Raw genomic sequence first — 72089 nt, 5'->3', positions numbered from 1 at the left:
ACAGTCTAAGGACAGGGAAATAATTTGCATAGGGTAGAGTTTAAGAGTAGAGATTGTAGGGGCACCTGGGTGGCTCAGTCGATTAAGTTTCCACCTCTTAATTTGGGATTCAGGCCATGATCTCACAGTTCAGGAGTTTGAGCCCCTTATCGGTCTCCTCTGTGCTGCTAGCTTGGGATTCTCTGTCTGTCTCTGTCTCTCTGTCTCTGTGTCTCTCTCTCTCTGCCCTGCCCCTGCTCACAATTTCTGTCAAAAATAAAACGTTTTTTAAAAATAATTCATCAGATGAAGTTTAGATCAGTGGAAAACCACACTGATCTCACTCTGGTTACTGAAAGCTTAGAACAAATTCCCTGTAAGACGGCTGAGGGAATTTGCTTTTTTTTTTTTTTTTAAAGTTTCACCGTAGAAAAAGGATAATCAAGTCTAACCTGGCTTCCTATTTGGGGGGGCGGGGTGTGAAACTAAACTTCGTCCATGCTCAGGGAAAGTAAGCTCAAAGCCTAGGGGAGAAAGGTACAGTTGTAGGCACAGGATATAGGATATAGAAATCAAGCCATCTGCAAATTGGCATATAAACATGCCAAGATAGAAAGGCAATCCTAAACATAATTACAATAACATAAGAAATAACTTTACTTTTTATGACTCAATTACAAATTTAAAACATTGGAGATTTCTATTTGCCTCTAGTCTTAGCCAAGATGAAGTATCCCCATTCCTTCCAATCCAGCAACAGAAACAGATTTAAGGGGGGGAAAAAAAAGCCTATTCCTCCAAGCCAAAAGACTTGAAAAAGAATGACTTAAAACAGAATATTTGAAAATATCCATCTGGCTCCAGCTGGCTTGAGCAGGAAGCCGATAGGAAGTGGACATTCCCCCCAACCCCACAGACACAACCAGCAGTGTTCTGGTTCCCCCGGTTGAACAGTGTCAGGAAACCAAATAGAGATTGGATCTCCAGCCTATGCTAAGCAAAAGCAGGTGATGCCCAGCCATGTTGGTATAGGCAGGGCCCTGCAGGGCACTGATCTCTCAACCCCCACCAGTAGACATGGGTGGTATTCCAACAGTCAGCAAGATTCGGTGAGCGGAGCCTTGGCTCGCACCTGGCAGCGGTGAGATGTAGGGAGCCTACAGGAGTCAGAGCAAATCCACATTCTTCTTCAGGTGCCAGCAGGTTCCAGAAGATAGCTGAATCTCCATCCTCGATTTGGAGAGACAAGACTGAACAAGGTGGTAGGAGCAGAAGGGACACCATAATTTCCCTCACCACTGGAGTCGGTGGGGCCCAATGGGGAAGCTAAGATCCATACCCAACTGACAGCAACAGAGACTAAGCAATATGGTCTAAGCGGGAATAAGGCAGTACAAGTCTGCATTACTGTACTCCTTCTCCATACCCTTGCGCCAGGGGTAGGGGACGGAGTTGGTACCCTCTGTGAAGGGATCGGCAAAGCCAAGGGGTGAGCTGAACTTCTACTCTGCCAATAGGTAATGAAGCCGTAGGAGCCAGGACTCCATTTTTGCCGGAGAGGTGTTAGTGAGGCCCCGAGGGAAGTTGAACCCACGTACCCACCAGGGCCTTGCACTACACCTGAACAGGGGCACTCTCTACTAAGAGCAAATACTCAACAGGATCCACAATCTCCTAGTGGAACATCTTTCTTAGTCTTTTCAGACTGCTGTAATACAATACCATAGATCAGGTGGCGTATAGGTAGAGATTTCGCACAATTCTGGAGGCCGGGAAACCCAAGAGCATAGTGCCAGCATACCTGCTGTCTGGTGACGGCCTGCTTACCTGGTTCATAGAGGACAGTCTTTTGGTGTTTCTCACCCGGAGGAAGGAGCAAGGGATCTCTCCGGGGCCTCTTTTATGAGGACAGAGCCCTCATTTATAAGGGGGAACCTAATCACCTCCTAAAAGCTCCCACCTCCAAATACCATCATACGGGGGGATAAGGTTTCAACATATGAAACTGGGGAGAAAGGCAAACAGTGTATAACATCATCCCAAAGAACCAGGATACAGTTAAGAAAAAAAGTCACTCATCATACCAAAAACCAGGGGAAAAGAAAACACAAATGAGAAAAGCCAATCAATAAATGCCAAAGTCATACCGAGTGTGTCCTCTAACCACAATGGAATCGAACCGAAGTCAACAGAGAAATAGCTCTAAGGATTTGAAAAGTAAATGACATACTTCCAGAGAATCCCTGGGTCAAAGAGGAATTCTCAAAGAAAATAGAAATAATATGTGGAACTCAACGATAACGAAAATACAATATATCAGTTTACACAAGAGGCAGTTAAGCAGTGAACGCGGGTAGATTTAGGCTATACATTTACTATAATTGTAATTCATTTCAGTAAATCTTTACTTTAGAAACTTAGATTAGCAATAGAATTTCCTGCCTCAAGAAGTTAGAAAAATAAGAGCAAACTAAACCCTATGCAAGTAGAAGGACAGGTTAGTAAAAGTGAACACCAAAAGCCAATAAGGTCAGGTGTTTTTTTTTTTTTTTTTTTAAATATCAATAACATTGACAAGCCCATAAAAAGACCAAACAAAAAAAGAGGAAAACACAAAATTCCAACATCAAGAATGGAAAAAGCAGATCATTACAGATCCTGCAGCCATAATAAGGATAATATAAAGGGATTATGTATTATGCTAAGGGAATGCTATAAACAACTCCGTGCACACAAATTGCATACAGAAGAAATGGACAAACCCCTTGCACGCCATGAACTACTGAAATTCACCCAAAGTGAAATAGACGACTGCAACAGTCTTATGGCGGTTAAAGAAATCGAATTTGTATTTAAAAAGCGCCTGCGGGGCACCTGGGTGGCTCAGTCGGTTAAACGTCCGACTTCGGCTCAGGTCACGATCTCGCGGTCTGTGAGTTCGAGCCCCACATCGGGCTCTGGGCTGATGGCTCAGAGCCTGGTGCCTGCTTCCGATTCTGTGTCTCCCTCTCTCTCTGCCCCTCCCCCGTTCATGCTCTGTCTCTGTCTCAAAAATAAATAAAACGTTTAAAAAAAAAATTTTTTTAAAAAGTGCCTGCAAAGGAAGTTTCGAGGCCCAGATGGTTTGCAGGAGACTTCCACCACATATTTAAAGAGGAATTACTCCAAATTTATACAATTTCTCCCAGAAAATTAAAGAGGAAGAATCGCTTTGCAACCTGCTTTATGAGGTTAGTGTTACTTTGATAACAAAGCAGACAAACACAGAGGGGAAAAAAAAAAAAAAAAAGAACTATAGGCCAGTATCTCTAACCGACATAGTTGCAAATTCCTCAATAAAATATTTGAAAATTGAATCTAGCAAAAAAGAATAACCACCATGAGCAATTTGGTTTTACTCTAGGTACGGAAGAAAAACCACATGACCACATCAAGTGACATAGAACACACATTTGACAAAAGCCAAGGCTTACCATGATTTTTTAAAAACTCAGCCAATTAGGAATAGAGGACTTTCCTCCTTACACACAGCCCACTACACCTCAGAACCAGCAAAGAAACAACAAATCCTTCTCCCGCTTGCAATCTCTCTCACTTACCTTTCTGTTGTACCTCTCCCCCCCGTTCCCTCTTCTTCTGATGCATTTATTTGTCTGGCTTTTTCGCGCCTGCCTCTTCTGCTTTTAAGGTATCATGTGATTGCATTGAGCCCACCTGGAGAATCGAAACCCCTTTTGCCAAATTTAAGGTCACCTGATTACTAACCTCATTACATCTGCCAAATCTCTTCAGAGCAGGACCCAGCTTAGCACTTGATCGAATAACCAGGTGACAGGACTCTTGGAGAGAGACTTAGATAGACCCCTACCACCTGTGGAAAATTCAGACAACTCTCTGTATGGACAGGGAGAGGAAGTCCTAATGGATAAATTCCGCGTCAGTTTCTTCCTCTTCTATTCCTCCAGTGACTAAATCTTCACTTAATGGATGATATGTACGCAGACCGTGCAAGGTGAAAGGGATAGAGCTGCCTAAGAAACCGTCCTGCCCTCGTGGGTAACCTTGTGGCAAATGCCACGACGTAAAAAATGTGTGGCCAATATCAGGAAGGAAAAAGATCGCATTCAGGAAGAAGCATGTGTTGGGAGCAGTGCTGTGATAGCTCAAGAGAGGGGCACCCGGACCGGACTGATGAAGACCAAAGTTTGCCATCGACAGCCCTGCAAAGCTGGGGGAGGTGATAATGCCCGCAACGACTTCAGGCCTAAGGTCACTTCTGAGAAATGCTGAGTAGCTATAGCAGTCTTAAGGCAGGGTGACAAGAATTGTTGAGAATAAGTTTCTTTCTTCTTTCTACTTTTGAAGCATAAGGGGAAATTGAGGGTTAGGTCCCATTGCGTTTTACAAACAAAGCAAATCGTTTCCCTGTGAGCTCTGGGCACGTTTATCAAGTGTCCCTCATCTGTGGGAACTACCGCAATGCCCAGTTGTACGCAGTTCACACTATTGGAATCCTGTTGTTGTTGTTGTTGTTTTTTCCCCTAAAATGAAATCTTCCCCAATGATCACTTCCCTTTTCGTTTCTAACTTCCCTGAGGAGGAACAGCTAGGGGTGAAGAGACATACCACTGCCGTGTCAGGTGGAAGGTTCCTGAAGGAAACAATGGGAGTGACTATTAGGATACTGACTGAGCTGCATGAAAATGAGCTTTTGATGAGAAAATGCTTCCCGAAAACGAGATTCCGGCCAGCCTCGAACATCCGGGTGCTGACTTAGGAAACCGTCGAACCGGCAACGCTTTAAGGGTTGCTGGAGAGGCTCTTTTCGATAAAAGGTCATGATTACTTTCAAAGCACCTTAAGTCTTATTCACACGTAAGTAGGGCAAAAGGAGACAAGATTAGAACGGAGATGATCTTAATACTCAGTTCACGTTTTGTCTCTTCCAGGAAGTGTTCCCTGACCCCGCTCCCTTTCTGCTCTTAAGGTTGTTAGGTACCTGTTCTTTCGTCTTTCCATAAGACCCCAGGCTCCCGTCTATAGTAGCACGTGTCTCTTAAAGGTTGGATACCCCCAGGGGCGCCTGGGTGGCTCAGTTGGTTAAGTGGCTGACTTCGGCCCAGGTCATGATCTCGTGGTCCGTGAGTTCGAGCCCCGCGTCGGGCTCTGTGCTGACAGCTCGGAGCCTGGAACCTGCTTCCGATTCTGTGTCTCCCTCTCTCTCTGCCCCTCCCCCGTTCATGCTCTGTCTCTGTCTCAAAAATAAATAAACGTTAAAAAATAAATAAATAAATAAATAAACGTTAAAAAAAATTAAAAAAAAAAAAAAATAAAAAGGTTTGTATACCCCTGGCAGCTTCGGGGTATGCTACTCATTCTGTGGCAAGTAAACAGACCTTGCTAAGTGCTTGGCTTGGACTGAGGACTTAGTAAATAGCCGCTTGCAGTTATAAGTGGACACAAAAACAGACCCTAAGTTTCTCGACAGTGAAGAAATAAAGGAGCCATAGTGAATTATAAAATTTGAAGACACTGTTCTGTGTATCCTTACTTGATCTTTCAGAGCCAGACACAGAGGGAATCACCTCCCCCTTTTTTTTTGACACACTCTCTTCTCAAGTTCTTGACAATGTACTGTCTTGCTTTTCCCCCTACCTGATTGGTTACTCTTGTTTGGTCTTTGTTAGTTTCCCCCTCCTTATAAAGGTTAGAATTCCTCTCAGCTACATCTTGGGCCACATTCCCCTCTCTGTGCTTCTTTCCATAAGTGATCTCATTTATTCCCATGGTTTTCAGCATCAATTATGTCCAAAAATCTCAAAGGTATAAATATAGTCCACATCTCTCTTCTGAATTTCAGAGTCAACGATCCCATTGTCTACCTGTGTCTCCAACTGAATATCTAATGTTTATTTCAAAAGAACCGTCCAACATTCAACATGGGACACCAGTTTGTGGTGTTCATCCATCCAAATCTTCCCCCCCCCTCACCTCAATCTTCTCAATCAGAGCAGCCACGAGAATGCTCCTCACAGACCTCTAAATACAGGGACTGTAATGTAACCTGAGGACCACGTCTCCAGATACTGAACCCTGAAATCCACCCACACATTTGTGGAGAGTCTACACTTCCCACAGACTTCTCCCAACCAACGACTGAGAGCAGCGGATACGAAGGCAGGTGTATTTGTGGGGCTATATATAACCGACTTTGGCTCAAGGACTCCCCGGTGACCTTGCTGAACCCTCCCCAGACTAGATTGTGTGATACGCTTTCACTCACACTTCCTTCTGTCCTCTACTCCAGGGCAAACCTACATTTGGACATGATAACTCTCTCAACCTTTCCTGGCATCCTCCTCATTTCCTCTCATAAGTGTTTGCTCTAATAAAATCCATGCACGTTTAGCACTGCCTTGGAGTCTACCTTTTAGAGGACTCAGAATAATAACAGCGGTACCAAAACTAGGGTGGTCTGAGAAAACGGGTAATAAGATGGGGGTTTGGTACTGGCTCACCCATGGCCCAGCAGATGAAAAGGTGGGGCCTGTCTGGGAGCTAAGGCATGGGTGGTCCATAGCACAAGTTGATAACTCAGTTGCCAAAGATTTCTCAGGGGATGATCTGGGAAACTGTCCCAGTGCAGAAGACTTTTGTGCTGGGTACAATGAAGTAGGCATTTGAAGGACATGGGGAGTACAAGGCCTACAGAGCAGCAGTTGGCTAGTTAATGCTAAGTTGTATCCATATACTGTAGAAGGCTAATGAGAGACCGAAAGATGTTAACAAGCAGTTAGTAAGATGTTAACAAGATGTTAACAAGCAGTCAGTGTAAGTTGCTGACAGTCACTGGTATATAAGCAGTCTTATCACCTATAGTACAAGAGTAGACATAACTGAGTAGCAGGTTGCAGGCCCAGGTGTCAGAATACCAGAGATCCAGAAATGTTTCAGTGTTTAGCCAAGAAAGGTGGGTTATGCAAAGATCAGAGACCCCTGATACATGGGACTGAGACACCCCCTGAGGGAACTGGCTCTGCAACTGCTTGACCCTGAGAACTTCTAGGCTGGCTCATCCTAGAGCCAGGGAAGGCAGGGAGCTACCTAGGGAAGGTAGCTCATCCTTCCCTAAAAAGAGGGCGCACTGCCTCCACGGTGCAAGATTCACAGGGCAACTGCTATCCCCTCAGGATCTGCCCCCACCTCCTCTCTTGGCTCCTGGTCCCATAACTGGACTTAAACCCTGACATGACCTGACTGATATTATGCTAAGTCTATATAAGAAAGAAAAGGTATTATACATGTAAAGAATTATAATAATTAGCTGGTAAGTACTGGCAGGCTCAGGGATGTATCCTAGGATTGGATTTTGAAGGTACTTGATCAAGGAGGCCAGAACACAAGACTGGATCAGTAATAATTTATCAACTGAGAATAATTACTAGGACATGGGACACCCTAGCAAGGGCCCAGAGGATGGAACAAATTCACTGTTGGCGTGGCTCTTGGAAGTCAGAAAAATTGATGGTCAATACTTAATGGAAATGCTTGATTAACTCTGGAAAATAGTAGCAGAAGGAAAAAGAGACTGTTAGAACCGACTGTGTGAATCTGGAAGGCCAGAGTCTTAGGATCCAGGGAAGGATCAAGAAGACATACCATTCACCAAAGCCGTCAGGAATGTGCTGGTGAGAGGGGCCCCAGCATCACTAAGGAATTCAGTGGGTTTTTTTCTTCTGCAGGCCAGGACCGATGATAAGAAAGGCAGTCATGGAGCTAAGTTGTTAATATCCATGAAGATGACAGGGCTCCAAAATAACAGAGACCAAGTTACAGCAGAGGGTGTTTGACACAATAAAAAGTCATGTCTTGGGGCGCCTGGGTGGCTCAGTTGGTGAAGCGTCCAACTTCAGCTCAGGTCATGCTGTCACACTCCATGAGTTCGAGCCCCACATCAGGCTCTGTCCTGACAGCTCGGAGCCTGGAACCTGCTTCGGATTCTGTGTCTCCCTCTCTCTCTGCACCTCCCCTCCTCATGCTCTGTCTCTCTCTGGCTCAAAAATAAACAAAAACACTTTAAAAAAAATTTTTAAAAAGTCATGTCTCTTGCTCAGTTCTTAGACATGAATGAGTTTTCAGATCTGGAATCCATGACTGATGAGATGGCCAGGTCTCTAGGAAGAAGACCCCTTAAACACCATGGCAAGTATATTTCATGATGGTTCCCAAAGTCCTTCCCCTAAAGGACTGTGGGTCATTGACTTAGGTAACTATACAGTGAGGAAAGGGGAATAATAAGACATGTCTAAGACTGTTAATCATAGTTGACATTGATACAAGAGACTCACAGTGTCTTCACAATCCCCTCTCCCACTGGAGCGGTAACTCAGAAGCCAGGCGCTAAATGGAGTATTGGCTAACATGCGGCTAATACTGGGCCCACTGGTCTACAAACACACCCGGGGTCATTTCTCCAGGCTCCACTTGAACAATTGAAATTGATATACTTGAAAGTTGGAATGAACCTCACATTGGGCCTTTTGTCTGTGAAGTAAGAGGTATCATATTAAGGAAGACCAAATGAAAACCCCTGAAACCACCTGAAAACGACACTAAACCAAAATAATATCATCACAAGGGAGGGTATGGTGGAGGTCAGTGTCGCCATTAAATATCTAAAGGATGCCGGAGTGGTAGTCCTTACGTCTCTAATTTTCCAATTTGGCCCCTGCAGAAAATGGATGAATTCCGAAGAACGACTGTATACTACCACTGTGTATACAGTGACAGTCCCGACTGCAAATACTGTGCTGTGCACAGCGTGATTGGTAGGGCCTAGGAATAAGCCATCTGAAGCATCGCACGTCACCAGTGATTTCGTGGATGCATTCTTTTCCGTTCTAATTAGCAAAGAGTGTAAGAAATCGTTCTTTCGGGGCGCCTGGGTGGCGCAGTCAGTTAAGCGTCCGACTTCAGCCAGGTCACGATCTCGCGGTCCGTGGGTTCGAGCCCCGTGTCGGGCACTGGGCTGATGGCTCAGAGCCTGGAGCCTGTTTCCGATCTGTGTCTCCCTCTCTCTCTGCCCCTCCCCCGTTCATGCTCTGTCTCTCTCTGTCCCAAAAATAAATAAAAAACGTTGAAAAAAAATTTAAAAAGAAATCGTTCTTTCACGTGGGATCAATAGTATTCATTTATAATGTGTCGTGGCTATATTAACTTTCTTTCCCTCTGTCATAATGTAGTCTGGAAATCTCCGGACCACCTGGACAACCCACAGAACTTCACACTGATCCATTGCATTGATAACATTGTGCTGGCTTGACAGGGCAGGCAAATAGCGACAGCTAGAGTGGAGGTCTTGTTACGACACATTCCAGAAGGTAGAAGATAAAGCCTGTTAAGTTATTGGGACCTGCAACTTCAGTGAAATTTTTAGGTTTCCAGTAGTCAGGGGCATGCCGGGATATTCCCTTTAAAGCAAAAGATGCGTTGCTAGATCTATCATGAATCCCTCATCACAAAAAAGGAAGCATAGCATCTGGTAGCCATCTTTGGATTCTGGAGGCTTAGACTTCCATAGCTGGAAATATTGCTTCACATATACCTGCTGCCATAGAAATCCACCAGCTTTTTAGGGCTCAAGCAGGAAAAGGCAATGGGAGCAGGTCCAAGCCACAATTCCATCATCCTTGTCACGTGGGCCATAGAAGTCAATAAACCCTACAGTGTTGGAAAAGAATCCAGTTTGGAGCATATGCTCCAGTGGAATACTCACAGTGTAAGTCCTGGGGATTCTGTCACAAGGCTATGTCATTCATAGCAGACATTTTATGACTTCTAAGAAACAGCTTCTTAAGTATTACTGTGCTGTAGTCGAAAGACAACATCTCACCACGTGTCAAGTACACATGCATCCAGAACTGTATCCTCTGTCGGATGCCCCGAGTTATACGGTCAGACATGCCTAACAGCAGTCTATCGTGAAATGGAAATGTACATCTCGAACTGAACCTGAGCAAGACAAGAGGGAACAAGTAAACTACATGAGCTGGAAGCCTAGAACTCCTGTCGCCAAAAAGTCGTACCAGAGCCCTTCCATGGCTTGCACCTATGGACCTATGGGGGTTCCTGTGTGACTGACCAAAAAATGAGGAAAAACCCTGAACTTGATTTATGGATGGATCGGCATGCTATGGGAATGCAAAGCAAAACTGGGCACTGGCTACGTTATAGTCACAGTCAGGGGCAACCTTATAAGATAGTGGGGAGCAAAATCTCCCCAATGGCAAGAGCTCCCAGTAGTGCACCTGGCTATCTACTTCGTGTAGAGGGAGAAAGAGCCTGAGGTGAGAAAAGAATAGATTCCTGGGCAGTGGTCAATGGCCTGGCCTTCTAACCTAGGGCCTGAAAAGACAAGGACTGGAAGGCAAAGACAAAGAGGTCTAAGGAAGTGGCATGTGGATAGACATATGGGAGTAGGCATGAAGTGTGAAAACATTTATATCACATGTCAGTGCTCACCAGAAAGCATTCATCATGGAGAGTCCCCGAGACGATGTTGACAGAATGACTCAGCCAGTTGACGTTGCCAGCTTTCCTCCTCAGCCATCCCAGAAAGCCGTAACGGGCATTTGAATGGAGTGTCCATGGCGACAGAGACGGAGGCTCTGTGTGGGCCCAACAGCATGGACTTTCGCTGATCTAGCTACTGCTACTTCTGAATGTCCCAAGTGCCAGCAACCCGGACCAAGGCTGAGCCCCTGGCATGACACCGTCCCACAGGGAGACCCGTTGGCCACACGCCACCCCGGTGACTACTCTGGGCCTGTCTATTCTGGAAGGGCCAGCATCTCATTTTCACAGGAACAGATACTTATCCAGGCAGGAGTTCATTTTTCCTGCTTGTAGAGCCTTCATCGGTGACACTGTCTGTGGGCTTATGGAAACTCCTGGACTGTGGGCCACAGGACATAGCATTTCACCGGAGGACCCACTTCACATAAGAGCAGGTGCAGGAGTGGGGTTCCACTAGCCATACCACATGCCATACCGTGCAGAAGCAGCTGGCCTCATAGAACACTGGAACTGTCTTCTAAAGACACAACCAAAGTGCCAGATTAAAAGACATGCTCTGAAAGGATGGGATGGGGTGTCATCTTGTACACTGAGATGCAGTGTACAAGAGTGTATTTACCGGGGTGCCTGGGTGGCTCAGTCCGTTAAGCGTCTGACTTTGGCTCAGGTCATGATCTCACAGCTCACGAGTTTGAGCCCCACATGGGGCTCTCCAGTCTTAGCACGGAGCCCACTTCGGATCCTCTGTCTCCCTCTCTCTCTGCCCCTCCCCTGCTCTCTCTCTCTCTCTCTCTCTCTCAAAAATAAATGAAAACATTCAAAAAAAGAGTGTATTTATTAAATCATAGGGCTCTATACGGCACTGTGTCTTGCTTATGAAGGTCCACGTGCCTGGGAACCAAGGATTGGCAGTCGAATTGGTCCCACACTGCCACTCCCCATAACCCCCTGGGGAATTTTGTGCTGCCTGCCCTCGCAGTCCTGGGCTCTGCAGGGTTGGGAAGTCTAGTTTACAAAGAGGCCACACTCTTGCCAGGGGACATGAGTAATGGCAAGCTATGGCTGCCCCCAGGGCCTTTTGTATTTCTTATGTCCAAGGACCAGCAGGTGAGAGGAACAGCCATATACTTGCACGTATGTATAACTGGTCCTGATCACCAAGCGGACGCAGGGCTGCTTTTTCTCCACTGGGGCCAGGAGGGTTATGTGTGGCTCCCAGGTGGCCTCCTGGTATCTCCTGGTATCTCCTCCCAGACCGAAAAGTTCTCCAAGAGCTCAAGAATGAAGGTTTGGGTCACTTTACCAGGTAAGCCACCAAGGCCTGCTGAGAAGATAGCTGAAGGCACGTTGACTCCCCGCTCACCCCAAACCTGGCCCCAATTACTTCCATTTCATCAGCAGGCACGGTTGGATTTCCCTCCAAACTGTACCTTAAATCCACCTACTTCACTCATTTCCATTTCTTTTTTTTAAATTTCTTTCAATGTTTATTTCTTTTTGAGAGAGACAAAGTGTGAGCGGCAGAAGGGCAGAGAGAGAGAGGGAGACACAGAACCGGAAGCAGGCTCCCGGCTCCGGGCTCTCAGCACAGAGCCTGATGCGGGGCTCAAACTCAGGAACGTGACATCATGACCTGAGGTGAAGTCAGACACTTAACCGACTGAGACACCCAAGCACCCTAAAAAACACTTCTTACCGAGTAAATTCTGTCACTATCTAACAAAAGAAATTTTTGCCTGAACAAAACCATTTTACCTAAAAAAAATAGCAATGTTATGGCATGTGGATGTAGTTTTGATAAAGGATATTGGAGAATAGCACAGATAGTAGTTCAGCTATGGCTTTATATTTTATCTTTCATAGAGGCAGTAAATCCAAAATTCAGAAGACATTTTCATGGGTAAAGTAGGGTGTATGGAGAGAACAAGGACAGAGGTATAATAATCTAGGAATCCATTCCCTTATGAGGATCCAATTAAATTATATTCTATTTAGGGGTGCCTGGGTGGCTCAGTTGGTTGAACATCTGACTCGATTTCGGCTCAGGTCATGAGTTGTGAGTTTGAGCCCCGCATCGGGCTCTGTGGTGATAGTGTGGAGCCTGCTTGGGATTCTCTTTCCCTCCCTCTCTCTCTCTCTCTCTGCCCCTCTCCCTCTCTCTCTCTCTCTCTCTCTCTTTCTGCCCCTCCCCCACTCTCTCTCTTTCTCTCTCTGTCAAAAACAAAGAAATAAACTTTTAAAAAATTATATATTATTTACATGTTTGATTATAAAAATTAAATAAGCTCATTGTTGACACTTTGGAATATATATTTATACTATCAGAGATAACAACTTTTTTACCAGGGGTCACTATTTCCCAGCCTGTCTTTTTTTTCTTTTGTCAAAGATTTTATTTTTAGGGGCGCCTGGGTGGTTCAGCCGGTTAAGCGTCCGACTTCGGCTCGGGTCATGATCGCGCGGTTGGAAAGTTCCAGCCCCGTGTCGGGCTCTGGGCTGATGGCTCGGAGCCTGGAGCCGGCTTCGGATTCTGGGTCTCCCTCTCTCCTTGCCCCTCCCTCGCTCAGGCTCTGTCTCCCTCTGTCTCTCAAAAATGGATAACCATTAAGAATTTTTTTTTTTAATGATTTTATTTTTAAGTAATCTCTACCCCCAACGTGAGGCTTCAACTCACAATCCTGAGATCAAGAGTCGCACACTCTACTAACTGAGCCGGCCAGGCACCCCTCCCGTCTTCCTTTTAGAGTCAATTGGATACACAGTTCTGAGACTCATCTTGGCAGCGTAGATCCTAAAATTGGATATACAATTCCGTATTCTGCGTCATTCCCATTTACATCACACGATCGACATTTCCCCATATTTTCCCAAATAAAATGTAAGGCCTACATTTGACGTGATCACGTGAATGTGCTGTAACTTATTTTATCCCATTCCCCTACAGTTAAATCTTTCCAATTTTCCTCAGCTTTTTCTTATTATACAATGATTCCGGGAGGACCGTGGTCATTCACTGATGTATATCCCCGTTTCTGATTTTCTGTTTGATATAGTCCTCAAAGTGTAATTTCTCTGCCATAATGCTCGAAAATGTTTGAAGGTTGCTATCCGTTGCTGTTTCTTTCCATAAAGTCACAAAATGTGTACTAAGTTACACTTGCCCTAGCAATACTTGATGCTCGTTTCATAGTACCTCACCGTCATTGAGCATCCTTATGGTTTATTAGTTTTTATAACCTAATAGATGACACATGGCATATCGTTACTGCTTCATTTTATTTTTAAATCATTTTCAATGTTTATTTTATCATTTGAGTTTCTACGTTTTGATATGGCCATGACTTTTTAGTCCCTACTCATTAAATCAGCATCTCCATTTTGTTATTAATATCTAAATAGGTCTAATCATAAAATAATAGATACTCCTAAAATTTCCAACCACGTAGTATATAAAGCAAAAATCCCCTTTCCCCGTATGTATCTACTATTAACATTTTTCTCGATAGTGCAATTTTATTCATGTAACATTTTTTGAACAATAATCCTCAGCGAATTGATAGACCAGGGTTCTTACTGCAAACTCCACCATATCTTTTTGTTTGACCTTGAAAATGTAGAGAACAGATTTTATTCTAATGCAGAGACAGCAGGTGCCCACCCATTCATCCATTCACTCATTTGTTCATTCTTAAGTCTATTATTTTAATGAGTACCCCATAGGGAGAACTTGGAAATTTTCCATCTCTACCTCTCTCCCAAATCTGCTGGATGCATGAAATTTAACCACCAGAGAATCATTTTAGGAATGATCGATCTGGGGACAGAGCCGTCAAGAGTTTCGACTGCAAGGTCAAGCAACAGACCAATAGTTGCCTCCTTCTATCCATTTCATCCCATTTTTCCACTCCTCTCCAATGCATACACCAGGCAGGGATTTGGGGAAAATTCCATTTCTGGAGTCCGTCATCCTTTCTTCTTGTTTACAGCTTTTAAATTTTATATTGGTGAAATTTCATGAGGTTTATTTGGGGGTAAACGGGGGTTACTTTCCTGACCTGCTATAGGTAAGAAGCTTAAGGTATAAGTTATTTCATGCCTAGTCATCTCACAAAAAAAAAATGGGGTAGGAGTCCCATCACCTTTTTCCTGAATAGGAGTATGAGGAGTATCTTCCTCTTCTGGGTTATAGGTGAATATGGGTCCTGGATGGAATTTGTCCCAGAGCCAGGACTAGGGTGAGAGTATCTGACAGGGCCTGGGTTAGGATGAAGGAAATGAATGAGTTATGCAAGGGCAGGATTGGATCCTGTATTGATTTAAAATTGTTTTCATCATGGATTTTTTCACTGATTTAGAATTCTTAGAACGGTACATCAAAACCATGTGCATCTCGATTTATTGAGTTTTTTTGATGGCCCCTACAATTTCGTGCCTGGTTTGAGTGCCTCCTTTGCCTCATCCTAATCCTGTCCCTGACTTTGTTCCCTAGAGACGGAGGCGGCTTATCATCATCTGTGAGCTCCTCTAGTTATTGTTCTAGTAACCAGAGCTGGATGATTCTCAACTCTGCCCCGAGCTGTCGCTTTTGGAGAAAGTTTTGGCTTCCGTCCATATGCATCTGCTCTAGCACCGGCTGTATTCCATGTGTTGGAGTCTATGTCCTGGTCTGTGTCCTGTGACCACTCAGCTGTTCTTGTTCATTTGGCACTAATGGTGGCAGAACATTAAAACAGCAGGAAAAGGTACCATGCACTTCGGAGACTTCCGGAGACTTCTTTGGTTCGAGGATTTGGGGTCGGTGCGGTTGGAGATGGTGGGGAGCAAGACGTATTCCTCCAAGTATCTGAAGCCGCAGGGGCTCGTAGAAGGTACACGGTTATAGAGATGCTCAACTCTGCCTACATACCACAATCACCTGAAGAGCTTTCACGAATGCTTGTGCCTGTCCTACACTCGGGTTTTCATTGAATTGGTCTGGGGTAGAGCTGAGCCATTGGGATTTTTTTTTTTTTAACTCCTCAGATATCAGTGGATAACCAAATTGAAACCCACTATGTCTTGCATTACTCAGGGGCCAGCTGAGGCTCATTGTGAAGGGCACAGGGAGCAGGTCATTATGGATCTGAAGAATCCAAGTGAACAGTGATCTGGAATCAACTGATAGTTGCCACGGGTTTCGGTGAAGAAACATCTTGTATAGCCAAAATTGGTAGCTGGGGGAAGGAGGGTGGGGGCAAGGCTCAGTATCTTTGTAAGATTTGGGCAGTTCTCTGTCCCAATTATATTCATCATTGGTAGTGAGAGATGACTACTCTTTTCCCCAATTAGCGTCCAAATTTTTGTTGTTTTGTTTTTGAGTTGTAAGTCTGGTCTGTACTTGTAATCAGATTTGAATGTAAAGAATCTCATCAATTGAGCTTCTAAATACAGTTTAAATGTTTACCAATGGGTTGCTTCCAAAATATGTGTTCTCTCTGAGGCATATCTGTTGGGCATTTTGGCGTGTGTTTTGAATATCTTGAGAGACATGTTTCTGCCACTTTTAAGCTAGAGTGTCAAATCTCTAGTTAACATCAGTCTCAATTTCAAGGCCATTGCCCCTGCCTTCAGAAAATCCCCTCCATTTTTAGGGTTGGAAATAAGCACTGATGTGGAGACGGGCTGATCTTGCTTCTCAGGCCGTCAATGACCATAATGACATGAAGAATCTGGAATGGTTTCTATCTTCATTACCCTAATAGGACTTTGAGGACTATTAGGGTAATGAAGATTAATAGTTCCATTAGCCTTTCACTTTCATGCTAAACCAAAGCCACAGATCATTGAAGAGACAAAAGGTATTCTAAATATCATGTAATTGTCATTGACTGAGAACAATGAGGCACTGCCTTCGGTTCCTTGCAGTAAGTTTTGTTTCAGCCTTTGCTTGGTAACCAGAACTTTCTTTGGCCCAGATCATACCGCTGAAAACAATCACTATATTGTCCTCTCTTCTGAGGTTTATTAAAAGCAGCTCTTGTTCTGTGGTGATATCTTGAGAGTGGTAGGGGAGATGAGATGTCAGGTCTGTTTCTCTGTCCTACATTTTGGAATTCTTGATAGAATACTGTTCTTGAAACGCTGCGCTAACATTAGAGGGCTTCCGTTGGGAAATTTTGAGTCATGGTAATTACCTAGAGAAAAATTGACAAAGTATATTTTTTGTCCTGTTTCATAAGTACATAATGAGGGTTTACCTGGCATTTCCACTAAACCACTGCATGAATTTAGGGTGGTTGCTTGTCTTACTGGGGCCTCAGTTTTCACGTCAGCAGAGTAGAGCTAAAGTACATGATCTCGAAGTTCCCATCCAACTCAAACAGTTGGTGATTTGTTGATTTTTGACTAAAATTGGGTAAATTAATGCATGCAGTTTTTACTTTGTATCTAGAGAGACGAAGTAATTTTTCTGACAAGAAATTCAACATATCAATGCTGTCATGTTGCTACTTTTACAGTTTTTTTGTTTTTATTAAGACCTTTTATTAACAGGTGCTTGCCATTTTTTGACTTTTTTGAAAAAATCAAGTTGTGATCTTTCATTACAAATTAAAAATGAGGTTCCTGGGGCGCCTGGGTAGCTCAGTCAGTTAAACATCCGACTTCAGCTCAGGTCATGATCTCAACGTGGATGCGAGCCCCACATCAGGCTCTGTGCTGACAGCTCAGAGCTTGGAGCCAGCTTCAGATTCTGTCTGTCTGTCTCTGTCTCTGCCGCTCCCCCACTCATGCCCTGTCTCTCTCTCTCTGTCAAAAATAAACATTAAAACTGAGATTCCTAAAAATCTCACCTTGATCAGGTATGAAACATTTGAAAAATCGTTAAAGGTATATTGAGGAAAAAAACCCGGCCTTACCAAAAAGAGACCTCTTTAGGCAAAAATAATAAAAACTCCATGTGCATAGATAATGCAGATAGTTCTATTTATCTGGTCAGTGGGCAAGAAGCAAGCCCTTAAGGTCTTCAGGTCCAATCTTTCGTTCATTTCTTATCGCTGGAATTTCATATCTGTTTCTCCTTGTTGGAGGACTAAACAGGATGACGGTAGAGATGGTAAATCAGGATTTACTCAGCCCCGGCCTGCTCAGCCTTAGAAGAGGACAGATCCTCAGCTGGGGGACCCGCTGCTTTTGTGTCTTTGGCACCTTGCGCTTTAGCGTTCTCTGGGCGACCGCGTGGGTGATCAAAATTGTGGCGGTAGGGATGTTGAGGTGACTGCTCACCTTCACTCTCATCGCCTTGATCTTCCTTATCTTCTTCACTGCCATCCTCTCTAAGCTGACTTTGGCAAGGAGGACCCCGTGGGTCAACAGCCCCGAAACATATCCTGTCTCACTGGTCTACCTCGTTCTCTTGCACCCTGGTGGTGAACATCCTGCAATCACCTCTTCCCGCACAGCAGGGTCGGAAGACTGTGGCCCACGTCCACACGGTCTCAGCACGTAGTAAGGTGCGAACCATCTGCTGCGGTGGGGTCGGCGCTGTGAGGGCCTGGCCTTCGGGAGCACTCTCGGATGCCTCGTTCTTTTCCCCACACTCACTCTTCGGTAATTGTGCCGGGAATCGCGTGGAGGTCCCCTGCCACGTGGAGAGTGCCCATAATGCTTACGACCCGCTGCAATACTCACTGCCTTGCACTGGGCCAGCTCCACCCTGGCCCGTGACATCCGCTGCCTCCGCACCCCCTTTCTCCTTCAGCGTCCAACTCCACAGTCTCTCCGTCCCCTACACTGTGAAGTACTTCCTGGGGTAATTCTTTATGGCACTTCTGTATCTCCGTCGGTGTCATTCCTGTTGATGAAACCATATCCGTTTCCTACACGGGACCATCTTCCCAAAACCTTGGTCGAGATGATGCTCCCGTCCCCCCGGCAGGCACCTCAGAGGTGAGGCCCCCCAGCCTCTGTTCCCTTCGCTGCTGAGCCTGGTGCCGGGCTCGGCGTCTCGGTGAGGGCGGGGGCGGCTGCTGGGGGGTAGGCCTCTCTGCTCCAGGTTAAGGTGATGGTGACTGGGGCCGGCTGCCGCAGCTGTGGCCCCTCCCGGGCGTGATGGTAACTGAGCCAGGCCTATGCGGCTGCTCAGGGCTCTCCGGGGTCCGCTCTCTGCTCCAGCTACCGATCCAACTCGGTTCTTAGGCTTTTTAAACTTCACTTCTTCGAATGAGCTTAATGCGCTTTGACACTTCTTAGACTTTATTATCTCTGAAGCTGTCTCGGCTTTGTTTCATTAATTCTCACCATGTTTGTTTGAGCACAGGTGGTGGGAAGGTTATTCTCTTTGTTTCGCCGATGAAAAAGCAAGGCGGGCTCACTTACGTTCTTTAAGGCTTTGGGGGATTAAAAAGGAGCATAAGGACCAGGACTGGGACGACATAATAAAGAGGAGGACGGAAAGAAAAGGAGACCCTGGCAACTGAAGTTGGGTATGGGATGTGGGAACAGAACAGAGAGTATCTGGGGCCTGTTGCCAGGGAGCCACTTGACAGTAAGAGTAAGAGGTAGTCGGCAGGAGTAGTCAGATTGATCGTGATTCCGTTTGCCCAGCCCAGACTGTGAGAACTTTTCTAGGAATTAGATGCTAACTGTGAAGGTGGACCTCATAAGTTTTCTAACCTAGCATTTTACCCTATACCTCATTTTCCTCTGAAAGCTCGAAAGCAACAATGACTCCTAACTCTTAGAGTGCTTGGTATTTTATACGCAGTATCTCGGTTAAATTCTTATGGGCAGATACTATTAGTGTGTCCCTATTACAGCAGGTAAGGAAGCTGGACTTTTGGGCCAGGTCACACGGCCTGTAAATTGTGAAGCTAGCGCCGGAGTCGACACCCGCCCCAACGTAAGTCTGCACTTGGCAAAACTGTGCTCTAATGCTTCTCCAATGACTGATATTCAAACAGCGGGTATAGTCCTATCATTTTTGCCTGCACACCTAATTGCTTTATTAAAATACGTTTCAATTGCTTCATGAGAATTTTGACGCTTCTCTCACTTGGTCTACCTAGTTAGAAATACGTGGTTTGTTTTCTTTCTATGAAAACAGAAAGAACAGAACTCTATTGCAATTCATTTCAACCAGTATGTAGGGAGGCCTCATTTGTACCGTTTAATATGCAGAAGACTTGACATATGAAGATAAATGATACAGTTTCAATCTTCAGAGCATGTATAGCAATTGAAATAGGCCCATCTCTTGGGCAGGGCAATGTGGGTGGTCGTACTATGTCCCACGCATTTGCAGTGACAGCCTGGATGTTGCACTTTGATGTGTTCTGTCTATCCCAGAGATCCTATGAAAGATACCTACCTACAGAGTGGCTTCCTTCTACAAATGATTTTCCCAGGCAGCCTTCATGGGTTGTTTCCCCAGGGCCACAACTATTTCTAGTGATGGCCATGGAGACATGTAATAAATAACCAGCTGGCAAAGCTCTGAGTCAGTGCAGAGGAAGGACTATTTGTATGTATTCCAGACGTGTGAAAATGATAGTAGAAAAGACTGAGTCTTCAAGGGTACGTAGTCTTAAAGCTGGCAAGAAATGGTTATTGATGGGGAGACAAGTATAGGTGGAAAGACCAAAGCCATGCTATGGAAGTGTAAGAGGTATGACGAAAGCAGATTTCTTAAGTTCTGCATTGCCATGAACAGGCACTTAAATTTTGATATGGACAAAATGGAAAGATAGCAATCAATGCACACATTACAGTTCTGAAGGCTGGGGTCAGTGTGTAGGTAATAGTTTTCTATAATCCAGTGGTTTCCAATATGTGGGTCACAGAACACTTGAGTTCTAAGGAGTCTTCTCGTTGGCCACCCGTGTCATGTTAATATTTACAAAGTCAGTCCTATCTTAATATTTACAAAGTCAGTCCTACCTAGGGTTAAGATAATGCATGCATGGAACTGACAGTATTTCATAGCAACACACACACAAGAGCTTGATGAAAAGGTAAGATAAATTATTCAAAAGTTATAGAAATTAAAACCTTCTTATGCAATTTACTTAAACTTTAAATAATTTTTAGAAGCATGAACTGCGGATGTCAAGTAATATTTCCATTGTTGCCTAAAGGTATATTCTTAAGAATTGCAAAGCATTCTTTGTTTCAAAAGTCTGTGGCAACAGACAAGATTGATATCAAACTGAATAATTCATCAGCTAAACTTTGCACATAGCCATTAGCAGTAATTCTGATGAGGATGCATACAGGGAACTGGTTCAAACTTTTCTCCTAAGTTTAGCGTTGAACTTAAACTGTTCCTGATTCAGATTTCATATGTTTGTCAAGAGATTCAACCTCCTTACTGAAAAAAAATCTAAGGAGGCTCATACACTTGAGAAGATGTCCAATATTTCCCTTTCCATATGAAATATACATGGATTAAAAATTTTTGGTGCTATATATTTAATGGATTAAAAATGTTTGGTGCTATATATTTAACTTTATCCAGATTCTTCTTATAAAAGTACATCTTGAATCCCCAAATGTTAATATCTAATTTTTGGCCTGTAGAGGAAGCTTGAGAAATATGTATTGGGGTGCCTGGGTGGTTCAGTCGGTTAAGCGTCTGACTTCGGCTCAGGTCATGGTCTCACGGTTCGTGAGTTCGAGCCCCACGTCGGGCTCTGTGTTGACAGCTCAGAGCCTGGAGCCTGCTTCAATTCAGATTCTGTGTGTGTCTCTCTCTCTCTGCACCCCCCCCCATCACACACACACTTGTGTTCTGTCTCTCTCTCTCTCTCTCTCTCTCTCTCAAGAATAAGTAAAACACTAAAAAAAATTTTTAAAATATGTATTGAATATATATAGTTCTACAGCAATCTGCCTTTATATACAGTCACAATCTTCTCCACACAACATTTCTGAGAAGCACAGAAATAAGAAATATTAATTTCCTCATTTAGAGATGAGGGTATTAAGGCCCAAAGTGTTTGAATTATTATCCTAAATTCACATGAATATTTTAGTGTTAGAACCGACATAGCATGCAGGTTACCAAATCCAAGTCCAATGCTCTTATGTCAAGTCAGACTGTATTATGTGATTCATATTATCAGTTCTTCAAAAATACTTTGAGGCATTTCTGTATAGAAGCTAACATAGAAAAAACTGTAACAGAAATAAAAAAGAATAAGATCATAAATATACATGAAGTCATAAGCTAATCCATATCCTGTGGTCAAGAATTTACTGTGGATCTAAATTTCCTTGCAGCGAAGTAGAAAGTTATATAATTTGTATCATTTGGCAAATGGAAAAATACAGGTAATGTGATATCGTGTCACCACCATGCCAAAAACTCTCCCGATGGCTTTTCTTTTTTTTTTTTTTTCAACATTTATTTATTTTTGGGACAGAGAGAGAGACAGAGCATGAACGGGGGAGGGGCAGAGAGAGAGGGAGACACAGAATCGGAAACAGGCTCCAGGCTCTGAGCCATCAGCCCAGAGCCCGACGCGGGGCTCGAACTCCCGGACCGCGAGATCGTGACCTGGCTGAAGTCGGACGCTTAACCGACTGCGCCACCCAGGCGCCCCAACTCCTGATGGCTTTTCATTGCACTTATAGATAATTCAAACTTCACATCATAGCCCACAAGGCACAGAATACTCTGGTGCCCGTTATTTTTCTATTCTCATCAATTATTACTTTCCTCATTGTTAACTATGTTCTAATCTCTTGGTTCTGTCAACATGCCACATTTATTTCCCACCTTCCAGTCTTTGGACTCACTATTCAATACAGTGGCAGTACTGCTCCTCACAGATCTTCACATGACTAGTTCCTTCTTATTATCATCCAGGTCCTAGGTCAAAAGTCTTAGTTTCTCATTATTCAAGAGTCGGAGAAACTATACGTGACCATCTTATCCAAATTAATCATTTTCCCAGCTATTCCCTGGTTAATTATCATAGCCTACTTATTTATAGTACATGGCCCTCTCTGAAATTTTCATGTTTATTAATTTTTGTTCACTTCTCTTCTTGCCCTCCAACTAGAATAAAAATTCCACAAGAGCAAGAAACTCATGTGTGCCCCCAACACAATTGGATCTCCAGCACCAAGGACAGAGCCAATCAGGCATTCAATTGAAAATCGATGTGAAAGTCATTGAGCGGGATGAACTTTCCTTAAAACTTCATCCTAAAACCTCACAAACTCTTAAAAAGCCTTTGAAAACATGATGCACTATGGCTTTAGCATCTACTTTTAGATTATGCAGCAGTCAACAATGAGACGAGGTAGAATAAAGAGAGAGTCCATTGCAGAACTTTGAGTAAAACTAATATGAAATGGAAGACCAACAAAGTAAGAGCCTTTGAAGGAGAGTAACATGAAATGTCCAGAAAGAGGGAAAAAACAGTGAGGTTAGTGTTACAAAATGAAAGTGACAAGAAGGTATTTCAAAGCAGGTCATGAATAGTATGGATGCCAGAAAAGTATTCAATGAATTTTTCAACAAAGCTACTAGTGGTAACCTTGGCAAAAGCAAATTCAGGGGAGTGGCAGCGGTGATGATGCAAGTCAGCGCGCAGTGGATTAATGAGAGAATGTAACATGGAATTTCAACATAAAAAATAGATGCCATGGTTTTGTGCTGGGCATTTCTGGAGTAGATTTGTATTTATTTGATTTGACCTCTTAAAGAATCTCAATTTAGCTGTACTCAAGTGTCTTAGAGGAGCACTGCCTTCTGATGAGATACTGAATTGGATATTTGCAAATAAATTGGATTTTTCCCCACTAGCCAGGCTTTTAAATATTTGAATACCTACATATTGTACACCTTAAATATTCTCTTCTGCAGGCTAAATATTTATAGATTCTCCAACCATGCCCACTTATGACCTGGCTTCGGAGCCTTTACTTTGCCTGCTTAAGGTCCTGTGACCACTCTAGTTTGTCAATGTCATCCTACAATGTGATTTCTAGAAATATTTAAGGACATCGCTCACCTTTTCAATACTTGTAATAGTTCCTCATCGCCCCATTCATTCTGACTTCTAAGACCTTCAACATTGACTTTAACAAATATTCTTAGGCATTATCTCCATTTCCCTACATTATTTACAATACACATCTACACCAGGGGTCAGCAAACTTTTTCTGTGAAGCGCCAGCTAGTAAATATGTTTGGCTTTGCAAACCATATGTTCTCTGTTACAGCTACTCAATATGTCATAAACAGTACAATATATAATAACTGTACAATAGACAATGCATTAGTGAATGACTCTGGCTGAGTTCCAGTAACACTTCATTGGGGAAAAAAAGTCAGCAGGCTGAATTTGGGCCTTGAGCCATAATTTGCCAACCCATGTTCTAGACAAACAAAATGCCTTGTTCATGCTCTTCACCAACCCCTAACCTCCCCCTTCCCCCAATTAGTGAAAGTAAAGGCAATGCTGATAGAACCAGAAGACTCAAGTACAGCAGTTCGTGTGAGAGGAAAAGTTTTTCCTTCTTCCACATCATTCTGGCGTGAGTGGGCCAGATTGGTTCCTAACTCTGTTTCGCAAGATCATTCATTCGGTACCTGAGCTCTTTCTTGCTAAAGGCAGCGGGTGATTGGCAACTCCGAGTAATACGCAGGCACCAGTACTGTATCTCTTGTTGATCACTTCCCCTAGAGCAATAGGCTTATCTTATCCTTGTTTTAGCTTAAAAACTATTGAAAAAGGTAGTTTTGCCAACTGTTTTGACCCTACATCAAATGGGGTTCACTTTCCAAGCCTACCACCTCTTTTCCTACCCATGAAGCCATTGACTCACACGTTAGATTTTTGTTGTGGTGGTTCCTCTCTTCTGATACCAACTTCTACAGTAGAGTAGGGTAGTGTGTGTTAAATTGACCAAAACCTGGGGAAAAACAACATATTAAAGGTTAATTTCTCATATGTTTAACTGTCCAGGGTGGTTCCGGGCTGTTGAAAGAGACTCTGCTCCACAGTCATTAACAGACCTAGGGTGATGGCCACCCTGCCATATTCAACGTGTGGCTTCAAAGTGCATCCGGGTGGTTGTCATAAGTTTGTTGGAAGAGGAAAAGAACAAGGAAGAACTCATATAAAAAAAAAATCTTTATGATCCAGGACATGATTTTCTCTCATGTTACACTGACTATAATTCTGTCATATGGCCATACTTAATTGCAAGTAAGGCTGAGAAATGTAGTTCAGCTATATGCCTAGGAGGAAAACAAAAATGAATTATGGTAAATAGTCATTAGTTTCTGTACACCATCTGTCAAGACTCTGCAGTATTGTTCCATTCATGATTTCCTCACTCTCATTTTCTGTTTTGTATGAATCTCTACAGTTCTTTTCGAATTTTTTTTCAACGTTTATTTATTTTTGGGACAGAGAGAGACAGAGCACGAACAGGGGAGGGGCAGAGAGAGAGGGAGACACAGAATCGGAAACAGGCTCCAGGCTCCGAGCCATCAGCCCAGAGCCCGACGCGGGGCTCGAACTCCCGGACCGCGAGATCGTGACCTGGCTGAAGTCGGACGCTTAACCGACTGCGCCACCCAGGCGCCCCTCTACAGTTCTTTTTGTATGCTCTTCATGACACACAGACTTCTCTACCTGAAATGCAGATACTGGTGGGCCTGAATTTGATGGAATTGCAGCCAGTGACCCGGTGGCAGAGCACAGCAGAAAGACAGAGTAGGCTTTGTGTGTCTGACTCATCTTCGTATCACTTACTCCCAGCATACGGCATTGAAATAAATGGAAACCCAATTAGCGTGGTTGAAATCACACCTTATCATCTCCCACTTCTCTTGGGCTTTATTTAAATCTTACGATTTTACTTCCAACCTGCAGTACACTCTTCTTTGGGTAACTCTCCGATTCATAGGAATTCCCCCTTCCCTTGGAAAAACCTCAGTACAGAGAGGAAACCAGTACAAATAATTAGGTGAATTTTCAATCTGTAACTATAGCTGGCTGTTCCATAGACTAAATAAAATTATTTCTACAGGACGCTTGGGCACATTGAAACAGAGACCGGGAGTGTTCAGAGCCAAATCATGTTAATGACAGAATATTAGGGAGAAGATCCACCATTTTCTGCTGTTGAAGTTCCAGGTCCACCCTAATTCCAGCCCTTTGTGTGCCTTGGCTATTAAAAATCTTTCTTCAAAACTGTGAAATACAACAGTACCCTTTCAGTGTACTTGACATTTTGTTAAAACACTAAAATTAGTTTCTTCTGCTCGCTACTAAAAGAAACTTGTTATTACCATGTCACTGTTAGAGTTTTACTTTTCTGGGGTAGAGGGAAGTATAACGGTATTTGAGTCATTATTCTTTCTCTTAAGCACACGGTGACATCGTACCTGTGCCATAAGCTATGGGCCCAAGTCATTCTAACTTGTCCCCACAGTTGTAACTTTCTTTGAGTCTGATATTTGTGTAGCTGGATTTTAGAACTCTAACATTTTTGTTTGTATGTTATTATTATTTGTTTTCGGATTTTGTTCATCGTTCCAGACTGTCAAGGTCATTTCTAGTCGTGACAGGACACACAATGCAGCAGAGAATGCTAGCCCTCAGCAAGAAGTGTACTCTCCTCTTCCGCCTGAAACTTCTCTATACGACATCTCTTAGGGGTCCTGCGTCACTTGCAGGCCTGACCTGTAAAACCTCTTTTGTAATCCTCCACACTCTCTCCCTTGTCTCCTGGCTACATACAAATGATCCATTGGAGGACTCCAAAGCCCTAAAAAAAAACAGTGGAACAATTAGATTGAAAGAACCTAGGTCCTCAAAAGACTGCATCAAACAGATCTTGGTCTGCAGTTTGAAGAAAAAGTAAACTTGTCTGTATTAAGCCTTTGAAATGTAGGGATTATTTGTAACAGCTGTCAAATAACAAAAATCTGAATGTATATAAGGAAGGGCTATTCAAAAAGACGATTGCAATAAATAGAACATGCTGACCTCAGGATCTGCAAGTGTCTTAAAATCAAACAGTGGAAGGTCTTAAAAAAATGGGAAACGGTAAGAGGGTTGGTAGGAACTTTAGTGGGGGAGGGGGGAGGCAAGCAGCGGGGGTGGGAAGGTGGAAAACTCCAGGCACTTCAACAACAAAATCTGGTTCTGTAGTCAGCCAATTCATGGAATGAGCCACAAGGGAGGATGTCTGTATCTTGGTGCTTGCTAAGCAGGGGCGAAACCAAAGTTCAGGGACCTGTGTGGAGGAGAGAAGCCTGACTAAAATTTGGTCAAGTAATGTGGAATTGTGAGTACATGGTCACAGTCTATCTTGACTAATCCAGTCTCTCTCCTCAGTTTCGTCAATCCTACTAACTCAGTCAACACGCCATCGGGGTACTTACTAAACTGCATATTGTTCCTACTCTGGCCAGGCTCAGCCCCCTCTAACAACAGTAAGAGATTAGAGAGAGCTACTGTAGCACCAGACTTAGGAACCCAAACCTTTTGGTGAAAACCTCTCTAGAGAATGAATTCTTCTACCTCTCATTCCGGGTTACCTCCTCAGTATGATGCCACAGATAAAAGAAAAAGGGTAACATAGCTCACATTCATAAGAGACAAAATGCACCGTGATAATGTAAGATGTTAACAAAAGGAAAAAAACTGGGCAAGAGGATTACAGGTACTCTGTGCTATCTATGTAACATTTCTGTAAATATAAAACCATTCTAAAATGTAAACATTTCATGCTTCTGACAAATATTGAAAATAATAAGTGATGGCAAGGATGCAGGGGAAAGGGAGCACCCATACATTGCTGGTGGGAATGCAAAATTGTACAACCACTTAGGAAGACAATTTGGCGGTTGCTAATAAGGTCAAACCTCCACTTACCGTATGGAACAGCAGTCCTACTCCTAGATATTACACCAGAAAAATCATCATTTATGTTCACTCCAAAACGTCTAAGGGAAAGTTTAAGGCAGCTTTATACATCATCATCAAAAGCTTTAAACAACTCCAATGGCAGGAATATACCGTTAATACATACAACAGTATGGATAAATATCAAATGCGTTATCATAAGTGAAGACGGAAAAATTATATATACTCTACGATTCTATGTATGTGACTTTATATGTAGACATAGATAATAGACGAGAGGTCTCCCTGGACTTGGGGGCACTGGGATGGGTTACTACAAAAGAGCAGCATGGGAGGATTTGGAGACGTGATAGAACTGTTCTGTATCATGAGCGTGGCAGTGGTTACATAAGTGTATACACTTGTCAAAACCTGTAGAACTGAACCCCAAAAGAGTATGACCCTGTGTAATTTTATTATTTTTTAAATGTTTATTTATTTATTTTGAGAGAGAGAGAGAGAAAGAGCATGAACAGGGCAGGGGCAGCAAGCAGGGAGAGAAAGAATCCCAAGCAGGCTCTGTGCTGTCAGTGCAGAGCCCAGTGCAGGGCTCAATCCCATGAACCGTGAGATCACGACCTGAGCGGATGCTCAACCGACTGAGCCACCCAGGGACCCCCTACCCTGTGTAATCTTAAATGTATGGATGACAAAATAAACATTGAAAGGAAAAGGGTGGGATATGATATGCAGCAAATTCTAATCAAAAGAAACCTGATAAAATTGATATTACATAAGATGAAGGCCAAAAAGACCCCTACAAACAAAAATTATGTAAATTCTGTCCTTAAAGCAAATCTCAACAAATATAGAGAATAAAAACATCCGAATAAAATTCTCTGACCAATTAGGCTAGAAATTAATAACGAACGAGTAGCCATAAAATTCCCATACCATCCCAACCTCTGGTCATTTAAAACGACCTATTGAAAAACAAGGAAAAGATACAAAGAAATGTCAGGAATGACGGGATGTCAAGATGTGGAAGACTCAATACTAGAAAGATGCTGCTTCTCACCCATTTTATCAATGGATACAACCCTTATCCCAATTAAAATCCTGGAAGGTTTTTTGAGCAACTGGGCTTATCATTAAAAGTCTCATTTAAGAAACACGTAGCGCTTCAAGAATGGAAAATTATGATCTCAAAAGTGAAGTGCAAGGTGCAAGAGGAATGCTTATCAAAGAAAATGTTAGCCATGTGTGTAAATCTACACAGAAACTGTTAGTACAAAAAATAGTGTCCTGTTTGGGGGATATAAAGATTATAGCTGAAATAGTAAACATTTTGTCGTTGTGAAAAAGGAAATTTTCACTGAATTTTGACCATGTACATGTGGACTTGATTCCTCTGAGCCTGGAGAGAGTTTGATAGAAAAAAACTGGGCCCCGGAAAAAAAAAAAAAAAAGAATCAGAGCAAGGGCTTCTAGAAAAACTATTTAGAATGAATGGAAAAACAGCCAGTGAACATATAGCCGTACTAGGTAGACTCAGTAAAAAGATTCGGGAATTATTCATAGGTTTGCCGCTGAGCTCCACTAAATCCCAAAGATCTTCAACTGGCAAGACAAAGACTTGTTCCAACTAAACAACCACTTTGCCTTGTGGAATTATGGTTTTCTTCCTTTGCCTTTTGTCATGCAAAGAGTTCATGGACATATACCCCAAGAACCACTTGGCGCAGAAGTAACGTAGAGCTCATGGGAAAAAAAAAACGTCTAAGTAGATAAATAGTATACACCACGCAGTACTCCAAACATTCATTACTCCATACCCAGGAGGCATATAGATGTTCTGTTTGCACCAACAGGACGGGAGCCTACTTTTATTACTATTATTATTAATTTTTTTGACCCCCTTCACCTATGTTTCCGCCAATCTGTTCTTTGTATCTATGAGCTTGTTATTTGTTTTTTAGATTTTATACATAAGAAAGATCATGCAGTATTTGTCTTTCTCTGTCTAACTTATTTCACTTAACATAATGTCCTCAAGGTCCATCCATGTTGTTGTGAGTGGCAAGATTGCAAATGAGTAAGATTATTCAGCCATATCCAGTCAAAACCACAATGAGGGGCACCTACCTGGCTCAGGCAGTTAGTTAAGTGTCAGACTCTTGATTTCGGCTCAGGCCATGATCTCACGGTTTGTGAGATCCAGTCCCGCGTCAGGCTCTGCACTGACTCATGAGCCTGCTTGAGTGTCTCTCCCTCTCTCTCTCTCTCTCTCTCTGCCCCTCCCCACTGGTGTGCAAGTGCACATATATGCATTCTCCCCCTCTCTCTCAAAATAAATAAATAAATAAACATTGAAAAAAAAAAAACCACAACGAGCTATCACCACACCTCGCACCTGTCAGAACAGCGAAAATAAAAAACACCAAAATAGCAAGTGTTGGTGTGAATGTGCAGAAAAGGGAACCCTTGTGCACTGTAGGTGGGAACGCAAGCTGGGGAAGCCACTGTGGAAGAGGGTATGGAGGTTCCTCAAAGAATGAAAAATAGAAATACTGTATGATGTAGTAATTGCACTACTGGGTGTTTACCCAAAGAATATGAAAACACTCATCAAAATGTTACATGCACCCCTATGTTTATAGCAGCATTATTTACAACAGCCAAAATATGGAAGCAGCCCAAATGTCCATTGACAGACGAATGGATAAAGATGCGGTATATACATGCAATGGAACCTTATTTAGCCATAAAAAATGAGATCTTGCCGTCAGCAACAACATGGATGGAGCTAGAGAGTATAATGCTAAGTGATATAAGGCAGTCAGAGAAGGACAAATACCATGTGACTTCATTCATACGTGGAATTTAAGAAACAAAACAAACAAGCAGAGGGAGGAAAAAAGAGACAGAGAGACAAAGTAAGAAATAGACTTTTAACTATAGAGGACAAGCTGATGGTTACCACAGGGGACGTGGGGGGAGGGTATGGGCGCAATAGGTGAAGGGGATTAAGAGTACACATACTGGGACGCCCGGGTGGCTCAGTTGGTGAAGCATCCGACTCTTGATTTTGGCTCAGGTCATGATCCCAGGGTCATGGGTTCAGGCCCTGCACAGGGCTCTGTGCTAGCACAGGGCCTGCTTGGGATTCTCTCTCCCTCTCCCTCTGCCCCTCTCCTGCTAATGTGTTCTCTCTCTCTCTCTCAAAAAAAAATTGTTTTAATGAAAAAAAGAGTACACGTATCATGATGTGCACTGAGTAATGTAGAGAATTGTTGAATCACTATATTGTGCACCTGAAACTAATATACCGCTGTGTTTTGACCCTAGTAGAATTGAAATAAAATAAATAAAAATTAAAAGCGTAGAAATTTGCTGAAATATAGGGAGAAAAAGTGAAATGAGAGAAATAAAACACCAGTTAAATAAAGACAAGGAAGTAAAGAAAACAAACAAGGAAAAGTTGTCAGATGACAAGATAGAAAATCCAAATATATCGGTAATCACGCTAAACACAAATGGACTGATAATGGTGTAAGCAACACAATTTACAAGCTTACTCCTATACTCCCATATTAGGAAATTCATTATTTTCAAGCATATATGAAGCATTTATAAAAGTTAACTTCATATTAGGCTGTCAACCCCATCAACAAGTTTCAAAGTATGGTATCCAGTGTCATACACATCGTACTTTCCAACTATGACGCATTCCAATTAGAGATGTTATAAAAAGACAACCAAAACATACATTTGGAAATTTAAAAACACACTCATGTCAAAAACAAATTATGATGGAAATTAGGAAATACGTAAAAGTAGATAATACTGAAAAGACCAAATACAAAATAACCAAACGTGTTAGATGCAGCTAACGCGGCTCTTGCATTAAAAACAAAAATGGAAAGTGAAGAAACTAAAGAAGTTAGAAAAAGAATTTATAAATTCAAGTCAGGATAATAGAAATAATTTTTAAAATACAAAAACAAATATCTGAAATAGAATGTAGCCAAGAGATCAATGTGGCTGCAGTGAAAAGAGACGGGAGCGTCACTGAAAATGAAGTCGGAGAAGTGAGAGAGGAAAGGGAACCGGATGATTCAGAGCCTTTTAGGTCTCAGTGAAGACTGTGGCTTCTATTCTGAAGGAGCTGGGAAATCATGGGAGGGTTTTAAAAAGAGTAGTGACATGAGCTGATTGACATCCTAATTTGAGACTGGACTAAATGAAGGCAAAAAAAAATAAGGAGACCAGTCACAAGGTTACTACAATAATCCAGGGAGAGATAGTGGTGGTTTAATCCAAGTCAATGGCAGTGGGAATAGTTAGAAGTAGTCAAATCTAGGGGCGCCTGGGTGGCTCAGTCAGTTAAGCGTCCGACTTCGGCTCAGGTCATGATCTCAGGGCTTGTGGGTTTGAGCCCCACATCAGGCTCTGTGCTGACAGCTCAGAGCCTGGAGCCTGTTTCAGATTCTGTGTCTCCCTCTCTCTCCGCCCCTCCCCTGCTTATGTTCTGTCTCTGTCTCTCAAAAATAAATAAATAAAAACATTTTAAAACAAGTAGTCAAATCTAGAATATATTTCAGGATTGGAGGTGATAAGATTTATTAATGGACAATATACGTGGTGTGAGAAAGAGGTCAAGAATATGGCAAGATATTTTGACCTGAGGACTGAGGTTGTTATTAATTAAGATGGGAAAGACTGTGGGAGGAGTTGACATGGAATGTAATATGACGAGTGTGGTTTGGTACATATTAAATTCCAGTTGTTATCAGATATTCAAATTAGGGTATCAAGTATGCAGTTGGAAATCTAGGTTAGGATTCAGAAATATATTCTTTTTTTTTCTTTTTTTTTTTCATTTTTTTTTTTTTTTGAGAGAGGGAGAGACACAGAGAATGAATAGGGGAAGAGCAGAGAGAGAGGGAGACACAGAATCGGAAGCAGGCTCCAGACTCCAAGCTGTCAGCACAGAGCCCGAAGTGGGGCTTGAACCCACAAACAGTGAGATCATGACCTGAGCCAAAGTTGGACCCTCAACCGACTGACCACTCAGGCACCCCAGAAATACATCCTTTCTAACATGGCCAAGCCTTTACATATAACTTCAATATAAAGATTTGTGACTTAAATGACAAGTTAATTTATAATAACACAGCAATTAATTATCCTCATTCCCTTCTATTTTAGTGTATATACTCCAGGATCACAGTGGATTCTCACACTGAGGGAATATTTAGCCTTTTAACTCTTCTGACACAGGATCCGGGCATTTAACTTGAACAGGATGTTGAACTATGTTCCAAAACCTAGGTTTCGAAACAAGTTCTTAAAATTTTATCAATGGAAATTTTATGTTCCCACTTAGGTAGTTTTAACTGTTGGTTGAAATGGCACGTCCCAAGCTGGCAATTATTTTTGAAAATCTGAAATCTCTAAACACATTTTTAAATCAATTAACACTCAGTAAATTGGTGCAAGTTATAGTTTTATGGTTAGTTTTTTGTTTTTTGTTTTTTGTTTTTTGTTTTTTAATTTAGATTCCATAGTTGTTTTCCTGCAAGGGGAGATTAAATACAATTGTTTTAAAATGGTTTCCCAAATTAAAAAAATAATAAACCAGACAATGCAAAAAACCTGTGACCAGTATAGGGCCTAACTATATTCAATATTTTCTATTATTTCCACTCAGTCTTCTTCCTCTCTTTAGCCTCTTTTGTAAAGGTAGTCAATGAAAAATTCTCCTACCCATTATCCTCTGCCTCCCATTTTGAAAAGATGAGGCCTCAACATTTTTTTCCCCTTTTGTGCCTGATGGTTCAGCTTCAAAATATGATCAGAATTTGCCCTTTAGCCTTGACAGTCCCCGGAGCCCTAAATACTCTTCTAATTTCCCCCTCTCCTGTGAGGGCAAAATGACTTGTAAAAGGGTCAGGATGTATTTCTAGACATCCTAAATTTTCCACGTGACTTTAAATGGAAGTCCTTAATTACTTGAAGCTTTGTCCAACTCTGCACCCAGTCAATTTTCTTCCTCAGATTCTGACCTTCCCCCATAATTCAACTAGAGCCAGGCAGTAAAATCTGTTTATTCCTTTCATGAAGATACTCCTCCTTCTATCCATCTGGGGACTGCCTCCCTGTAACTTCTGGGAAATAGAATACTTTCTTGGCCCATTAATAAGACAATTAGATACTGACCTATATGCTTTGCCCTTTGGAAAGATTCCATCCAATGTTGCCTGTACTTGGAGTTTTCCAAAGTGGTCACATTCTCTTTAGTCAAAGCTAGGAGGGCTCGGTCATCTATGAAAACAAGAGGGAAGACCACAGTTTCAGACAGTAAACTAACAAAGTCAGGAACACGGTAATCCAGCTGATCATAATAACAAGAAGCAGTAGTTCTATTGTTTCATAATCTAGGTTCTCTGCCATGAATGGAATTGTGACTAGCAGTTAGACAGTACATATCGTAGCGGGAAGGGAAACAAAAAGCAAATTTTACTTGAACTGCACCCTAGGCCTTCCCCTTGAGGAAGGCTTATGAAGAATGCATATGGCTTCCCACCACATTACCACTCATCACTGGCCCACAGTTTTGTCCATTATCATGTCATGAGCATGAAGGGAAGCAGTAACCAGGGAAACTTGGGGTAGCACATGTACTTTATCCATGATCAAAATGTCTTTTCTACCTAGTCGCCAACTACATTCCTTGCTCCTATCTACGGTACATAAATACAGAAGAATAATGTATCTTCTTCTTTGTCTTGCCTGTGTCTTCATACCTTACTGACCAAAAAGTGTTTTTGTTAGTAAAGTCTTGGTTGTCTAATGTGGGTTATAAGCTTAGGAATCCCCCGGGCTTACACCAATGGCTTAACAAGGCATAAAGAAATACAAAAATCATAAAATGCTCACACCTGAGTTTGGGTAAACCAGATTGTCACTCCAAGAATAGGGAGGTGCAAAGACACCCTGAGAATATGGAGGCACAAAGGTGCCAGGAATAGGGAGGTGCAAAGGCATCCCAAAATAGAGAGGGAGAGGCAAAGGCCTAAAATAGGAATGGGTGCAAAGGTGCCCAATACACAGGTATATGAAATAAACAATAATAGATATTCAGGGTGGAAGCTCCCCTAATTTAGTACGATGGCAGAAAGCTGCTTTCACAGGAGGATAGGACCAGGTTAGGTAAACTGGTGAATTGAACTACGGGCCGCTGCGCTGCATGCAAAGCAGCCCAGAGCGGAGATGGTTAACAAAAGAAATGGTGCCTTGTCAACCCTGAGGTGACTCCCCCTATCTGTCTTGTCCCCAAGGCTGGCTGAGATAAACAGAGGTGCTGTTTCATGTCTGCTGTAAACAACCTTCCTCCCGACAGCCCGGTGCCCGGATTTTGTTTTGTATTAACCCAAACCCCAATGTATATCTTCAAAACCCCCCTCTTCCTTCATGTCCCCACGTTAATGTTCCCAGTTTCCTTGTCTCTTTGTACATGTCCATCACGTTTGTAAGCCTTCTGATCTTAATAAAAACGAGGGCAAGGACCTTTATTCAGGGCTCTTGTCTTTTCCCGGACATTAGCCATCTCTCGCTTTAATCCTGCGTCCGCTCTTTTGCTGGCCAAAAGAGAACTTCAGACTTACAGTCTACGACAGTCTAATTCCACTGATTTCATCTACATTTTTACTAACACACAAAACATATTCAAACATTTTCAACCTCGTGATTGTACCACTTACCTGCCGATAAGATCTCACTACCTGCACTGCATATAATTACTGAACCTATCCATTTTCTTTTTCCAGTAAAATAGTCTCTCCTTCTGTTCCATACTATAGACAGGGCCTAGGGTAGGCACCATAGGCTATGCTACATTTTATATCAATAACTTTAACTGGTCATCCAGTGTATTTATTTAACCCATAACCAATCCACATAACTCTATTCCAGTATAGCCCAAATTGAGCCATCTTTTTCATATCAACATGAAAAACTTGAGTAAACTCCTCCCTGAAATTCAGATCCAGTATATTTATTTTAAGAGTTATAAGGGAAAACACAAACGCTTACTCACCAGTCTTCAGTCAAAGAAAAATAATACTTGTCCCAGAGACTTGACGAGTGACCAGATTAAAGCAGGAGCCAGGAGACATCAGAGAAGGAGACAGACGAAAGCTATTTTGGTGAAAGCATTGACAGGCCTGGAAATGGAGACGATGTGCATGCGTGGGCAAAGGACAAGGACGAGTTAAAGATGATTTCCAGGTTTCTATCTCGTGTGATGAGGTGCACTGTGGACTGTTATCTCTCAGTCCCCAAACAATACTGAAACTCAGTTATGCCCAGCGTGCTTTGTAGGCCCCAAATTCTGAATTTCAGCAGCCTCGTGTCTGTTTGTGTTCACATCCCAGCATGCTTGATCACAAAATGCACCCCCATTCATATGTAAGCTCAAAAACTCAATATTGCCAATAACTCTCCCAGTCTCTAACCCTGTGTTCCAGATGATGCCCCTTATTTAAGACTTGCCTATCTTCAAGATACCTCTGGTCATCCATAAGATGCCTTGGACTCAACATATTAATATCAATGGCCAACCTCAGAAAACATGAACGGCTGGGCAGGGGGCAGGCGCGGAATGATAATCTAGGATCTCCATCTTCAGAATGCTGTGACTACCAATGTGTCTTTGTGTAATCACCAAATTTTAAAAAATAGCAATAGCAACAAGGCTTCCCAGTAAATTATGTCCCTTGTCATTGCAGCTATCAGTAAGCAGAACCGTCAACCTTAGTTCAATGAAGCAAGGGGGAAAATAACCTCTTTCAAACAGCCTTTTATCACTACATCAGGAAACGTTGAAAGTGTTGAGCCACAAAAAATAACTACTTTTATGTTCAAATTATTTACCTAGCAGTTCACTGCCAAAAAAGGGGGCTATGTTAAACCACTTCTCACATACCCTCTAGATGTGCTCTATTATACATAGCTAAATGCTGACCAAAGAAGCATATAAAATTTTCAGTGTTTGTTAAATGGGAAGATGTTCCTTTGCACATAGCTTGTAAAACAATCTAGCCCTTTAAATGTCAATTCAATAGCCACTAGTGACATACGGCTACTGAGCCCTCGAAATGTGACAAGTCTATGAAAAAGGAATGTAAAATATCTTGTCGTTTTTATATTGAGTGTAAGTTTTAGATGATACTAGTTTGGACAGATTGGGTTAGATAAAATATATTACTAAATATAATAATACATATATATAATATAATATTACTACATAATTTCCATTTACCTCTTTTAACACGGTTTCTAAAAAATTTAGCATTACATAGGAAGCTCACATTATATTTCTATCGGACATTGCTATTCTATACTATGTTAGAGCATATATCAGATAACAGTTTTAGAATGCCCTTTAACTGTCGGTTGTCTTCTTGAATATCACTTTTTCCAAACTAAATTACTGTGACATATAGTTAGTCTGCCTTTCTCAGTATGTCCTAACCAATTTCTCAGTTAACTAGGGAATGTGTTTAAAGGAAAATAAAATTTTCTGTTACATGTTTTCATATTTCCAAACATGATATAGGTAACTTTTATTAGATTCCAACTGGCATCATGAGTGTTCATCAACATACAAAAAAAAACAGGTAACTTAGGCAAATGGTGGAAACCCAGGGGAGATACTCCATCTTTTCATTTAGTGCTATATTTTTCCTCCTTTTCAATTAGCACAAGCAATCTTTTTGATATAGTGGCAGCACAACGTGACTATATATGCTAAGTGATGTTGCGAATTCAGGCTGTGAGATTTCCCTTGGAGATTAAATTACCTTTGAAATTCTCCAGCTGAAGCAGCATGAATTTCTCTTCTACTTTGTTTTTGGCCTGGAATCCTTAGTGATGCAATTTCTTCCTAAGGAAAATGCACCGAAATGACTCTCTGGTTCTCTGAGCTTTGCTTAAGCCCAATATCCACAAAGATGATGAATATTTTTGGCGGGGGGGGGGGGCGCTTGGTGAACTGCCCTGCCATTCATCTAGCTGTCTTCAGGAATTACAGGCAGAAAGGGATTAGAATTACTAGTGACTTCTTTCCTTGATGTCAGGCAGAGCAAACTGTCCTAAACAAAGACTGGAGTTCTGTTTTGAAGCTGGGATTTTTGTTCAGGTTGTTAACATTTGTGGCTAAAGATTTTCTATCGGGCTCATAAAATTTATAGATACTTTGGCCAGGTGCATCATTCCTATATACTCCTCTCCTCGCATTTCCTCTGATGAATCCCATACTCGTAGACAAACACCGGATGTGCGATATGTTGAGTATCCTGAGGAAAAATGAAAAGTTCCATTCATCCATTAATTATCTAGACATTTGATTCCCTCAACTATTACCATTTACTCGTCCATCTAGAAATTTCTAGACAATGGATAAAAGTGTCCAGTTTTCATTTATTAAGTTGGCCTCATCTCGATTCAGTCATTTTATAAGCTCTAACTCATCATAAGGTTGTGATGAATTGCCCCCCCTTTTGTAATAGAGGGAAAATTAGAACATTAAGAGTCTATAGTTTCAGACTTAACACAATTCCATATCAGTATCAGAACCTGCACATCCACCTAAAAGCAAAATGTACACTTCAAAACCAGATGGGGTAGCCTAAATGCCCCATGGGTGATTCCACCGGAATACAGTGCATAACGTTTCTGAAGAATGCATATTAAATATGAGCAATTATAAGACTTTGAGTAGGATGTAGTATGCTTGTGCAAATGCAAGTAAGATCATATTTGAAGGAGGTTTCCTAAGATTAGAACAAAGCTAAAACGGATTCGAGGTTAAAATATTCCCATAACACTTGAAACTTGTAGTCTTTCTGGTATTCATCCAAAATCGTGAGCATGTTTCTTTCTTCTGTGTTTGCAATGGTTGAGGTTCATTTACTTCAAAAGTTCTCAAATTTACTCTAGGCGCAGGGTCTTGGGCCCCAGGGCCAGCAAACTTTTTCCGTAAAGGGCAGACTCTAATGGGTGTTTGTTACTTTGCTGGCCACAAGATCTCTGTAGCAACTATTCACCTCTGCCACTGTAGCACAAGCATAAGCACAAGTTTATAAGCACAAGCAGTCATAGTATGTAAACCAATGGGCGTGGCTGCGTTCCAATAAAACTTTAGAAAAACAGATGATAGGCTGAATTTGGACTATAGTTCGTAGTTTGTTAACCCATTTCATTCCAATGAAATCTCACATCAAATCCCAGTGGCTCGTAATGGTTATGAATTAAAGTTCAAAAACACAGGTTAAGTCAGAAACACCACATTATCTTCCAAAGAAAACCTTTTATAACACCACTCGGTGGCAAGTTTTACCTGAGTACTTCTTCTTTTTTTTTTTTTTTTTTTTTGATGTTTATTTTTCAGACAGAGAGAGACAGAGCATGAGTGGGGGAAGGGAGAGGAAGAGGGAGACCCAGATTCCGAAGCAGGCTCCAGGCTCTGAGCTGTCACCACAGAGCCCCATGCGGGGCTCGAACTCAGGGATCCTGAGATCATGACCTGAACTGAAGTCAGACGCTCAACCGACTGAGCCACCCAGTGGCCCCCTATCTGAGTAATTCTTGGAGCTATCCCCCCCTCTTCCCTAGGATCTTACGTAGCAGCAACACAAAGCAGTGGGTTGGGGTATGTGGGCTCCATTGTCTGTTACCACTCTAACCTCCATCAACAGGCCTCTTCAGTCCTGACTCGGTGCTGCTTGCGGCCATGCTTGAAGCATGGGTAATTGATGGATATACTACAAACTCCCACTGGAGTCCCAGGCAGACATGACTTAACGATGGCTTGCCACATACTGGGGGTGCTTCCACGGTTCTTGTTTATATTTTGGAAACCACTTTATTGAGTTATAGACATGTAAAAAGCTGTACATATGTCATGTATACAAGTCTAATTTAGGGATAAGTATACGTTCATAAAACCATTACGGCCATTATGGTCATAAACACATTCATTCCTTCCCAAAGTTTCCTCCTGTCCCCTTTATTGTTGTTATTTGCATCTGTGTGTGGTAAGAACATTTAACATACGATCTACTCTCTTAGCAAATTTTAAGTATACAATAGGGTTTTGTTAGCTATAGGCTCTACGCTGTATTACAGATCTCCAGTGTATTACAGATGTATTACAGTGTATAATAGATCTTTAACGTGTATAACTGAAACGTTGTGCCCTTCCCTCCACATTTCCCCTTCCCCACAGCCGCTGGCTTCAAGGGTTCTGAACCTAGGGTTTGACTGCAGGCAGGGCAAACAGACCGTTGTGTTTTTCCTATCTTCTGGAAATCTTGCCTTTCTGCCATATTATTTTCAATATTGTTCTCTCCGGTGTACTACTCCCTTTCCCCAACAAACGTTCTGCACATGGATCAGGGTTTTATTTAAGAACTGGGGCTCCAGGTTATTTCTGCTTAAATCCTTGAGGAAATCTGCTTAAAAAGTAAATGCACTATGAAGCAGTGACAAACAATGTAATTTTTCCTCAAGGCTTCATTTTCTTTTCAGAGAAGTTTTAGGTTCACAATGATATTGAGAGGAAGGTACAGGGATTTCCCCAAAACACCATGTCCCATGCATAGCCTTGCCCATCATCAATACCACTCAGGAGGGTATTGTTTTTTTTAACTAAGCGTGAACCTACATCAACACATCATAATCACCTAAAGTCCATAATTTGCCATAGGGTTCATTCTTAGTGTCGTACGTTCCATGGATTACAACAAATGTTTAATGGCCTATAACCATCATTGTAATACCATATAGGGTGTTTTCACCGCCCTACAAATCCTCTGTGTGCTACCTGGAAACCACTAATCTTTTTATTGTCTCCGTAGTTTTGCCTTTTCTAGAATTCCTTATAGTAGGAATCGTATGGTTCAGAACCTTTCAAGTGGACTTCTTTCACTTAGTATTATTCATGTAAGGTACCTCTATGTCTTTTCATGGATTGATAGCTCATTTTTAGCACCAAATAATGTTTCATCATCTGGACATACCATGGTGTATTTACCCATTCACCTACTAAAAGACATCTTGGTTGTTTCCAAGTTGGGTGACTATGAATAAAGCTGCCATAAACATCCCTGTGCAGGTTTTATGTGAACATAAGTCTTCAGCCCCTTCGGGTAAATACCAAGGAGAACAATGGCTAGATTGTATGGTAAGAGTATGTTTAGTTCTGTAAGACACTACCAGACTGTCTTCCACAGGGTTGTGCCATTAAGGCTCAGGAAAAGCAAGTTAAGTTAGAAAACGCATTCTTCCAGGTTCCTGAAAGTTTACATTTCTCCTCAGTTTCCTGAAATCGGCATCAATCTTCTCCATTCTGGAGGCGGAACCAATGTGGTCTGGGCCAGAGGATCTAGATTTTTGAGGCAAAGGGCAAGTGGAGAATAATATAGGGATAATGTGTACAGTAAAAGAAGCCTCAAGAATGGAACTCGGGTACCCCAACATTTAGGAGGAGACTGGAGGAAAAGGACCTTGCACGAGCTCATGCTAAGCAGTAGCCAGGAACAAATGCAAGAAGTCAAATTATTAACAGCATCAAGTACAACAGAGAGGTCAAGTCAGTGGGGCATTATCCACCAGGAGTCACAACTAAAAAAGCAATACATAGTGTCTTCGAAGAATCTGTCAGAGTTCAATCATGAAAACAGAAAGTGAGAGGCTTATGCAATTATTGGAAGCCTGGGGCGGAAAAGACCAAGAGAGCCACAGCTGATTTTCAGGAAATCTAGAAGAATAGAGGTTATGGGAACCCTGCCACCAATACCTTCAGCTGCCTTCAACCCCAGAGAAAATGACCTGTAGGCTGTCAATAGACTGGAATATATTGTGCATTTGAACATAGCCACGTTACGTTAATTAGAGTGTGGGTCCATTTTCCCTTATTGGATTTTCTTGCTTACAACATTATTAATCCACAAACACAATGTTACTTTTGCTGCTTTGATTCTCAAAGCACTAAACTATTTGCATATCATGATTATTTTGATTATTTAGCGACCTGCTTTTCAATGCATTTTTAATAAGTAGGAAACTTCTCATTCCAATATAAATTATGGAATTCACAGCTAAAACTGTCTTTCAGTCAGATTGTGATATTGTAGTTCATAAACACGGTGTCGTTTTCACAAAACTGGATCTGTGGTTATGTTTAGATTCTTCATTAGTTCTTTCAAAGTATATATTTATATGGATAACACCAAGTTAACCTAATAACGTTGAGCACTATTGAAAGTCTCTTAATTTATGTAGGATACTAAGTGGGAAAAGAATTCAAACTGAATTTTAAAGATTGGAGACTTTATTGGGAAACTTTATTCAGAAAAATCCTTGACTTCAAACAAAGAGGAGTTGATATGAAATTAAACCTGTTGGCGGAGACCCCACAGAATGAGTGAGAACCTGAGCAGTTATATAAATTTAATTGCAAGATATAACGTGAATCTATAGAAAATAAATCGTCATACAGAAGCCAACTAAACCATAAAAGAACATTAGGTTTCATTTGATCATTGTAAGTGATTTTATGCCATTTAAGTTTCAACCCGATTTTGTTAATTTTTACTTAATTCTGCTCAGTATGTATGGCAAATTTTCAATATCTCCTCTGTTCTGCCTAAGAAATCCGACAGCTCAATAGAGAAAAAAAAAGTGTGCATCAAATTCCTAATGAGTGCAATTTACATTATGAGGAGGAACAATCACACTCAGCACTTTCTTTCTTTGGAAATGACTTGGGAATTCCTTAGAAAGATCCAGTGATTTCAAAAACATGCAATATATCACTATCCAGGCTTGTAAAGAAATCAAAGTAAAAGGGCTCCTGGCTGTTCTGCAACCACAGTTCCAATAAAATCCCAAGTTGTATTTGGCCCTGAAATTCAGGATTCCTATACATGCTAGTAACTGTTAAATATCTCTTTTCTTTTTTTTTAAATTGTTTAATGTTCATTTTTATTATTTATTTTTGAGAGAGAGAAAGAGCACGTGCACGCGTGTGCGCGCGCGCGAGTGGCGGAGGGGGAGGGGCGGAGGGGGAGGGGCAGAGAGAGAGGGAGACACAGGATCCAAGGCAGGCTCCAGGCTCTGACCTGTCAGCACAGAGCCCGACGCGGGGCTCGAACCCAGGAACTGTGAGATCATGACCTGAAGTTGGTCACTTAACTGACTGAGCCACTCAGGTCCCCCTCTTTCCTATGTATTCTTACTGCTATTTTAAAAATTCATGTGATAATTGGAAAGATATTGCACATATATGATGATAGAGTTTCATTTATGAGAATCCTTGGCATTCTACTAAGAAGCGTGACATTTTTCTTTTATTAGTTTGCTCATTTCTCCGACGTGCAATCCCTATTAGTTCTGTTTTTCCTCTTGAGTTCTTCATCCCCGGTTACTCCAACAAGATTCTCACATAAGTGCAACTATGTCAGAATCGCAGCCCCCTCTCCCCGTTTAGTTGCAACAATAATCGTTAACAGACTATGTAAACAAATTTTCTTCATGAGCAATCCCGCAAAGACCGTCTTGATTTGTTACGCATTGGACGAGACCATCCACTTAAAGAGAATTGAATGACTTAATTCGGTATTGCTATTTCTGAACATGCCAGGCCATTCTTTTTCACCGGCAGGTGTTTGACTTGTGTATTCACAATGCACAGGTGGTTCTTACCCCAGATATAGCTCCACGGCTCATCCTCACTTGTTTAAGTCTTTGCTTAAATGTAACCTTCTCAGGAAGGCCTACATCAACAACTTTTTTTAAAATATCCCAACACCCTCTTCTCTATAATCCCAATATCCTTTACCCTGCTCTATTTGTTTTTCTTCTCTAAAATATACACCCAGAAAGGCAGAGATTTTTGTTCATATTATTTGTCAAGGCATCATTGGCACCTAAAACGTCTGACACATAATATTTGCTCAATAACTGTTTGTTATAAAATGATTGATTTCTGGGGGCGCCTGGGTGGTTCAGTCGGTTAAGCGTCCACCTTCGGTTCATGTCATGATCTCGTAGTTTGTGAGTTCCAGCCCCGCGTCAGGCTCTGTGCTGACAGCTCAGAGCCTGGAGCCTGCTTCTTGGATTCTGTGTCTCCCTCTCTCTCTGCACCTTCCCAACTCACGCTCTCTTTGTCTCTCTCTCAAAAATAAACGTTAAAAAAATAATTTAAAAAATTGATTTTTGCCCTGGAAGTGTGGCCTGATGTCTATGAATACAAAAATCTATATCCCATTTAATAATTCCTTACGCTCAACAGTGGTCACAGTTCTCAATTATACAAGATCTATAGTTTAGCCAACTTTTTTCTGTTCTAGGTAAATAAAAAACTAACTCTGTGTCTTTTCTTATGGTATTCTCCCAGCTTAATAATATTATTCTTCCACATCTACCATTAACCAGTTACTTTTAATTTACTCTCGATGCAATTTCGTTTAGACATGTAAGCTATGTAAGTCCAAAGAAAACAATTCACTAAACTTGAGAAAGAGATAAGTACTATTATGTGTGTTAATTTCTTCCCTTTTATTTCCACAACGGTAACATTTTGACAATAATATGACAATAACTCCTTTTGGTATCTAACATATAACACAAATGCACAGGTTTGGAATATTGCTCGACAAAGGTAGCCTGAAAATCCTCTCATGACAGATATCCAGAAATACTAAACAGAATATGACAATTTTATAAACAATGCATAACTGAATTTATAAGAAAAAATGGAAATCTCCTGTGATAAAAATGAATAGGGGATTTAAAAAAATAACAGAAAGAGCTGAGTTCATCAAAGAAAGCAGAAACCATTATTTAAAATAAAGGTAATTTGGGGCGCCTGGGTGGCTCAGTCAGTTAAGCATCAAACTTCGGCTCAGCTCATGATCTCAAGGTTCATGAGTTCGGCCCCGCGTCGGGCTCTGTGCTGACAGCTCAGAGCCTGGAGCCTGCTTGGGATTCTGTGTCTCCCTCTCTCTCTGCCCCTCCCCTGATTGTGCTCTCTTTCTCTCTCTCTCTCTCTCTCTCTCTCTCTCTCAAAAATGAATAAACGTTAAGAACATTTTAAATACTGGTAATTAATTTAATGAGGATATTGGTAGGGTACAGGAAGTAAACCAAGAGATCAGCTACAGCAGAAAACTACTTGCACCCTAACTTTATGGCTGAGGTAATGGAGGCAAGAGGAGAAGTGAAATGGGGCACCTGGGCGGCTAAGTCAGATGAGGGGCCAACTCTTGTTCAGCTCAGGTCTTGATCTCATGGTTTCTGAGATTGAGCCCTGCTTTGGGCTCTGCACTGACAGTATGGAGCCTGCTTGGGATTCTCTCTGTCCCTCTCTCTCTCTGCCACCTCGTTCACTCTCTCTCTCTCTCTCTCAAAATAAATATATAAGCATTTTTAAAATGCTTATTCCAGTTGCATTTAGTTTAAGTTAGTCAGTGGTGGAAACAGAACGCATACCAGGAAGTTTGGAAAACAACAGAATTATTTCTTTAAATTGAAAACATGCAATCATTAAAATTAAAAATTCATCAAACACGGATGAACAGAAAATATTGAACAGGAAGCTACATATGATTCAGTTACCCAAAGCACATAATGGAGGGAAACGAGTAAACTAACAAGAGATATGGGGGAGAAAAATCAGAAAATTAACACACTTCTAATCAAAGCCTAGAAGTAGAGACTAGAAAGAATGAATCCTATTCTTCCCTGAATTGATAAAATAAACAATTGTTTGGAGGGAAGAACAAAATATTTAATCCTCCTAGGACACATAAAAATAAATCCACATTTAACATGACATAACACACCAAAAACAAAAGAAAAACTGAAATGCAACTGGAAACAATACAGCTTATCTACAAAAGAGTGAAAAGCCAATAGTAGCTATTTCAACGGCACTGAGTGTCAAAGAACGGTGACTGATTATAGAAAATAAAGCTTTCAAGTGGTGAAGGAAAATAACTGCCTTCCGAAAATTCTACAACCAGCTAAGATATTATTCAACGATGAAGGTAAAAAGAACATTTTTAGGAAAACGCGCACGCGCGTGCACACACACACTCACACACACACACACACAAACTTCCTTGTTAATTATATGTTTAGCATAACAAATTGTCCTTTGTCTTATTTAATATTTTGGAGGCTTAGGGCACCTGGGTGGCTCCGTCGGTTAAGCGTCAGACTTCCACTTAGGTCATGATCTCACGGTGGGCGGGTTCAAGCCCGGCATCAGGCTCTGTGCTGACAGCTCAGAACCTGGAGCCCACTTTGGATTCTGTGTCTCCCTGTCTCTCTGCCTCTCTCTCTCTCTCTCTCTCCCTTTCCCCAAAATAAATAATAAAAACATTAAATAAATTTTTTTAGTATTTCGGAGGCTTGAATTACACTAACTTTAATATTAAGATATTAAGACTTGTGGGGCGCCTGGGTGGCGCAGTCGGTTAAGCGTCCGACTTCAGCCAGGTCACGATCTCGCGCTCCGTGAGTTCGAGCCCCGCATCAGGCTCTGGGCTGATGGCTCAGAGCCTGGAGCCTGTTTCCGATTCTGTGTCTCCCTCTCTCTCTGCCCCTCCCCCGTTCATGCTCTGTCTCTCTCTGTCCCAAAAATAAATAAAAACATTGAAAAAAAAATTTAAAAAAAAAAAAAAAGATATTAAGACTTGATTTTTTTGTTTCTATTTACCTGGTATATACTTGTCCATTTTCTAATTGAGGTCTAGTTGGCTTAAAACACCATATTAGTTTCAGGTATACAACATAATGATTCAATATTTGTATATACTACATGATGAACACTACAGTAAGTCTAGTTACCACCAGTCACCATACAAAGTAACAAAAAATTTTTCCTTGTGACGAGAACTTTCAAGATCTTACTGTCTCATATTTGCCCATTAGTTTAACCTTTTAAATCATATTTTTTAAATATATCTTATGTACATTATGGAGTTGGGTTGATTTCATGATATAATGTAAATTTCTCTTTTAACAAGTGGATTTAGCCCAATTAAATTTAATGATATGGCAGGTATGTTTGGTATTTGTTCTCTCTTTTGAATGTGTGTCTTATGATATGGCCTCTTTTTTTTTTTAACTGCAGTCTTCTAATTGGAAGTTACATGTTATTTTAATGATGATTTTAATAATTAAACCTTCATATAATACCCTCACCACACCACTCAATATCAAGACTCAATATCAAAAACACGTCACTTCTGCTTAGAGGATTGTAAATTCATTAATCTAACACCAGCTCAATAAAAGTATACATGGGTTTTGGGGGGGGGGGCAGGGGGAACTAGACAAGTTGATTCTATTGTTTGTATCCAAAACTAAAACAGCAAATATGTATGGTACAATCCTAAAAAGGGATATCAATGAGGGGAAATTAACCCTACCAGATAATAAAACATTACATAAAGCTTCAATGATGTAAATAATACAGAGGACATATAAATAGAACAATGAAATAAAATACCAGTTCCAGAAATACACAGATATATATGGGGATGACATCATATGTCAATTTGGGAAAGGACTTTTTAGTAAATGGTTTTGAAATAGCTATGCAGCCATATGAAGAAAAAAATATATCCTTGAATCCACTTCCCCTATCAAATGCCATGATAAACTCTACATGTGCCAAATATTTTTTGAGAACATAACAGTAATCGGAAAAAGGTGGCAAATTTCTTTACAACCTCAGGTTGGAGAAAACGTTTCTAATGGCTCTGAATTCAGGAGTCCTCAAAGATTGATGAAGTAGAGTATGAATATATAAAAAAAAAAAAAACTCCATTATTGTCCATGTAGAAAAAAATCGATATCAAATAATAATGACATATTTGGAAATAACTTGAAAATCAAATTACACACAAAGGCCTCGTCTCCCTAAAGTAATATTAAAGAAACTGATAATCCAATAAAAATGATCAAAGAATATGAACAGATCACATTAATTACAAATTGCCATTAAACATCTAAAAGGTGCTCAGTGTCACTCAAAATAAGATAAATACAAATTAGAAATTAAAATTTTGTTGAGATAGCATATTTCGCCTATGAGATTGGTAAATAATCTGAAAGTCTGACAGTTCTGTGGGCAACTTGTAAATGCCTATTAAAATTAAAATTACCAATGCATTTACCCTCTGATGAAGCAATGTTTCCTCTGGGAATTTATTCTATACACATCCATGCATGAATTAAATATCAGAAAAGTGTAAGTTTATTCATTGCTGCATTAGTTTACAAGGAAGAAAATAAGAAACACTCCAAGAGTCCATCCATAAGGAATAATTCAATAAATCGTGGTACAATCACACGATGGAGTACTCATCAGTAATTAAAAAAAAAGAATGTGAGATTAAAAAAGAAAAAGCAAAGTCCAATAGTACAGTATGTTACCATCTTCAAAATAGAAAATAAGAAAAATAATACATGTTCATATTTGCTTATTTTTGTCCAATGAATCTCTGGACGGATACACAAGAAACTGATAAAAGTAATGACCAGTGTGTGTATACGGAAAAACGAGATTTTGATTGAACAACTGTTACGCTATTTTGTTGACTAAATAGTTAAAAGAATTAAAAAGGTATAAACATACAATAAAAAGGGAGAGAAGGTTGGGGCACCTGGGTGGCTCGGTCAGTTAAGTGTCCCACTCTCAATTTGGGCTCAGGTCATGAGCTCATGACCTTGTGGGATCAAACCTCATTGGGCTCTGAGCTGAGCGTGTAGCCTTCTTGAGATTCTCTCTCTCTCCTTCTCTCTGCCCCTCCCTCACTCGTGTGTGGGCACCCTCTCTCTATGTCACTCTCTCTCTCTAAATAAATAAATAAACAAACAAACATTTTTTAGAAAAGGGAGAGGAGACAATACAATTTTGAAAGTTGGAGGGGCGCCTGGTGGCTCAGTGGATTTGCGACCAACTTTGGCTCAGATCATGATCTTGCGGTTCCTGAGTTCGAGCCCCGCGTCGGGCTCTGTGCCGACAGCTCAGAGTCTGGAGCCTGCTTCAGAGTCTGTGTCTCCCTCTCTGTCTGCCCCTCCCCCATTCATACTCTGTCTCTGTCTCTCTGTCTCTGTCTCTCTCTGAAAAATAAACAAACAATAAAAAATATTTTAAAACATTTTAAAAAAGAAAGTTGGAAACCATACAGGATGGGAATAGCTGATTTAAGGTAGCAGCAGTTCAGAAAGCCAAGAAGTCACCTCATTTAGGCCCCAGAACCCCAGAATGATTTAGAATTAAAAGTAAATGAGTGGAACTAAAAACCTGAACATTAATTACAAGTCAGAAGGTCCGCATACCCATCCCACAAAACGTAGGTGACTAAACCCCCATAACCCAGCAGAAGAGTTTATTCTCTGGAGATGCTACAGCAAAGAGTGGCTAACACCAGGCACAAGTGATACTTGGGCACCGTACTCAAAACGGGAAAGTGAGTACAGAATGGTGATGGGAAGAAGGAAGAAGAGAAGAAAGAGGTCAAAGAGGTAGAGAAGGAGAACTAACATTCACCGAGTAATTGCTACGTGCCAAAGGCGATTATAACGTTTAGTTGCGTCAGCTCGTTAAATATACACAACCACTCTGTGAAGTATGTACTATAGCGTTCTCCTCCTCACATATGAAGAAACTGTGATATGGTAAGCTTGAGTCATTTGACTAAGGATGCAGACTCATTAAGTGACAAAGCTGGGGACGAAACAGTCACTTTCAGAGGCCATACCTTTATTTTTTTTTATGATTTTTTTTATTTTTTTTTCTTTTAATGTTCTATTTATTTTTGAAAGAGAGACAGAGTGCGAGCAGGGGAGGGGGCAGAGAGAGGGAGACCCAGAATCTGAAGCAGGCTCCAGCCTCTGAGCTGTCAGCACAGAGCCGGAAGGAACGGAAGGAACGCGGCTCGAACTCTTGAACAGTGAGCTCTTGAGCTGAGCTGAAGTCAGACCCTTGACCCACTGAGCCCCCAGGCGCCCCCCAGAGGCCCACAATTGTGATGGCCCACAATTCCTCTGGAGAATGAGATCATGCCAAAAGACCAATTAGACTCTAGCGACGATGAGTCCTGCAATGAACTGCTTCAGCTCCACTCACGCACACAGAAGACACTCCTCCAAATCATTTTACAAGGTTGGACCAAACCTCTTATCAAGACAGACAAGACCCAGATGAAGAACAAAAATTATAAGCAAATCTCGATTGTAAGTACAGACCTAAAACACGAAATATTAACAAAGTGATTCCATCAACGTATAAAAAATGATATATTGTGACCAAGCAGATTTGACCCAAGGAATACACAGATGACTTAACAAAAGGAAACCTACTGATTTAATTCTATGCATTACCATGTTAAAGGAGAAAAACAACTTTGAAATGTATCAATAGATGATTGATTTTGTAAAAAGTAACATCAAACTAAGAATGGAAAGGAAAGAAGATCCTTAACCTGATAAAGGGTATTTACCAAAATCTATAGTGAACACTGTATCTTCATGGTGCAACTTATAGGAACATTCCCTTCTAAACTAGGAATGAGAGAAGGAAGTCTAATATTATCATTATCAACCTAATACTGGAGATCTTAGATAACATAAAACAGGAAAAAAAATATATTAGAATTAGAAAGGAAGAAGCAAAGCCCTCATCTTCTACAAAGGCTAATGTAGTTTTTATTAGCCTTATGTTTTTATTAGGCTTATTAGGTATTATCAATTTATGTGAATTTGTAAATAACACAACAAAACCACCTATTGTTGGTAAATACATAATATATAGTAAAATCTTAAAGCTTGGCGTCGGGATGATATTCAACTTCTCCATGAAGAGAAGAGAAAAAATGATCCGGGTTAGTTAATTTCTTTGAAAGATCTGATACAGTGACGAGCACTGGGTGTTGTATGGAAGTGTTGAATCACTATATTGCACACCTGAAACTAGTATTACACTGTATGCTAACAAACTAGAATTTAAATTAAACCTTAAAAAAATAAATACTCTTTAAATAGAAACAAATAAAATAAATAAATAAATAAGCCTGATACAAATAAGGCAAAAATTACTACCCCTTAAATCTGAATGAGAATCATATTTGCTTTTTTACTTTTGCTCTCCATCTGAAATATTTTCTAAATTAGAAATTTTAAAAAAAACCTAAAAACTAAAAAACTAAAAATTCAAACGGGGCCCTCGAGTAGCTCAGTCAGTTAAGCATCCAACTCTTGGTTTCTGCTCACGTCACGATATCATGGTTTTGTGAGTTCAAGCCCCGCAAAGGACTGTGCACTGGCAGCCCGGAGCCTGCTCGGGATTCTCTGTCTCCTCTCTGTCTGACCCTCCCCCACTTGCATTGTCTCTGTCTCTCTCAAAATAAATAAACTTTCAAAAAATTAAAATGAAAAAATAAAACACGCAGTCAATTCAATTGACTGAGTCCAAGATTAATCAATATAGGAGGAAATATAAATGCTAAACAAAACATCAGTTAGAGAATTGATTCCCTGTTGACTTGTAGGCTTGTCAAAATTACTAAATGGCTATCATAAGCAAGGATCTTGCATATTTTAATAAGCTATAAGTAACATCTCATAAACAGTCTCATTAGAAGAGCTTTGGAATAATCTTCCACTAGAATAAAAGGTTTATCAATGGTTATCTTTTATAAGGTCAAAGGGAGAAAAAAAATGGACACATTTTCCTCTACCTACAGTACTGCTTTATAAAATGGTTTAACTTTAGGATAATAAAAGAGCCTTAACTGAGAAGAAGGCAAATGCAGACAAATGCAGACTGATCCCATAAAATGAGCAAGTAGACTTGCAACTACAAAGGAATCCAGGATCCTACATATTAGGTGGTCTTAGTAAACTTCATCCAGCGAAACATCCTGATAACACAGGAGTGGTAAAGAAAAGCATTATTGTTTCCTTTTGCATTACTAACATTAACTGTGTATAGACTGGGAAAGACTCAGCAGGGGCCTTTTTTTCCAGTGAGTCAAGTTTCCAAAGGCCAACCAAAGGTGCCTCTGACAGAGGAGTTGACACTTATAAATCAGCATTGCTTTTTAGAAATTCTCTACTTCTGTGGAAATTCATTTATTCATTCACAGAAAAAAAAATTTATTGGTTGTCAACTCTTGGTAAGAAGTCAGACACATTCCCTTCTGGATTATTTATTTATTGCTGTGAAACATTAATAGCTTAAAACAATAAGTTTTTATTATCTCTAATTGTTTCTTTAGGTCTGAAATTCCAGTAGTAGTTCACAGGGCAGTTTTGGTTCCATTTCTAAATCAGATGTCTTTCAGAGCTGCAGTCATCCGAAGGCTTGACTGTGGCTGGGAGATAAGTTTTCAAGGTTGCCCACTTACATGGCTGGCAAGTTGGTGTTGGCTGAGAAAAGGAGAAAACTCTGTCTATATGGGCCCCTCCATGGGGCTATTTGAGTGTTCTTCTAACATGGAAGCTGGCTTTCCCCATAGCAAGTGAAAAGAGACCAATGTGGAAGCCACATTGCTTTTTATGACAGCCTTGGAAGTCATAAATGGCCACCTTTCCATATTCTATTGGTTACAGAGAATCAGTCCTGATTCACTTGGGAGAGTACAACACAGGGGCACAAATACAAGAAGCAAGGATCATTGGGAGCCATACTGAAGGTTGGTTTCTATACCTTCTTTCCAAACAGCTCATATCATATAATACCAATACAGTAGGGTAAGTGCTACAGCATATAATTTTCAATCTTTAGACTTGATTACCCATAGGAGAAAACTAAACTTTTCAAATTATCCTTCTCCAAAGACCTAAGATACATCAGAGAAATAAAACCTAAAATCACTGACCTTATCTTAACTTTGCTTTTGGCTAGAGCCAACACATCTAAAGTTGTTGTTTATAATTGTTTTTATCATTTTGGCAAGAAAGAAGTTAAATTTTTAATATCAATCGAAGAAAAGATGCCATTTCACGTTGACACTGAAAAAGTCAAACAGAATGCTTGAGGCAAACCTATATATCAATACTGGTAGACTGAAACGAGAATGATGCTTTTGAATTTAGATATAAAACTTAACATCACTTTCAGTTTCGCTTACTGAAAATGATATTCCAATTTAAAATGGGTTTTATATTTGCTGTTTAGAAGAGAAAGTTCATGGCTGTCGAGAAAACAATGATTATTTTCCCCCAAATCTGTACTATTCAAATATCACGTTTTGAGCTCAAAGTATAACCATTTCCCACAGCGTTGTCTTCTAATTGGACAAAACTGTACAAATGGACAAAGGAAACAAAAAAGAGACCATGATTTCACCTGGTTTTCCCTCTGTGGGTGAATAAGAGGGCTTATGGTGCTGAGAATGACAGATATTAAGGATATTACCTACTTAAGTAAAGAAAGTTCAAATGGGAAAGCAGGTGGTAATTATGGAGGGGTACTTGCTTTAATATGTTTTGAAGAACTTAGCTAGAAAGGAAGACTGTGAAATTTAAAGGCCAAAATGCCAGAGCTTTGCCCCAAATACAGGAGAGATTCCTAGTGCTTTTTATGGTTCTTTGTAATAAAGTTTTAATATCAAAACCAAGTTACGATTCTGATCTAACTTAACCTAACCTTTTGCTATTCAGGGTTGTTGTTGCTGTTGTTGTTTAGTGTGTTGTGGGCAACTGCTGGAATCCCAAGAGAGCTACCAAGTAGTCTCTACTTCCAACTTTCATTATGCAACCACTTATCTTTTCATACGAAATAGAGTGGTATTCTGAGATTAGAACATAAGCTTGCAAAGCTTTGCCATTTGGTTACAGCCATAGTCCTAATATGCTGTTTACATAAACCTGCTAGCTTGTTATGGGAACTTCATTTCTGTTTGCCTTTTTCTTTCCAATTTGGACTGAGCTCCTATCTTGTGGCCTATATCTGCTTACTTTGTACATATGCTAGAGTCCTATTTGATTTGGTTCTCCTGAAACTCATTTTTACTTCCTTGAAGTTACTTGCTTCACTGCTCGACCAATTCCTGTTGGCACGGCATACTGGGACTTAAAACCATGCCCTTACTCACTACGCTTTTCATTTGTCTTTTTTTAAGTGTGTTTTCAGCTGCCTACAACCTAAACACACTTGAAGGCAAGCCCCGGTCTTGGTTCCTATCCATATTTTGAGCTTACTTCTCCTTGCCATATGTCAATTCTGTGAGAAAACTTTCAATACCTTGATCCTTTTACTTCAGTCAACTAGAATTGGTTTCTGTTCTTTGCAACCAAGAATACCAAGCGATCCTGAGATTATTACAGTGAACGTGCTACGTGCCACAGATACCCAGAAATACAGGGAAGCTAGGATCAATTATTTTGCTCAGTGTGGATTGAATGCTATGAAAGATCCCGCTAATATCTGTGGATAATCACTCAGTAGCCCACGGCATACGACATCAAAATGGATTATTAAATTAGGCATCCAGGCACCTAGAATGTGGTGATCATTGAAGGTAAAATTTGGGGGAGTGATTGTCACTTTTTAGGACACTATGCAGAAATTCAAGGACTGTGGGGTACAGATAGCTGCTTCCAACAGCTCTGGGCACTTCGTGGAAGAAAAACAAGATTCTCAAATCCCTAAATTCTAGTATCCAGGCAAGGATTTATGTGACCATAAGCATGCTAAATGAATATATTGTCTATTTACAGGATTGAGTAAGAGGAAAACCATATACTTACTATGACCCTGGTACCTGCCAAATCACAATTTCAGTTAAATCCATAGCTTCCCCAATTCTCTACTGGGAGCTATCACACTGAACAGGAACAAGTTGGGTATAGATAATAGGAAGGGTAATATCAGCAGATACATAGGTCTCAGGGTATTCCCAAACCCAAATTCCCACAGCCCAATTATCCCAGCCTCCCTTAATAAATATAAGCATTCCTCTCTATCCTTTTGCTTTCAGATACTAACACTATCATTGGGGAGACACCTTATGAGAACAAGCCAGTGTTCCTCTTTGTCTAATAATAGAGCCAGATCATAGTATTCTCTGGGAGATTAATTAAAAAGCTTAACTCTAGGGGCATCTGGGTGGCTCAGTCGGTTAAGCGTCCGACTTCGGCTCAGGTCGTGATCTCACGGTCCGTGAGTTCGAGCCCCGCGTCAGGCTCTGTGCTGACAGCTCAGAACCTGGAGCCTGCTCCTGATTCTGTGTCTCCCTCTCTCTCTGACCCTCCCCCCATTCATGCTCTGTCTCTCTCTGTCTCAAAAATAAATAAACGTTAAAAAAAAATTAAAAAAAAATAAAAATAAAAATAAAAAGCTTAATTCTAGAACATAAGTCATATACAGTGTAGATTACAGGACATATTTAATTTGTTTAAAAAAAAGGCATTTTTCTAAAACATTTATTCATTTTTGAGAGACAGAGAGAGACAGAGCATGAGTGGGGAGGGGCAGAGAGAGAGGGAGACACAGAATCCGAAGCAGGCTCCAGGCTCCGAGCTGTCAGCACAGAGCCTGACGTGGGGCTTGAACTAACTGACAGGGCGATCATGACCTGAGCCAAAGTCTGATGCTTAACTGACTGAGCCTCCCAGGCGCTCCAAGAAAAGCATTATTATACCGGGTTAAAATTATCATTACAGGTATCCTTTGCTGATGGCTGGCAGAAAGTTAAGAGTGCCTCTGTTTGCCTAGTTGGTTGGCTAAAACGTCTTAGTATTGGTAGTCATGATAAATATAATTGAAATGTTTGAAATTTCTGGGTATAATGTATGGAATGAACCCAATGAGAAAGATTTGCTTTGCATGCCCTTCCCATGTGTACCTGCTAATATCCCCAGAGGCAGCCCGGAGGGTATTCCCTTCACCACAACCTTGAAAAATATATTCATAATAGTGTCTTTAAAAAGATCTTTATGAGACTGCTCTTTCCAGCAGTATATTAGTTAACTCTAAAATCACTCCAGTATAAAAGGGATAGATAGACCAGATAAAATATCAAATACTACTTCTTAATGCATATCTGAACTCACAATATATTACTGAAGAATCAAATTGAAGAAGCTGAGAATCAGCATATTAAACTGACGCTAATCCCTGAAGGTGTTTTTCCATGAGAAAACACTAGATATTTATTTATTTATTTATTTATTTATTTATTTATTTATTATTTATGACGGAGAGAGAGTGTGCATGAGCAGGGGACAGGAGCAGAGGGAGAGACAGAGACAGAGAATCTTAAGCAGGCTCCACGCTCACTGCAGAGCCTGATGCAGGGATCAATCCCACGATCCTAGGATCATGACCCTGGGATCACAACCTGAGCCAAAATCAAGAATTGGACGCTCAATGACTGAGCCTCCCAGACATCGCAAGAGACTTTTTACTAACCAGCAAAGTGAAGGAAAGGATTCAAGCCCCGAGCCCCTTAGGTAAGGAGCTAAGGCTAAAATCCTCTGCATGAATTTGGGATTCTGAAAAGTCTACACCTTCAGTGAAAAGATGGACTTGGGAGAAAATCCATAAGATGGAAGTATAAAAGATAATAAAGAAACTTCTGTTTCCTATTGGAGTCTAGGTGAAAAACAAATCTCTGAAAAGTCCTAACATTAGCACAATCCTTATGCAGAGGAAGGGGCTCGAATTTACATGCCCTCCACAGCACGGGAGGAAAAAGACAAGAAATTAAAATCAATTTCTTTTAGTTGAGTAGCATCCTGGTGTTCTAGGAAGAAACAAATGCTAATATCCTGTGGGTCCTTAATTCAGACTTTTTAGGATCTCCACAAAAAGAGCTGGATTCTATGAGTTTTTAGTCCCCAAATACATAATAGAACAGAAAATAATCACCTCCACCGGAAGGAGTGGAAACAATAAACTCTATAATTAGCCCAGAATCTGTACCTAATGCAATTATCCAATACAAAAATCTAAAATTTAGTGTATTTATATCTTTTTTAATTTTTTTAAAGTTGATTTATTTATTTTGAGAGAGACATAGACAGCATGAGAGGGGGAAGGGCAGCTAGAGAGGGAGAGAGAGAATCCCAAGCAGGCTCTGTGCTGGCAGCACAGAGCCCAATGTGTGGCTCAAACCCACGAAGCCATGAGATCATGACCTGAGCTGAAAGCAAGAGTCGGACGCTTAACCCACTGGGCCACCCAGGTGCCGCTAGTGTGTTTAAATAAGATCGCCAAATTATGGAAAGAATCCAAATGTCCATTGACCGGTGAATGGATAAAGAAGATGTGATAGATAGATAGATAGATAGATAGATAGGGATAGAGATAGAGATGGAGATATATGTAATGGAATACTACTTGGCTATCAAAAAGAATGAAATCTGGCCATTTGGAATGATGTGGATGGAACTAGAGTGCATTATGCTAAGTGAAAAAAGTCAGGAAGAGAAAGATAAATCTATGATTTCACTCATATGTGGAATTTAAGAAACACAACAGATGAACATAGGGGAAGGGAAGGAAAAATAAGATAAAAACAGAGAGGGAGGCAAACGTAAGAGACTCTTACATACAGAGAACAAACAGGGCTGCTGGAGGGGGGGTGGATGGGCTAAATTGGTGATGGGCATTAAGGAGAGCGCTTGTGGGAATGAGCACTGGGTGTCATATGTAAGTGATGAATCACTGGGCTCTACTCCTGAAAGCAAGACTACACTGTATGTAAACTCACCCAAATTAAAAAAAATAAATTCAAGTAAAAATTAATTAATTAGGGGCGCCTGGGTGGCGCAGTCGGTTAAGCGTCCGACTTCAGCCAGGTCACGATCTCGCGGTCCGGGAGTTCGAGCCCCGCGTCAGGCTCTGGGCTGATGGCTCAGAGCCTGGAGCCTGTTTCCGATTCTGTGTCTCCCTCTCTCTCTGCCCCTCCCCTGTTCATGCTCTGTCTCTCTCTGTCCCAAAAATAAATAAACGTTGAAAAAAAATTTTTTTTAATAAATAAATAAAATTAATTAATTAATTAAAGAGAAAATGAAATACACAATTAAAAATTTTTAATGAAATGTATGAGAAAGAAGAAATATATTCTCCTAAAAGAATATTGGGATTTATAAAACAGCCAGAGAATTTCTAAAATTTAAAAGAAAAAAACCCTAACAATTAAAAAGATATTCAAGTTATTTCTTTTCGTAAAAACTGTGGGTTAGCTTATGCAGTCCAACACTCCTGAAACTAAAGAAGCTACATCTCTCCACACGGACCATATCCCCCCCCGCTGGCATTTTCCCACAGCTTTAATGAGATATTATTGACATATAACATGCATGAGTTCAAGATGTACAATGTGATGATTTTATAGACATATATATTATGAAACGTCCTCACACCTTCTTGAGAGCAGTAAATAACTAATGAGCAAGAATGAAATTAACAGGGAAAATGGGAACCCTGAAAATAAATGAACATAAAAGCGACATTTGTCATTAGAGGTGCTTAGAGATTTTGGAAAACTTAATCTGAACTTTTACTTTGAAGACAGCACTGGTCTAAATAAAACACAGGCCAAAGATAAAAAAAATAATAACAATTATGTTTCAAACTGAACGTTAATGAAAACACTGCATATCAGAATTTAGGGAATGCAGCTAAAGCATTAATAAGGTAAAATTTATTGTTTCAAATGCATATGTTAGAAAAAAATTACTTCAACCAATATGATATATTGCAATAGACAACATACAGAAACAGATATGCAAACCCAACGGGCTGCTCTTAATCTGGTCACTAAAAAGAGATTTGCAAAACGTTAAAAAAAAATGCCCCTCTTCCTATTATTTTTTTTGTTTTGAAAATATGGTTACTCTTCGATACGATATCTTAATACCATGTGATGGGTCATTTTAAATGAAATGACATAAATACTGATCTTTCAGTTTACTATCTACTATGGCATGTTTATGTTTATGTACATACACATAGGTGTGTATGTGTATGCAGCACAGCACTTTGGGGTCCTCCTGAATTATTTTTAAGAGTTTAAAGAGGTCCTAAGGTCCTAAGGAGTTGGAGGACAATGTTAGAGAACCACTAGCCTCAAAGAAACTCTTGAACCAAGGGGATATGTTAAAGTAAGTCTATAGCAACCACATTTATAATATTTATAATATCCCCATCAGAAAAAATGGATATGGGGGCGCCTGGGTGGCTCAGTCGGTTAAGCATCCGACTTCGGCTCAGGTCATGATCTCGCGGTCTGTGAGTTCAAGCCCCACATCGGGCTCTGTGCTGACAGCTCAGAGCCTGGAGCCTGTTTCGGATTCTGTGTCTCCCTCTCTCTGACCCTCTCCCACTCACACTCTGTCTCCCTCTCTCTCAAAAATAAACATTTAAAAATTTTTTGAATTAAAAAAATTTTTAAAAAGAAAAATGGATATGAACGCATTAAGAAATTTGATACATTTTGTCACACTGTACTCCAAAAGCCTTTCACAAATTTATATTTACCCCAGCAACATGTATAAGGACCCATTTTCCCACATCTGTGCCAACGCTGAGTATTAGCACTTTTATTTTCTCATGTTTCAAATGTGATAACTTATTTAATTTTCACTCCAGTGACAACTAATCAGGCTGAATGCTTTGCACTTTGCATATTCTTCCTGGATATTTGTGTTTCTCTGTTTCTGCATTGCTTGGTCATATCATTTGCCATTATTCCAACCAGGGTGTTATGTGAGATCACACCCCCAAAAACACATTTCGCACAAATAACCCGTGGATGCAGAATTCTGATTTTAAGAAGACTGACCTCTTCTTTTTTTTTTTTTTTTAATTTTTTTTTCAACGTTTATTTATTTTTGGGACAGAGAGACAGAGCATGAACGGGGGAGGGGCAGAGAGAGAGGGAGACACAGAATCGGAAACAGGCTCCAGGCTCTGAGCCGTCAGCCCAGAGCCCGACGCGGGGCTCGAACTCACGGACCGCGAGATCGTGACCTGGCTGAAGTCGGACGCTTAACCGACTGCGCCACCCAGGTGCCCCAGACTGACCTCTTCTTAAATGCTCAAACGCTTAACCCACTCTGCACAGAGAGCTGCAAAGAGAGTTGACGATCATCAACTGCTGTTGAGGGGGTGTAGGGCTAAGCTTCAAACTTAAGGCGAACTGAAATTGGTTATAAAACTCGATGCCAATGTGAAAAGAATTATTAAAGGAGAGACATTGTGGAAAATAGATGATATCTATATTATATGAATATGGTCTCAGAAATCCAGAGGTTGATGAGAAGAAAAAAAAAAAAAACATGTTGTACACTTTTTCTTCCCCGTGGGAAGAAAATTAAATATTAAACAAATAATTGTACAAATAAAACGCCTCGAAAACAAAGCAGGTGGGATCTCTGTTCAGCTCCTTAGCATCCTAGTTGCTCATATCTGCCGGGTTCCTTGGAGTCTCGGCCCGGTTTTGTGCCGCTCTGGAGGGAGCCGCCTGTATCTTTTATGAGAAACACAGAGTGCGGAATCCCCGTTCTGGGGTTCACTCCTCTGTTGAGGTTACCCCCCTCCGTATCCGCCGGCCTCAGACTGCCACCTGTTCCCCAGCAGACTGCAAAGGGAAAGCTGAGTGAGGGCGAAGCTGTCTCTGTGGGCTTCCTTTCCCCCCGGGGACCCTACCCCTCAAGAGATTTTCCTCCTCTTCTGTTCCAGAACAAGTCGGTGCTAAAGAGTGAGATGAGATGAGACGAGCGAGGCAGGTTTTCGTGCCCGGAGTCCGGAAGAAGCTCTCTGGCACAGAGAAGGCTTTCAGAGCCTGAGGGATGTGGAGTGGGCAGCACCATGGAAGAGAGGCCGAGCATGGGGCGCGAGAAACCAAACGAAGGAAGGAAGAAGGTGTCTGCAAAAGAAGGGCGCCTCGTGCAGCCTGTCAGAGCCCAAGGGCAGTATCAGCATGGTGTACTCGAAGATCTAAGCAACAAGACATCTAGACCTGATTCCTGGCCCGGTTGCTTCGTCTATGACCTTGGCAACATCATTTAATCTCCTGGCTACTTTATTGGTAGCGTGGAACTAAATATACCGACCTTATCTATGCCTGATGGTTGACATGAGTTTAAACTTTTTTTTAATGTGTGTTTATTTTTGAGAGAGACAGACAGACAGACAGTGTGAGCGGATAAGGGGGAGAGAGGGAGGGAGACACAGAATCCGAAGCAGGCTCCAGGCTCTGAGCTGGCAGGACAGAGCCCGATGCGGGGCCCGAACTCACGAACCGTGAGATCATGACCCGAGCCGAAGTCGGACGCTCGACCGACTGAGCCACCCGGGCACCCTGGTTGATATGAGGTTAAAATGAAATTGAGGTAGTATAACAATGGTAATGCAATATACACATAAGTTATTGTCCATTAGTAATAATGATTTTTCAGAATAATCAAAAAACATCTTGCAAAATGTGTCGCCAATCAATAGTGAGTTCTTTTTCAAAGGCTTTGTGTAGCTCCACAGCAAACAGATCATAGGCTTTCGATCCTGTATCTCATCTCTGCCAGCTACATGATATTGGACAGGTTACTTAACATTCTGAGCTTCAGTTTTGACATCCAAAATAATTGCACAGCTTTGTTATGAGAAATAAATGGTACAATATATGTGCTCAGGAGTAAAAGGAAAGTTATCATCAATTTAAGAAACCTAATACCAACTTCTAAAAAGCTAACAGTACCACTGGGCGATTTGGACACTAACTCATTTTTATGGAAGTTTGTAAGTGGCTAATTAATAGTTGAATATTGCCTTCTGTGACTTATTTGCTTGTATTTGTAATCAATCACCATTCTTAAAGCATCTTCGGGAAGTAAAACATTATATCTTTAAAGATTGAGACTTTATAGGAAGATGTTAGAAAAACGGTGCCTGATAACCAATTAATTCCAATTCATGTTAAGTAGAGCATAGAAGCAGAGCCAAATGAACAGCAAGGAAATAGTTTCTTGGATCCATTTTTTTTTTTTTTAATGCCATTTTGCCAAATAACGTGAAACCAACCACAAGTGGTTTGGTCACCTCATTATTTTGATAACTGCAAGTCCATTTACTTAAAATGTGAAAGGCTGACACGTCCAGTCAATAGTTTGAAATGTTAATGTTGTGTTAATCTGGGGCAAATCATTTCCTATTTAAACAGATTGATTTTGTCCGGGAGAGAGTTGTAATCTCTAATGATGTGGTAAGTCATTTAGTGATCATTTGAATAGCTGTGGAACCCGGGGTTCCGTCACTGAATGAAATCAGGCAATGGTTTTGGACGAAGGCTTCATAGAAAGCATACATCGGTTAGTGCACATTTATTATCCTGGTTTATAAATCGTACCCATTTATGCTAGCAACATGATTCTAAATGGTACAGATGAGTATACATCACGGACCGTCCAACAAAATTTCTCCTCTCCCCAGAAATTGCAACTATTCTTGGCGAGAAGTTCCTGAATTGTTAGACTATGAAAAACAGAAACAAGAAGCAGCCTTTAAAAGAACACTTTAGGGGCGCCTGGGTGGCTCCGTCGGTTAAGCGTCCGACTTCGGCTCAGGTCACGATCTCACGTTTTGTGTGCTTGAGAACCGGGTGGGGCTCAGCGCTGACAGCTCAGAGCCTGGAACCTGCTTTGGAGTCTGTGTCTCCTTCTCTCTCTGCCCCCCCCCCCACTCATGCTCTGACTCGCTTGGTCTCTCCTCAAAAATAAATAAATGTAAAAAAAAAAAAAAATTAAAAGAACACTTTACCCGCCACATCTGTTTGGCATATCTGACTTTTAGTTATAATTGCCTTCAGCTCTCGTAAAAAACTCTAAAGGCATCATGCTTAAGCACAAAGAAAACACACACCATCGTTTCTTACAAGAACCCTCCCCCAATACACACACACACACACACACACACACACACACACACCCCATATAACTTATACAATTAGGCTCTCTAGCAACAGGGACAGAAGCAGAGACAACCCGTGAGTATAAGAATGTTTTGTGGCAATATTTGAGACATCCTACTACTAAAAACAATTACCGTTTGTGTGAAATCCACAGGTAACAGACCATCCTGCTTGCTTTTTTGTTTGCGGCTGCTGCCGCTTTCTGTTTTAATTCGCTTTTCGGCTAAATCTGTCCATCTTAACTCAGTCTTATGCTCTTGTGGGTTCTGCAGCTTATTGACACTATGCTCTTGATTGGGTCACTTTCTCCTGGATCTTCAAGCTCTTCATGACATGATGATTCCCAGTTTTCAGTTGTATATTTCCGCTTTGAGGAAAATCTCCACACTTAATGATCCACTTCCAGGTCGGTCACAGATGACTACGAACCAATTAATTGATTATCTGAACACATGTTTCCATTTGGTCCGAGATTAAAATTAGCTATAGTGGCTTCGGATATTCAGAGGAAGAAGATGATATCAGGTTAACAGTCAACATCCTGTCTCTGTAATGAACTCGAAAATGGCCAAGCCCCCACCCCCGCCCCCAAACCATCAGCTGTTTGAATTATATTCTCCTAAACCAATCCTTTCCTGGAGATATTGCCTCTTAGCTCACTGCCGGTCTCAAATACTACCCCATCCATAATTCTTGGTATTTTCGCCATCCACATGGATGATGCTTCAAGCACCCTGCAGTTTCATTTGACTTCCTCTTCCTGAACGTTCTTGTTTTGCACCTTATCTCACCTCCCTACTCCCATGGGTATACACGAGACCGCACCATAAGCAAAGAGGTAACCACTCCACAATTTCAGTTTCGAACATCTCATTCTGTCTACTGTGTTCTATATTTGCAGCTCTTTTCTTCCAGCACCCGACTCCAATTATCTTCTCCCCACCGAGACTCATTGCCCTTAGTAACTTTTCACTCATCTCCACCTAGCTTAAATTCCACAGTCCATCAATATGATAGACATTAATATACTTTCCCTCTACGTCTGGCAACCCAGAAAAATTTCCACTCTATACCTCTTGAAGTTAGGTAAGACCCTTAATGCTGTGAAGCAATTGTAATAAATTTCTATTTCACTCCTTCCCTCACTGTCATAGAAACCTATTTTCTCCTTTATCCATCCAAGTCAGGTATCCAACACTTTCTTCTCAACCCTTACTCCCAGCTGATGACGGTGCTTGGAAAAAAAAAGGGGGGGGGGAGAGAGAGAGAGACAGATAAAGAAAGCTCAGAAAAGAACCTTGCAAGCTATAACAATACTTATTATATACCTTCCTGTAAATAAACACATATGCTATGCCTTTCTTCCTGTCAACATTGACACATTGTCCGTACTCCTCCCTACTCAACTGCTCACCTTTTACCCGAGACCCTAACTTAGAAAATAACATCGCTCTTTCAATTGTCTCCTCTTTCCGGAATCGTTTTGATTTCCTTCTCTGCTGGATTTTTCCCGTCAGCACACAAACATGCTACAATTTCCCCTATCATCTTAAAAACGCTTCAACCCTACATCTACTTGTACCTACAGCCTTTCTTCTCCGTTCCTCTTAACCCCGAAGTTCTTCAGATGGCTTGCCTACACTTGAGACCGCCAATTCCTCTCCTCCCGTATTTTGCTGGATCCACTCCAATCAGAACATCAACCCTAACGTTACACCAGTTGGTCACTTTGCTCCCATGACACCATGATATTGTAGCATTCCTTTTATGGTTATCTGAAGACAATCATTCCTGGTTTTTTTAAGGGGACGATAGTGGTGGCAGACAGACTCTAAGAAGGCCCCCAGTGATCCCGCCTCTTGATATTCATGTCCTTAGGTCATCTTCTCCCTTTGAGTGTGGGTGGAATTTGTGGCTGGCTTTCAGCCAGTAAGAGTATGGGAAAGGTGATAGGCTGTCGCTTCCATGGTTATGTTGTTATACAAGATTAGGACTTGCATCTCGCTAGCAGACCCGGTCTTTATCTTCCCCCCAGGTCTGTTTTTCACACACGTTTCCCCATGACAGCACCATCTTTCACATTTCTCGGGCCCCAAACTCGGAGCTGTCATGAACTGTCTCACATCCCACATCCAGTCGATTAGGAAAAACATATTTCATGTACCTTCAGAATATCCATAATTTCATCATTTCCTGCACTTCTTCCACAGATTCTATACTAAACCGAGCTGCCACTATTTTTCATCTTAATTATTCTAGTAGCATCCTAAATACTATCCCTCTTTTGATTCCTGTTCCTTATGGTATATCCTAAACACAGCAGCCAGAGTACTCTTTCTAAAACTAAGAAGATCCTAACATTCCTCCACATAAACCCTTCCAGTGTCCCTTCATCTCACTCAGAAAAAACAAAGCCCTTACCATGTCTATAAGGCCTTCCAAAATCTAGATTTGTTATCTCTTCCACAACTCAACTCCTTACTGTGTTTCAGAAACAGTGGTGTCCCTGATGTTATGCAAACGTTTCAGAAACTTCTCTTTTGTGACTATTGCCTTTGCCCTATGCCTGGGGATGCCACTTCTCCACCTATCTGCATGACATACTCTCTTGCCTCCTTTAAGTCTTGTTCAAATGCCAGTTCCTCAGTAAAGTTGGCCCTGGCCACCCCACTTAAAATTGTCCTATACATTGTCATAGTCTCATCCCCTGGATGCACGCATCCCCCGTCAAACTTGTTTTGCCGTCATTAGAATATTTGTGGGTTTTATGAGGTTATTGAACTATTAACAGAAATGAAATTTATCACTTGAAGGTATTCGTGAAGTGGTTATTGAATTTGCCTTCTGCATACTGAAATGAGTGTTTGCCGTAATGCCTAATTTCGTCAGACATATGATGAATATATTCGTCACCAGTGAGATATACACACTGTGCTTTAGTATCGTGCATAATCAAGACTTTTTGCAATACATCACTCACCTACGTCGACTTGGCCTTTTGCTATTCACACGTTTTCGTTATGCTAATGTGGGACAATATAACACAGGAATGCAGTGTAACAAACTCCAGAGAAGGTTATGGCTTGGCAAGGTAAGGGAAACTAACCTGATATCCACCCTCACTCAAAGTACCAATTCATGCGTAAGGCAGTGTATAATAACAACACCAGAGTAGGGGGCAGGAGGCTCGGACTTCATTTCTAACTCATGCCACTATTTTTCTGTGTTATTTAGGCCCATGGTTCTGAATCCGGGCCCCTCTTGCCCTCCAAGGGAACATTTGGCAATGTCTGGAGACATTTTTCACAGTTATGACTAGGGATTTGTTACTGGGATTGAACGAATAGAGGCCAGAGACACTGCTTAACATTCCACCACGTGCAGGACACCTCCACCCCCATGACAAGGAGTTACCAGCTCAAAATGTCAATAGTGCCAAGACTGAAACAAATTCTAAATTAAGTAAATCGCTTTATTTCTTTGGGTGTTGTTTTCTCATCTGTAAAATATTTTTTAATGAGACTTTATTTTTTTTATTTTTTTTAATGTTTTTGAGAGAGAGAGAGAGAGAGAGAGAGAGAGAGAGTGCACAAGCGGGGGAGGGGCAGAGAGAGAGGGAGACAGAGGATCCGAGGAGGGCTCTGCACCAAGAGCGGAGAGCCCGATGCAGGGCTGAAACTCACAAACTGAGATCATGACCTGAGCTGAAGTCAGACGCTTAACCAACTGAGCCACTCAGTCGTCCCTCATCTGTAAAATATTTTAATCACGTCTCAAAGAGTATCCACCGATAAGCTCAAAATAATAAACTGCACTCATGGAGGATTACAAAGTCATTCCGTACCGTTCAAAACAATTTAGAAAAAGCGTTCACTTTCACACCCATTTCAGAGGAATCTGAGGCAAAGACAGGGTATGTGTCTTGCTTGAGAAAATCTGGCAAAGGTATGGAGTGTTGGTCTCTGGGCTTCCCCGGTCATCTGGATTGTCAACCTCAACACACGGCTTCCAAGAGACAGTGTGACATTGTAAGCAACGCCTGACTGGAAATATTTGCTGAAGTTCTGGTCACAAACTACAACAAAACCTGCTTTCATTCTTTTATCTGTAGACGGAGGGTGACATTTTTCTCCTCATTTTTGGGTTGCCTTCAGAATCCTCAGGCACTTGAGTTCATCAATCAGTCCATTTGATTTTCTTCTGTGTTGCTACTCAAGTATTTCTCCATAAATTCCAAGCCGCCGTTATCATTAAATAATTGATTGCATAGGTCTACCTTTTCAGCTTTACAGATCAATAGCGAAAGTTTCATGCCCCCTGGAGGTCTCTTAAGGAAAATAATAGCGTTGTGCAGCATATTTCATTATTCTAGTGCTGACCTGATTAATCTCTTACTAAGGAATTCCCATTAACCTGGGAATTGTGGTCATTTTAAAAAGTACTTCAAGAAGAATAATCCCAGATACACTGGCTCTTCACACTATACTATCAGAAGCTTGGTAAAGAAGCAATTTACAATGCTTAGCTGTTCGACATGTTTACACCGTTTATATATATGCTGCTGTTGGGAAAAACGGGGGAAAAGGTGCTCGAAGTCTACCATAACCAGGTACCCAACTTGCTCTGATGGCTTCATGGGAAGCACAGATTAGCAATTATCATCTCTATATCGGAGTTGAATTACGCTTCTCAAAACTGAGTGTTCCTGAGCTAGCTACGTCAGATATTTCATTTCAATGTGAAAACCATCCCTGCTTCTCTTCCGTTTTGTTTTAGTGGAAGTTAATTTGAGACATTGTGAAAAGAAAAGGCAGAAACCTGCTTGTAAGTTTCAACCCCTTTAATGAGTGAGGAAAGCCAATTTCGTATCAAATAGGCACCTAGTTAGACAAATGGCAGACAAGGTCATGCATCTGAGAAGGGTGATTTTAAGTCTAGTTTCGGTATCTCATCTTGAAAGGAGGACAGGTAGTCCACTGAAGGGACAGCTTGTCGGACTAACAGAGAGAAGTTATTCTAAGCTTCGGTTATACCTGGGAAAGACATGTTTGCCTGAAGAGAAAATAGGAGAAACTTCACTGTGTTGTTTTTTGGTTTTTTTTTTTAATTTTTTTTTCAACGTTTATTTATTTTTGGGACAGAGAGAGACAGAGCATGAACGGGGGAGGGGCAGAGAGAGAGGGAGACACAGAATCGGAAACAGGCTCCAGGCTCTGAGCCATCAGCCCAGAGCCCGGCGCGGGGCTCGAACTCCCGGACCGCGAGATCGTGACCTGGCTGAAGTCGGACGCTTAACCGACTGCGCCACCCAGGCGCCCCGAAACTTCACTGTGTTAATGTCAAAGATTACTCCAATGTCAAAGGTTACTCCCAATTAAGAAGTAATTAACTAACTTCAAAATTCTGGGGTTTTTTTGCACAGGAAGCACGGACTTAGACTACAAAGGGGAGGCATATTGCTCAAATGCTTTAAAGGCTTGCAAGGCATAGGAGCAGCAATGCGTTCGGCCAAACGTTGTAAGCATCTCAATTTAAGGGGCAAGGAGTTGAAATGAAAATAGCAAATATGTGACTAGCGACCCACAGAGCATAAAGGCGTAATCTGTAGAGATAATAATGCCAAAATCGATTAACGATTCCTTAATCAAAAGAATGAAATGGAAGTTTAATGAAACCTAAAAGATAAACAGAGCAGATTCATCATCACTGAAATTGATTATCATTATGGAACATAAAACCAGCACATACATTCTGAACATCAAATAAACTTCAGTTTGGCCATCAAAATCATCTACTCTGAGAAATGCTTCCTAATCGTCCAGAGAAAAATGAACAGATCAACATCCCATGTGTTTGTTTCCTTCAGATGGAGGTGATAATATCACAAAACATTCTAGATTCATACTACATAAAGATCTAATCCGCCTAAGAATAATCATTTGTCAGCGACTATGTTGCTGAAAATTTCACGAGGGATTCAGCTATTCCATACCTTTCTAAGTGAAGTAAACATATTGAAAATTTCTGGAACTGGAATCAATGTATACTTTTGATTTGTGCTGGTGAAGTATCACGGATCCTAATAGAGTTGTGCAGGGTCCCCATAGTTCTGCATTTTCCCAGGACAGGACAAGTCATTGACTCTTTTCTCTATATTGTCGTCCCTAGCGATTACACTCTCGCCCCATAGCTTCAACTACCACTACTCTTAACGGCGTGTCTGTTATTCCATGCCACACGGATCATGCGTGTTTAGTGGCTCTGCTATCTAATGTGGTCATCGCTACACCGTCAGATCAACATAGCCCCGGCAAATGACTCACATGAGAAAACTCAGGTGTGTAGCTGCACTTGTGTGGCATATATATATACACACACACACACTGTCAGCCTTATGATACTGCTTCTAAGAGGCGATGGGACGCTGTAAGAAAATGACTGGCTGCTATGTGTTGCTTAGGTTTTGGTCATGAACTAGACCTGTTCTTCTTATTTTATCTGTAGAGCCTAGGGGAAGCTTCCCTCCACAAATTTATATTGACTTCAGAGAACTCATGCACCGGAATTCATCACACAATCCATTTGATATCTTTTCCATGTGTCTGACTCAAATGTTTCTCTATGGATCCCAAGCCATAGTAAATATTCCTAGTTCTGCTGTTAACTTTGAAGCTAATCCCCCTGCCCTCTGATTTGTGATACACACATGCCCACGTCTAACAGGGGAAAGTAACCATAACAAGATCAGTTCTTTTATTGGGTGCTGACCTTGCACTACGTAATCCTGTGAGTATTATGATTACCAACATACAGATAGGAAAACCAATCTCCAGAGCTACCGTATCATTTCTCCAAAGTTATACAGAGAGTGGCTGAGTCACAATTCAGAACCTAGTCTCCTGCCACCATGCTACAGAAGGCAATGAGTCTTGGTGAGCGTTTTGATAATCTACTCATTTGAATCTCTGTCAGCAGCAGGCCTGCTTGAACTTCCTCATGTCGCAGTTTTCAATTAGACAGAAACGGGTTTAAATCTCAAGTCTCATTACCTAGTCCCACAACTTTGATCAAAACACTGCCAGCCATAATTTTCTCCCCTGTGAACTGACATACGAATACTTACCTCACAGCACCGGGGTGAGAATGAAGTCAGGAAATTATGATAAAGAACCGAGTGTCATGCCTAGAATACGCTCCATGATAGGCCGCTCTTAGGATTCGTGTTCCCCACCTTTGTTCCCCGGCTCCCTCAGCTTCCCCCTTGTCATTGCAGTATACTTATCTCTTACGTACTCTATGAAATCTGCCCGAAGGCAGGAACTGGATTAGCAACCAGTTTCTCAAGCACCCCGTCTTGTGCTTGGCACTCGGTACATTTCGACACGATTTTCCTCCCAGCTGCCATAGAACGCTTTGGCTGGATGTGAAGACCCTATACCTGAATCTGTTCCAAATTTCAGGCTAGACCCACCCTTCCAGGCAGGGGTCGGCCTCCCAGTCTTTGAGCTAATGGAACTTCTAGTGTTGCGCAACACTGACAGCTCCAGATAGTCCCTTCCGGGAGGAATTTCCCGACAAGTCATAGCCCCTGAAACCCGGTACAGAAAGACAGGCCCCTCTAGGGTCAGGCCGATTTCTCCATGAGGAAACCCTCAGGCAGAGCAGCGAGGGCATGAGAGGAGTAATGAGAGATTGCAGAGGTTGGACACTCTTGGGTACAGCTTTCTGAGCTGAACGTGAAAAGCCTGAAGGACATCAGGCGAAAATCCCATCATGGAAAAAGAAGGTCAAAGCCTATGGCTTGTCAAATGAGACAAGCCACCTTGCCCTTTGAGAACTAGCACAGAGGTACTATTAAGCATGCTAGCTAATTTGGAAGGTCACTCCTAGGGAATATAAATAAAAATGCTAGCAAATGAATATGTAGTAGAGGCATTCAGAACCTTCGATGTGTAAAGACGATTCAGAAAGCTATTTTAATGGAATCAGTCAGTAAATGAAAATGTACTTTTCATTCGAAAAGTGAGGGAGAGCTTTGATCAATCCCACGCTAACAATGTAATGATATTGATAGGTACCGATGCCAAGAACATTGAATCAAAATGTTCACTTTTTCAAAGACCATCTCCTGGGATATGACTTTTTGACACCTCATTTGGCCTTCTGAGTGTACAAATTGAGCAAGTGTTGTCTTACGGGTGTTTCATAAGGAAATAAATGTCTTTTTTTTTTTGTTCCTGAAGTAACATGAGGAATGATGTAATAAACTGGTTTAAAGAGGAGATTGTGAAAATGGTTATATGAAAAGAATTCTTTCCAAGTTTTTCAAAGGTGAGGATAGTTGCGGCAGACAGACTCGAAGATAGCCCCCGGTGATCCCACCTTCTGATAGTCATATCCTTATGTAATCTTCTCCCTTTGAGTGTGGATGTGCTTTTAACCAACGTGGTTAAACAAGGCTTGCTTTTAAGCAATAGAGTATGGCAAAGGTGATAGAATGTCACTTCCACGGTTATGTTGCATAAGATTATAACTTCCAGGGGCTCCTGGGAGGCTCAGTCGGTTGGGTGTTCGACTTCGGCTCAGGTCGTGATCTCGCCATTCAGAGTTCGAGCCCCTCGTCGGGCTCTGCACTCACAGCTCGGAGCCTGGAGCCCGCTTCAGATTCTGTGTCTCCCTCTCTCTCTGCCCCTCCCCTGCTCTCTCTCTCCCTTTCAAAAATAAACGTTAGAAAATTTTTGGAAAAAAAAAGATTATAACGTCCATCTCGCTAGTAGACCCTTTAGTAAAGCCCACTACAAAGTTGTGAGCTGCTCCCATGGCAAGGGATTAAAGCCCCTCTCCAGCTACCATCGTGGAAGCCACCGAGACTGAAGTCCCAAGCCCGAAAGGAATTGATTAAATCTTGCCAATAACCCCAGAATTGATATTAGAAGTGGACCCTTCCCCATTTGAGCCTCAGATGACACCCCAGTCCTGGCCAATCATCTCCAGTGCAGCCTCATGTGAAATCCCGAAGCAGAGGAACCCCCAGCTAAATTGTGCCAGGGCTTATGACCCACAGAATCTGTGAGACGATAAGTAAATGCTCGTCATTTTGAGTTGCTAAGTTTGTGGCAGCATTATGCAGCAACAGCATCATAGCGATTAATTGCAATTGCCTTTCAGTAAGTGTCCATTATACATCAAGCTACCTATGTGGTACACATGCAGGGAGGTAGGTAGGTAGTATATTTTCTATTTCGAAACATAGCATTTATGAGCATCACGGCAATAAAATTAATAAACCAGCCAGTGATTTTAAATACTCGTTCTTTTCTGTGGAATTATTTATACATATTTTCTGACTGTACTTTTATTTCAGCCCTTCCACTCCCCATTTTAAGTCGATATACCTCCAGTCTGAATTAGCATGATACTTTTTTTTTTTTTTCAACGTTTATTTATTTTTGGGACAGAGAGAGACAGAGCATGAATGGGGGAGGGGCAGAGAGAGAGGGAGACAAAGAATCGGAAACAGACTCCAGGCTCTGAGCTATCAGCCCAGAGCCTGACGCGGGGCTCGAACTCACGGACTGCGAGATCGTGACCTGGCTGAAGTCGGACGCTTAACCGACTGCGCCACCCAGGCGCCCCATAGCATGATACTTTTATAAAGACAAAAACTTTTTCTGACAAAGCA

At 41.3% G+C, this 72089-nt stretch overlaps 1 pseudogene; it reads right to left on the bottom strand.

Moving 5' to 3' along the window:
• Positions 1-17433: 17433 nt before the first annotated feature.
• Positions 17434-39203, bottom strand: LOC121025124 (Y-box-binding protein 1-like; annotated as a pseudogene).
• Positions 39204-72089: the final 32886 nt, after the last annotated feature.

The sequence above is a fragment of the Herpailurus yagouaroundi genome, unplaced genomic scaffold, assembly GCF_014898765.1.
Source record: "Herpailurus yagouaroundi ecotype Mexico unplaced genomic scaffold, PumYag 67503, whole genome shotgun sequence".
Lineage (NCBI taxonomy): Eukaryota > Metazoa > Chordata > Mammalia > Carnivora > Felidae > Herpailurus > Herpailurus yagouaroundi.
This window is presented reverse-complemented; position numbering and strand designations above follow the sequence as displayed.